This window comes from Mustela erminea, chromosome 16, assembly GCF_009829155.1.
Source record: "Mustela erminea isolate mMusErm1 chromosome 16, mMusErm1.Pri, whole genome shotgun sequence".
In the NCBI taxonomy this organism is placed as follows: domain Eukaryota; kingdom Metazoa; phylum Chordata; class Mammalia; order Carnivora; family Mustelidae; genus Mustela; species Mustela erminea.
The window spans coordinates 63,427,253-63,499,341 of NC_045629.1; positions in this window are offsets into that span (position 1 = coordinate 63,427,253).

Below are 72,089 nucleotides of genomic sequence, written 5' to 3' on the forward strand. Positions count from 1 at the left end.
TCCAGCCTAAAGCTTAAGAGCCAGAGTGAGTGAGTGACTTCCCAGCTCTCTTCTGCCCCAGGGCAGCAACTGTGCGGGGCCTGCACTGACATAGAAGAGCCACAGCATGGGAGCCACCAGGATGCCCGAGGCACTGCCTGGAAGAAATCTGCCCTGGAGGTACCAGGCTCCCACCACACTTCGAATAAGATATCATTTTATTGAGTTAATTTGTTTCTGCAACATAACCATGCTTAGGCTGCATCATAAGTGCTGGCCACTTTTTGGCCAGAAAAATCATCTTTCTGGCAGGTTCAAATTATTGAATTTATGACCAGGATCACAATAATTAGAAAAAATATCCAGGATAAGGAAAAGGGAAAAAAAATACTTGAGCAGTAAAAGTGCCTTGGGGGCACCTGGGTGGCTCAGTGGGTTAGTCCTTTAACTTCAGCTCAGGTTATGATCTCGGGGTCCTGGGATCGAGCCCCACATCGGAGTCTCTGCTTAGCAGGGAGCCTCCTTCCTCCTCTCTCTCTGTGCCTGTCTCTCTGCCTACTTGTGATCTCTCTCTGTCAAATAAATAAAATCTTAAAAAATAAAAGTGCCTTGAATAAAATTTGTAATTTCAACAGCTTCACAGAATAAATCACGGATGCGTACTAATGAAAAGGCACCAATTGAAGCCAGGAGATTCGTACTACAGGGTATTCGAGTATTTTATTAGAGCTCATTTTCTCACATAGTTCAGATCTCAGGTATGAAGAGATCTTTCAAAGGTGATCAAGTATGACTTCCTTACTGATGCAAACATACGACATTCACAGCGCTTGACTGAGTTTCCCATGCACCTTGGTGACTCAAGGGCAGAACTGGCTTTACACACGCGTCAGCCCTGTCTTTTTAACCCCACACCCAGAGATTTTTTCCCACTGTTATAATTCCCTGATGATACCTGTGTGCTCTGAAAGAGTTAATGTATCTTCCAAAGGGTGGCTATTGTTGTTGTTGCTGTTGTTGTTGTTGTTGTTGTTGTTGTTGTTATTATTATTATTATTATTATTATTATCATCATCATTTTAAGTCCTAAAGAAAGCCAAACTGGATAACAGCCTCTGGAGTATCTAATCCCTCTTAAGGGTGTTCATCCAGAAAATGCTAAAAGATGAAAGTTATCCCCACAGAGAATCTCAGTGAAATGCTCACAGGAAAAAAATGAACTCGAGCTACCCAATTGAGAATTTACATAAGTCTTTAGAGGATTGATGCCAGTGAAGTCAGCAGTTCTCCCAGGAGGATAATGGGATCGTGTCTTAATTCTCTTCATTTTTTATTTTTGAAGTTCTACCACTAGGTGTATCGGAATGACTCAGCAGAAAGTGAATCTTGTTAAAGAGCTGGTCTGTGAAATGCCCGGTGTTTATCACACAATGATTACTTATCTGTTTGGAACAGTTTCTAAGTTTTCTACACAGCTCAACTTTTTCTCCTGGTTTTCCCTGCCTCCTAAAAAAAAAAAAAAGAAGAAGAAGAAGAAAAAAAAATAGTTCTAAGGCCCCCACCTAAAGTATTGAGAGATTCTTATCTCTCTTCCAAAAACTCAAGGGATTTTGTTGTTAAAATAATAGGAACAAGTGTCAATCCCATATTTTTCTCATACTTCATCAGATTCTGGGGGACTTCTGATTAATTTAGGTTTTGGGGAGAGCAAATGTCTTCTATGTAGAAATAAAACACTGCAAAAAGTAAAAATAAAATGAAAACTAGCCCACAGTTACAAATGTTCTCTCCACCAAGGTGGCTCATGTAGAGGAAGCATGTCATCATGAACAGAAAGCAGTGGGTTCCCAACATACTCCAGAGGAAATATTCTAAGTATGTTTAAATTTGTATATTTTGTTTGAGACTTATGTGGCTTATCATGAGTTTTATCAGTGGCGTTGAGAAGAAAGAAAAATTACCATGGCTCTTTCAATAGCAATTATCCCTGGAATTTTCAAACCATTGCAACAGCTCTATCTCTGAGATTCTGACCGACACCTTGCTATCTCTGAGTCAGGTGGGGATGTGTATTCACACCCTTCTACAAATCTACTTCCGACCAAATATTTGAGTATTTGCCAGTCAAATAGTAGGAAATACCTCAAAATTTTGACTTGCATTGCTTTGATTGTTGGTGACATTAAGTATCTTTTTACTTGGCTCACGAGCCACTGTATTTTGTCTTCTGTAATGTTTCTCTTCCAAACCATTTCTTACCCCTTGTTTATTCATTTTTTTCTCACTGATTTATAGGATTTTTATAAACATTGATAACCTCTTATATGTGAAGTATATGGCAAATATTTTTCCCCACGCAAGCATTTACGTATTAAGTATATATGGCTTCTTTGACTATACGAAGCTTTGTTTCTGTCATGCACTAAGTATGCCAGTCTTTTCTTTTATAGCTTTTGGGTTTGGTTCATGCTTAGAAAGTCCCTCCCCATTAAAAGACATAATAATATTCTCCTAAGTTTTCTTCTAGTATTTTCCCAGGTCTCTCTAATGCCAACCCTATGCATCTAGTCATAAAACCATTTAAGTGTATTACAGGCTATAAGCCATAATGCAAAGAACACGAACTCCAAAAACAGTTGTTTTGGTTCACTTTCTGGCTTCACTTAGTACCAATGGTATAACCTTGAATGTCTGGGAAAAGCAGTAAAAGTAGTTGTTCTTTGTACTGAAAGGTTATTAATATTAATAAATTCATTCATATGAAGGATTCTGAAAGGTGTTCCATACACAGTAGCTGTGCAAAGGCACTGAGCATCATTTCTCTCTGTGAGCCTAGTCTGAGCACAGTTCCTGGCTTACAGTCCACACTCAGCAAATAAAAAGCTAATCAATTCATTCAAAATATGTCTTCGTCACTCTGCTTTTTCATAAATTATTTATTACAAAGTCCGTCAGGCCACAGTCCCCATAATCATCTCAGCAACTCTTAGCATAAATACTTGTTTTGATTCTCGATCAGTCTTAAGACTCTTGGATGTAACACACGAGAGTTTTGCAGTAAGATTTAAACCAATCTATATGAGGTTAAAATGTGGTCTTTCCTCACATATCCCATCATGGCCACAATTCTTTGGAAGGCAAATGAGCATCTGTTAGCCGGTAGGTTTAAATAAGGACCTTCCATCTTTTTCTCTCAAGTGTGCACATATTTTCATCTTGCAGCCTCTCCCTACTAGTTCATTGATGATTTGCATGGTCATTGGAAATAATCCATCATTCTTTGGCACCAATAAATCAGGCACTGAACTATGGGATGTAGGGAGTTGTAACCCTGGAGATTCCTACAGCTTCACAAGAAGGAAGAGAATGAAATTGAAAAGACATAAAAATATAAAACCCCAAAGCTCTGTGTGACAGAGCTGCTAAAGTTATTCAGAGAACTGAAGCCCCAAACCACGGTGGTTATCTCCCTCAATTTGTCAGAAAATGCTCCCGCAACATGTGTTGAAACTGCAGAGACTCAACTGCCTGCCTCAGTTCCAATGGCTGTTCATTTCCCATGAACCACCAGGGCTATAAAATGGGCTTTTCCCTCTTTCACTGCTTCCGTGTTACTTCTAGCCAGATCAGCAAACCTCATGGCTTAGCTCTCACAGAAGATGCTTTACATGTTTCTTCTAGGCTTTTTCTTCTTGTTAATAAATAGGAATTAGAGGAATTTTGGAAATTCCTTCTTTCTCAGAAAACCTGGTCACAAGCTATATCCTTACTGATAACTGCTACTGCAAATGTCAGAAGTTTAGCATTACCTTGTTGCTTTTCGATTCTTTCCTGTGCCAACAGTTTGATTTTCTCTTGGTGGATGGATGCCTCGATTCCACTAGGGAGGTCTGTGAACCTGAAAATCAAAGAGAAAAATGTATTAACGTTTTTCTAAAATATTATCCTGACTAAAAATGTGTGGTGGCTTTGAAACAATCATCAGGTATGTTGTTTGAAGTGAACAATAGGTAATTTTGCTTGACAAGAAACTAAGAGGCACAGCAGGTCAGAGTAGTGTTGTAGGAAAAACTATTTAGTGAGGATTTTGAATCATACAGCATTTGAATTTATTTTGATGGAGAACCAGAAGCTTTTGTTTGCTTTCATGAAGAAAGGTATTATAAGCAACATGACACTTCAGAGCACAAGTCGTGTGCTTCATATAAAAACAGGATATGTATTGTGAAGGTTAAGAATGGAACATAGTAAGGGGAAGTAAAGCCCGCTGTGAGCCCAGTGAGATCATGCTGGGGGGAAAAACTGTTTCTAGCGTCAAGAAGGCTTACAGATCTATGACTAAATGGATATAGCATATATTAGTGATCTATGCACCACTGGAAAGCAGTAGTCAATAAAAAATAACATTTAGCTCCAGCAAAGCCCATGTCTATATGACAGAGCTGCCGAGGTTATAAAGAGCACTGAAGCCTGGAGAGCAGAGTGACAATTCACCAGATGCATGCTCTACCTTTATCTCATGCCTTTTCCTTAGTGGCCAGTAGAGGGCATGACCCTTTGAGGTAGGCGCAATGATCATTCCCATTACACAGACACACGGATGAAGTTCAGGGAGATCAAATAACATGGCCAGGGGCACATACTTTTGGAGTGGCAAAGCAAAAATTCAACCTCTGATTCTGGAACCTGTACGTTAACCACTGGCCCCTCAGGTCTCTGCTGGAGACCTTGTGTGATTCAAGAAGAAATGAGGGACTTGAATGAATTTTACTGTAGTGGCCAATAAGAAAAAGGATTTAAGATGACTTCAAGGTTACTAACAGTCGACAAGTACTAATGATGGAGATAAAACATTGTAAGGGGAAATGATAGTTTCATAAGAGAAAATTTAAGCTCTTTGGTCCTTCAATAGCCATTTATTGAAGATAAGTTGAGGATGTAGGCACAAGTGGCCACCAGACACCATGCTGGTTTCTGGAGATAAAGAGGTGAAGAAGAGAAGTCCTTGCCTTCAAAGAGCTCAAACTAGCAGGGGAGTTAGAGTCCCCATTTATCTCTAATTGCCACCATAATGAATTTGTTTAAATTTAGTGTGATGTACAAAGTATACAGCTCATAGTAAACATCCAAGGTATGATAGGAACTCAGCAAAAGGTACCTACTTGAGACAGGGATTAAGAAGGCTTCTGAGAGAGTGATGCACACATTGAATTGTAATGGAAAATAAATGGCACTAGATGGGAAAGTGGGTATATAGTGGTGAGAAGAAGGATTTGCCAAGTCTAGGGATGGTATGGACAAAGGCACTTAGGCAAGATGGAGCACACTGAGTCATCACTAGCATGGTTCTTGGGCTTTGTCCTGTAGGGAGGGGGTTATCATTCGAGTTTTAAGCAGTGAGGCTCATGGTTAATTCCGCATTTTGGCCAGATCTCTCTGGTAAATGTGTGGAAGATATATTTGAGTGGGAAAATCTGGGGGGCAGGAAGACACACTGGGAGGCTCTTGTACAAGCCCAGGTAAGAGCTTACCATAGCTTGAACCAGTGAAGTGGCCAATGGTTTTGGAGAACGAAGGCCAGATGCAAGGATTATTCAGATAAGATGTTTGGCAAGTGGTGGGATGAGGAGAGATATGTTGGGGATGAAGTTAAGGATGACAAGTTGGGTTGTCTTTTGGAATAGTGGTGCCACAAAATAAGTTAGAAAATATGCGCAGAGAAACACATTCAGAGAAGTAAATGAGGAGTTCGGTTTTCAGACCCTGTTATTAGTTTCCTAGGGCTGTCATAACAAATTACTAAAAACTTAAAGGCTTAAAGCAGGCGAAATTTATTTTCTCACAGCTTAGGAGTCCAGAAATCCAAAATCAATGTGTTGGCAGAGTTACTTCCTTTGGGGCACTGAGGAAGATTTGTGTTCCATGTCTCTTTCCTAGTTTCTGGTTGTTATCAGTAATTCTTGGTATTCCATGGTTTATAGACACATCACTCCAATCTATGCCTCTGTCCTCACATGGCCTCCTCCCTTATGTCTCTGCATCTTCTTGTTTTCCATCTCCTGTAAAGACAACTCTCACTGGATTTAGGACCCACCAGGATCATCTCATCTCAAGAGCCTTTTCTTAATTACATCTGCAAAGACTCTTATTCTGAAAGGTCACAATCTGAGTTTCTGTGTGTGCGAATCTTTTGTTTTGGTGGGGGGATCACTATTCAATGCATGAGAGACACTTTGAGAATACCCAGGAGTGATTCAGAAGCTAAAGAAGGGGTCTGAGCTAGCTAAGAGTCATCAGCATTTGAGTACTAACTGAAACCAAGATAATGGATTGGAAACATAGAATTAGGGGGTCAGGGAGCCAAGAACAAAATCTGGGCACATCAGTAGATACTTGACAGATAGGAAAAAAGATGTCTATAGGGACAATAGAAAAGCATAGTTGTTTCAAAAAATCAAAGCATTATTTCATGATATCGATAGATGATAGGTCAATCTGGTATCTACATATAGATATATATATCATGGTATGTATGTATATATGTATCTATCTATCTACCTACCTACAAATGATTGAGTATCTACTATGTTCCAGGCACTACACTAGTTCTTTACACTTACTTAGTCCCCCAAATATGTGTCACAGTGGGTGTTTTTAATCTCCATTTTATACACAGACTACAGCTTGGGAATTTAAATAATTTGAGCAAGATCCAAGGGCTAATTAATGATGAACTCAGGACTGGAACATCCTTCTGATTCCAAAGCTTCTGCTCCTTTTCCACACTGCCCTTTTTGTAGCATTTCAACAAGGAGAAAATTTGAAGATACTAAAAATGTCGTAAGATGTCATGGCAGTGACTGAACTGCTTATTCAAATTCATTTTCATCTTTTCCCTTTCAAACACAATCCTTGTCTGGGGAAGGCAGAGATGTGCCAAGCTCTAGAAGAACCATCTCTTGTCTTTCCTTGCAGACAGGGCTGGCTATATGACAGCACAGTTGCCCGAGCAGACAAACAAATTGCTTGGTGTGGGAAATCTCCTTGGGAAGATGGCTATCTAAGCAGTAGGGTAGCCTTTTTAAAAAATTGAAGTATAATTGACATACAATATTTTATTAGTTTCAGGTGTACATCATAGTGATTTTTATACATTATAAATGATCCCCCACAAGAAGTCTATTTATCATCTGTCACCCCATAAAGTTATTAAAATATTATTGATTATAATAAGATGTCCTTTTGATTTTTTTCCTGTCTTCTTTCATATTTCCAAATATGTGGACATGAGGGCTACTGTAACCATTTTTTGGTCACGGTAGCCCTTAGAGCAACGATGACCATTTTCTGATCATGAGGCAACTCTCTAGATGGGACTCAAGTGCTAAGTCAAAAGGGACAGAAAGATCAAAGGAGCCTAGGCCAGTGTGGCCACTAAAAAACATGTGCACCAGCCCCAGAATGCCTCTTCCCAATCATAGTAGTATTAGGAGAAAGAGCCCACCCAACTTTCTAAAGCCACTGTCTTTCTGGACAGTCCACAAGCAGCCAAACCAGGGTCCCCTCCCACAAGCTCTGAAATACAAGAAAAGGACTCAAAGACAGAAGTGGATATACATAAGTTTGGAGGGGAGGCAGAACAGTTAAGGGAGATTAAACTTGAAGCCTTAAATTCTTAGGATGAAGTAAGAGGTAATGTCTACTGAGATTGAGTGTGATAGGGCTTGGAATAGGGAGATTTTTAATCACTTTAATGGTGTGCTAAGATGAAATACTGTACTAACTGCTGATCTAATGTACCTTGCCTACTCTGTGCTATCATCTGTCTTAAAAAAAAAAAAAATGGATAGCTTTTCTCCCTTTCGGAACATAAAGAACATTTGGTCTTCGTAGTTGTGCAGACTAATTCCATTTGGGAAGCTCATCATGGGCATTTCCCATTTTTCAGTGGTAATACTAATAATCTGCAAGCTGGTTCAACTTGAAGAACATTCTTTCTCTTTTATACTTCAAAAGAGCTAGCAGCACCTTGTTTGACCTAAAAAAAAAAACAAAAAAACCTTCAAAGTGGATCTGGAGGCAGTCAGACAACCACTGAAACTTTTGGGGTAAAGATTAGCACTTATCTGAAAAGCCTCTTCTCCATCAGCTTAAAAGAAAGTGATTGAGATACGATGATTTCTGGAGAAGATTCTGAGGATTGTTATTTTTTGTTTATTTATAATTTTTTTTTGGATTTTGGGGTGTTTAATTAATTTTCTTAAATCAGTTTTTCAGTGTACTTAGAATAATCAATATTCTCAGATTTTTATCTCTAGCTTCTTGGCTACAGTCCGTAAATTCACTGCATCTTGATTTATGCTCAAGCATGAGTGGCTGTGAGATGAATTGTTATTTTTGCCGGTACTGGCTTTATTACAGGAGCCCATGGTGTTTTTGTTTTTCCTCGTCAGGATTCATATTCTCAGGAGCACACCCTTTTAAAAGGAAATGTTTTTATTCTCCAAAGTACATTGTTAGTGACAATTCAACCTTATTTTAGGGAATTTTAACTTATGATGGATTGAAATAATATGGGGAAAAGAGAGAAAGAGAGAACCAGTGCAAAATCTTAAACATCAATATTAAATAACAATGACACATATCTATGCCAATGCTAAGACTAAAAAGGATATTATTAAGATTACTGGGTCCACCTTAACTTTAATTTTTCAATATTATTTACTTTATATTGGTTCTTTCTAGCCCTTACTTAGTTACAAGTGTGTGTTGAGAGGACCTGAGATCCACTCTTTTGGCAAATTTCCAGTGTACAATACAATATTGTTAACTGTAGTCACCATGCTGTACCTTAGATCTCTAGAACTTATTCATCGCATATAACTGCAACTTTGTGCCTTTTGACCAACATCTCCCCACTTCCCTCACCTCCTCTTCTCTGATAACCACCATTCTAGTCTCTGCTTCTATGACCTCAACTTTTTTAGATTCTACATGTAAAGGAGAGTATACAGCTTTTTCTTTCTGTATCTGGCTTATTTCACTTAGCATAATGTCTTCCAAGTTCATCTATGTTGTTGTAAATGGTAAGATCTCCTTTTTATTATATATATCACAATCTCTTTATCCATTTATCCACTGATGGACACTTAGATCGTTTCCATACTTTGGCTGTTGTGAATAATGTGAGTGAGGATGTCTCTCTGAGGTACTAATTTCCTTTGCATACACACTCAGAACAGAGATCGCTGGGTCATATGGTAGTTCTACTTTTAATTTTTTGAAGAACCTCCACACTGTTTTCCCTGATGCCTGTACTATTAAGATTTTTATGATGGAGATATACAATAGGAAGCAGAATATAATCTGCTTTAGAGAGGCCTGGGCTAGTAATATAAAGTAGGACATCAGGAGCACATGGAAAGAACGGGTATGTAAAATGGTCCCATTAAAAAAGCTAATCCAGGAGGAGCATGTAGAAACTGAAGAAAATCAAGAATGACACAGCTCTGGTCACCTATCTATCTCCTATTCTCAGGTCAGAGAGTTGTTTGTTTCTCTAAGACTAAAATAATTCCCAGCTTCCCAGTGACAAGCTGCGAGATCATTGGTGCTCAAACTCTCCTCTCCTGACAGAGAGCCTCTCAGAATGGTTGTGTAGGCCATGATTTTGTCACCAAATTTCTTAAAGATAAAGAGCATATTTCTTTGTGCCTCTGCCTCTAACATAGTCCTCTGCAAAGATCAGTACTCAATTCGTGCTTGTGGGTAAAAATGATGACTATCTGTTTGGACCATCAGAAAATGCAAGCTCAAAATAGGCAAGGAGCTTTAACAGATGTAGCAACCATAACCTTGTTCATTAAGGGGGGAAAATAAAAGTGTTCAGAATCATCCATGCTCTGAGCTTAGCCACAGCAGCACAGACTGCATAAAAGAAGCCAGACATTCTTTTTTACGAGGAGTTTTATAAAAGTTTGGAGCCAGATTTTCCCTGAAGACAGGTTCTATTATACAAATCCAAAGGCTATATGGAAATTCTGTGAGTGAAACTCTTTCTGGTTCTACTTATTCAACTATCCAAACTTAATTAAACCCTCAATCACTTTCCCTGGAACGGAGATGATAAGACGCGATTCAGTGATCTGTAATTTCTGGAATCTCCTCTCATTGCCCCCATTTTTTCCCTGACGGGCGCTGCATTAGCAATTTTTCCTCCAACCTTTGTGGAGAATTGCTGTTTACAGAGGACAGGCTGCATGCTTACTGGCAATGCCAGTATTTCAGTTCCTTTCCCTCAGAATTCTCAGATGAATACCACGGAATACTAGTGATTTATAGCATAGGAGTTCCTCAAAGTGACTCAGTAATTGACTCCTTAGAGACTGAGACACACCTGAGTTTCCCATAGAGAGTATTTGTGCTGTAGACATGTGAGGAAGCTGGCCTCTCCTCACCGTGTTGGAACATATTACCGAACAAGGCTTTTCACTAAATGTGGACTCTCCAGTGATTTTTGGTCATGGTTTACAAAAAATTAATGTCAGAAACCTATTTTCATTTTATTTCAGAGGAGGTTTTACATTTGCATATGATTTTAGGGCCCAGAAGACCTTGTTCAGAGTTCAAACTCTTTCCCAATGTTTAGTTCTTACCCCTCAAACTGGTGAGGACAACTCTTCTGACATTAGGAGTGACGGCTCTCAGAACACAGCAAGGATCCAGAACTTTCTCAATACTGGCAACAGCTCTACCCTTATGTTGGGGACTGTGGAGTGGACGTGTGTTTTTGTTGTTTCTACCCGGCATTCATTTACTCTTCTCCTGAAAATAACCCGTCTGTGTGAGAGGGTCGTCCCTATCCCCACTTTTCATGTCACGCAGAGAGAGTTGACCTCGCCATCTGGCCCCAGGGGTTGCGACAGCCTGAGATGGGGTTAATCGGAGCACTGCATTATGCTGGCCACAGTGACTGATTTAGGGGTCGCATATCCCTCGAGGCAAACTAAAACTCTTGACCCTGGTTTGGTGCTGGGAAATCCTTCACATAGTTTGCAGGATGACCATTTTGGACATCACACATTTCTTGTCTGGTCCTCTTACAATTTCCTTATAACCAGGATTAAATCCAAGCTTACCTTGGCTCCTAAAGCCATTGTGATCTACCCCATCTACCTCATTTATTTCATCACCTGATATTTCTCAACGCTCACTTCATCTCTACCTCAAACATGGCTATGCGGATTCCCATGTTAGAAGCTGTGCACTTGCTTTTCTTCTCCCTTACAATAGCCTTTCCCTAGGCTATACTTGGCTGCCTTTTTCTTCCCATCATAATGCATGTCTTAAGTCAAATGCCTCTTACATAGCAAGGACACTCAGGACGGTAAAATGAAGTAGTCATCATATTTACTTTCTACCACATTATTACATACATTCTGTGTATTCTCTTTTTCATATTAATACCCAAGGCCCAAATTATTTTATTTATTCATTTATTTTCTCTCTTATGATATCAGAACATAAGCTCTTTGATTAATTTTCTAGGTCACCATCGTGTATACCCCCTGTTCCATATATATCAGCCTGTCAATAAGTATTCGTTGACTGACCGAGGAGCTCTCTTTTGCTCGGATGGTTAATCTGGCAGAATGTCAGCTAGAGGCCTCAAGTGTTGAACTGTTAGCCAAGAGGACCAACACAGGGGAGAAAGGAGAAAGGAGAGCTGAGAAATGGAGAGAGACAGGCTCCCAAAAGTATAAACAAAGCCAGATACACTGGGATGTTGGTAATAAAAGCCAATAAATTCTTTTATGCTTAATTCACCATGAGTTAGAGTCCTTGTAAATTCTGTGTTCCTACACAATATTCACATCTTGTCACATCGCATGTCTTTCTTTTTTTCTGTCTTTGGCCAGAATTCTAGTTATCTGAAAGGGGGAAAGACCTTATTTGAAGATATTCAGGTAATTTAGCAGTGGAAAATTACCTGCAAAGTATCTACAAAGTACCACTTTTATAACTAGCTTGATTGGAGAAATCATTTCACAGTGTATACATATATCAAAACATCATGTTGTTCACTTTAAACATATACAGCATTTATTTGTCAATCATACCTCAACAAACCTGGAAAAATTTTTAGAAAAGAAAAAACACAAGCTATGTATTAAGGTAGTCAGAATAACTAACTATATCATGGTCTATGGTAATTTATTGATATATTTAGTTTAACAGTTGAATTCGGGGGATAGCTCTCCTTTGAGGCATAACAGAGTAGCTGTACTAGACTTGTACTCACAACAAAAATAGCTATAGATACACACTACATATGCACCACATGGACAGCACAGACATACCAACAACACAACACAATACTCCACACAAACATAAAATACTGAAACAACACACACCCAACACAGACACTACCCATAACAAACAACATCCACAAACCACTCACATGCTGCAAAAAAAATTTCCATACATAAAAATTAAAATCAATAATAAATATAGATGAAAATATGTGAGACAACTTTTTTTTAGATATCAAACAATAAGCAGCCCAGTATTAGAACCCTTATGAGAAGGGAAATACACAAGATAAGAATCATGGTTATACCACAATTACCCAGACTTTTTCCTTGCTGTAAAACAGGAAGAAGCCCACATGGGGAAGGAGTTTCATTTTGTTAAGGATCCAGATATTGGAATTTCCAGGTTCTGAAATGGATAGAATTTGCAGGGCAGGATACCTGAGAAGAAAGAGCTACAAAGGATGGTGGTGGATGGTGGGATAAAGACTCCATGGGATTCAACAATTATATAAGGTATAAATGGACCAAATACTTCAATTGAAGGGCAAAGATTTTGCCCTCTTTAGTAAAAAGATCTAATTACTTCCATCTATGGAAAATCCATTTTGAAAATAAAAGGACATGAAAAGATATAGCAGGTCAACAGTAAGCTTAGAAATCTAGAACAGCCATTTTAGTGCTACACAGAATAGACTTTGAGATAAAGAGCTTTGCCTGATATCCCTAAATCTAAAACCATGAGTTTATATTGAAATGTTGAATTTTAGTTCAAGCCCACAGAGTACCTTATATTCTTCCTCCTTTCCACATTTGTAACTCCCTTCTCTAAGAGTGAGAAAACTGGCTCCCATTCCCCATCACACATTACTCATTTGCTCAGAACTACACAGAATATAGCTTAAAAATGACTAACAAATAGTACTATGGAAAGCAAGCCTACAGAGGCAAGAAATACACAAAATGAGCTTGGAGCATCTCATAGGGCCAGAAAATAAGGAAGTGCTCAAAAACAAGAAAAAAAAACCACATTAATAAGAGTACATCAAAGGGACAGAGAAGCCAACTGAAAGAGCTCTCAGTGGACAAAGCTAGGACAATCTGAGCAGCAAGATAAATAAAGTAGTATTGGATTATAACCCCAAGTAAATATAAATATCCATGAGGACGTACTGATACAAATAAATGAATGTAAAAGTAAATGAAGGAAAAGAGACCAATATCCCACAAAAGAGTTCCAAACAATTTATGTAGATACTTTACCCCCGAGGAGAGAAAACGCTGTGGGTTTTGGGTAGTGACTTTCTTCCAAAGAATGTATTACTGAAGCGTGGGTAGGGGAATAACCTTACTGTGGAGAGACCTGATAACTATTCCTTCTGGAATGTGACCAAGGTCAATGTCAACAGTGAAAAATCATATTGCCAGGATGTACATGTGATATAATGTGATGAAGATGTCCTCTCATCTCTGTGGTTTCCCTCTAAAAAACACACATACAATTCTAGTCTATTTATACAAAAAACATCAGATAATGCCAACAGAAGAGCATCCTATAAAATATCTGACCAGTGTTCCTCAAAACTGTCAAGATCATAAAAAAATAAGGAAAGGTTGAGTAATTGTCACAGTCAAAAGAAGCCTAAAAAGACATGACAACGAAATGTAATATGGCATCCCGGATGCAATCCTAAAACATAAAAAGAAAATTAGGTAAAGGAAATCTGAATAAACTGTGAATTTTAATTAGCAATAATGTATCCATATTGCTTAATTAATTATAACATGTCCCATACTAATGAAGGTTGCTAATAATAGGGGAAAATGGGATAGAAACACAAGAGAACCCTCGGCACTATCTTCTCAAATCTTCTCAATTTATCTGTAAACCTAAAACTGTTCTAAAAAAGTATCAAAAATAGATTTAGTACTGATTTAGTACTGTTTAGTAATAAACAGTAAAAAAAAAAAAGTATTTCTAGTCCTTATGATTATTTCTCCCATCTATAAAGTAGAACAATATCCACCTATTTTCTATAAATAAACAAGCAAAACTACTAACCTAATATTCAAGTTTGTTAAAACAAATACATATATATATATATATATATATATATATATATACATATGTGTGTGTGTGTGTGTGTCTTATGTCCTAGCTTTCTCTACTGTGAAGTCACAAAAGTAATACTACACCAGAAGCAATAAGCACACCTAGTGATTGACTGATTTCAAAATTACATTCTACTCTAAAAAGCCACAGGTCTCCTTGGAGAAAAGACTGATTTGGGGTTCAAATATAAAACAATTCTGAAACATTTCTGTGAACCAAAAAATAAGGAAGCATCAAAGATGATGAGGATGTATCCACAGGACATGGGAAGAACTTGAAATCATCCCCCTGGCCAGATCTGGGTGAAACTGAGCCTCAGTATCAATGAGGATATAAGCTATCTATAGTAAGTTGAGTAAAATAAAAATCTGAGAGCTCATCTTGATATAAATAAATAAATCAGTTTTCCTTACAACAGAATGCCAACTAATAAGTATAGAGAAAATGACAGAAATTCTAAAAATCATCATTAGATGCTAAAATTAGTTTAATGAGGAACAGATATTTGCATAGATCAAAGTAATTCTCCACAAATTATTTACAAAGGGGAATGGAGAAATTCTGCAGGGTAGACACCTAGAAGACACCAATGAAACCAAGTGATCAAGGCTAATATCACCGACATTGGGACAGATCAACTCACAGGACTTCTGAAAAGATGCAGTGAGGAGAAGACAACGTTACCTGTCTAGTGTTCCTGCCAAAAATGCTTATCTTGAATTTAATCAAGAAAAAAATCAGGAAAATCAAAATCGAGGAACATTTCGTAAAACTAACTCATCTTTAAATTATATCAGGGTCAAGAAAGACAAAGAAAAGCTGAGAAAATACTCCAGGTTAAAGGAATTGAAAGGACCATGATAACTGAAAGCAATGGGTGATCTAGACGGGATCCTGGATGTCCAATGGAAATAGCTAATAGATCTATTGACAAAAATGATATAATGTAAGTATTACTGCAGATGATGTAATAGTATTTTGAACAAAACAGAATTTCCCAATTTTGATAATTATACTGTGGTTATGTAACAGAATGTCCTTGTTCTGAATTCTGCCAACAATCTGAATGAACTTGGAAGTGGATTCTTCCTTGGGCCTTTAGGTAAGAACCTGGCCAATGTGAACACTTTGAATTCAGTCTGGTGAGATCCTAAAGGTGGGTTCTCTAAACCCACCCGAGCTTGCCAGGATTTCTGACCTTCACGATGGTGAGCTAATAAAGGGGGTGTGTGGTATTTTAAGTCATTAAGTTTGTGATCATTTGTTATACAGAAATAAATGATGAATATGCCTCTATGGTTATGCATACATACGATATACAAAATACTCACAAATAACCTATTGACATGTATGAAATATGTCTAACAAAGGGTTGGAGTCAAGGAGTAACTGCCAAATTAAGCTGGCTTAAAAAGATAAAAATCAGGTTGGTTAAAACAGTGTTCCCTTCAAGACATATTGTTTAGGATAAACAATTCAGGAAGGAATTTCTATACGGCTAAAAGATAGTCCTCAAAAGTAGAAGAGTCAAGAGTACACATCCCTCCTTAATCCTAAACACACAAAATAAGACCTCCTAAGAGCACTTAGGAGAGTGCACATTCAGAACTATGCTGGGAGGGGCGCCTGGGTGGCTCAGTCTGGTTGAGCTTCAGACTTCATTTCCGGTCAGGTCAGGATCTCAAGCTTGTGAGATCCAGCCCTGACTCAGGCTCCGGCCTCAGCGGGGAGTCTGCTCTCTCCTTCTCCTTCTGCCCCTCCCTCCACTCGTGCTCTCCCTCTCTTTCAAATAAATAAATAAACAAACAACAAAGCTATGCCGGGAACCAGAGACTTTCATGGAAGGGGGTTAGAAAATGGAGATGGGCATAAGAAAGCTGGAATTCAAATGAGAAGTTGACTTTTTTTTTTTTTTTAAAAGATTTATTTATTTATTTATTTATTTGACAGAGAGAGATCACAAGTAGGCAGAGAGGCAGGCGGAGAGAGAGAGAGGAGGAAGCAGGCTCCCCGCTGAGCAAAGAGCCCGATGCGGGGCTCGATCCCAGGACCCTGAGATCATGACCTGAGTCGAAAGCAGAGGCTTAACCCACTGAGCCACCCAGGCACCCCCAAATGAGAAGTTAACTTTATGCTACAGTCAACTTAGACAAGTAAAAGAGATTTTTTTGATTCTGCTTTCCCTTGGGTTCAAAATGCTTTTGTGGCTCTTACCACATTTATCCTCATGATGACCCTTCTGTCCTTCGTTCCTTCTTAAAAAATGTCACTCTCCCTTGACCATAGGATGAAATCCAAAGCAATTTCCAGGACAAAAGAGATTTTACACCAACCCACCTCTCTAGTCTTATATGCCTGACCCTACCTACCCACCCACATCCTGTAGATTCACACCACAGTACAAGTCCTCCAGTGATGATGATTATTAATGCCTTTCTGCCCTTTGTTTATTTGTTTGTTTGTTTGTTTCAGATTATATCTCTGCCTCAAACGCCCTTCTCAATTTTATCATCATGGTAAATCCTCACTTACTCTTCTTGATGCAGAAAATAGGGGTTCTGATTTGTATTAGGTCTCCTGGAGAGCTATAGCTCCAAGTATGGAATAAACTCCCCTTTGCTCCTAGTTTATTACGCTATACATTCTAGATCAGATTGCTACTCTCAGCGGGAAAGTTACACAAAAACAGTTAGAAACTTAATCTTAATATACTCCAAATATTGCTTGGAAAAATGAATCCATAAGTAAGTAAATGAATCAAGTAAAAACACAATATTAAGATAAAAAACTTGAGGGGAAGTTGGATTTGATCACTCGGTCCTCCAGAACACTTAGAGTTGATTCTGAAATGGTAAGGCCTACTTCCAGCCTCATTTTTTGGTTATTCCTTAATTTAGTATGTTATTCCATCAGAATGACTAACTATTTCTCAATTTCCTCTTTATAAACTGCTTGATTGGGATATAGTTCACGTATAATTCACTCATTCAATGTGTATAATTCATTGACTTTAGTATATTCAGAGAATGGTTCAATAATCACCACAATCTAATTACAGAAGATACTTAATTCCTTTCTGTAGTTATCTTTGATCCTATTCTTTGCTCTTTGTTCATTCAATCATTTAATATATATTTAGCCAACCAATGTAAACTCTGAAAGAACTTTGATATACAGAGTACCAGTTACAATACTCAGTGGTAAGTCCTATAATGGAGGGAGGTAGAGATATAAAATATATCTAGGCAAGGACATAGACAGGGATACCCCACCACTGATGACAGTCAGAGAAGTGATTCTAGGAGGAAGTGAGGTCTATGCAGAGACCTGAAGAGTGCAATGGAGATTGCCAGATGACAGGTCGAGGTTGGGGGAGGGGGTGTTAAACAGAGATGAGGCTTTTAGAGAAAAGAGCTCTAGGCATGAAGAATGCCATCTGCTATGACCCAAAGGGAGATGGACATGGTCGATGTAGGGAGCTAAAAAGAGTTAAGCTTTCTCTACCTATAAAATTCCAAGTCATTTTTTATATGAGTGTTTATAGTGGATTTGTTGGCAATTTTTAAGAACTGACATCAATTAAATGCCCATCAGCAGGTAAATGGATGAATCACCTCTGTTGTACTCATACAATGGAATAGTATCCAGCAAAATAAAGGAATGAACTTCAGTACACGCAACAACTTAGAAGGAATAAATAAAGCCAGACTTCTTCCCCCCACCACCGGCAGAAAAAAGTAAGCACGGCATAATTCTATCTAAAATTCCAGAAAATTAAAACCAATCCACAGTGACAGAAAGTAGACCAGGGGTCATCAGGGGACAGAGGTTAGTGTGCTTGATAGGGATCACAAAGAAGCAGAAGGAAAATTTCAGGGGTAATAGAAATGTTCACTACTATGATTATGGTTATGGCTTCAAGGGTAAATACATAGGTCAAAATTCATTAAATTCTATACTTTAAACATGCACAGTTTGTTGTATGTCGATTATATCCCAACAAGGTTATCTTTAAAAACATGTTCCTATTTGGATAATAAATTATATGATTTCCCTATTAATAAAGGACCTGGCTTCTGGGGGTGTTTAATTAGTGTTGGGTATTAGTTTTACTATTAGTATTAAAATATTATTAGTACCGTAACTGCCACAGTCATAGAGGCCCAGGAATGAAGCTAGTTTTGGCCTGTAGATAGGCCCAGACAATACATGGGACCTGGGGAAACAGTACCATACAGGGGTAAGAGCTTGAGTCTGGGGTTGGGACAGACTAGGTTAAAATCCTAGCTCTGTCATTTACTAACCAAACTCATTTGTCACCCCTCCTTTAGAAGCCTTATCTGATTCCTCTACTCAAAATTAATGATCTCCTTTTCTGCGTTCCCTCAGCAATAATATAGTGAGGTGGGGGAAAAACCCTCTATTACATGCAAAGTAACATGCAGTCATAAGAATGAATGAAATCATGAAAGATCATCTTGATTTTACCTCTTTATCTGAAGAATAGACACTTAAATCTTTATTGTTTTTATTATAAAAATAATTCCTACTTTTTATATTATTATATTTAGTATATTATAACTTAAATATAAAAAATTAGATATAATATAAATATATAAAAATTAAATGGCTGCTTTCTCCTACACCTTGAGTGAGGTGGGCACCATTCACACATTCAAGTTTTCTTAGTTTCTAATGAGAAGATCATGCCCCAAAGAAAACAGCAACAATCAAGAAATTGGATAAAAATTGGATAAAAATAAAATAATTTTAAAGGAAAAGAAATGGCTATGTATCCTATGACAAATAATTTAAGTAAATGTAACATGCAGTGATTTCAAATAACACGTAACACCTCTCTTAAGTTAATGATGATGGAATTGGGAAAGGGTTTTCTAATTACTACCATCTTTTAAAAACTCACTGTTTGACTTATATACAGAGAGAGTCAATTATCATATGGTTTCACTTATTTGTGGAGCATAACAAATAGCATGGAGGACATGGGGACTTAGAGTGGAGAAGGGAGTTGGGGGAAATTGGAAGGGGAGGTGAACCATGAGAGACTATGGACTCTGAAAAACAATCTGAGGGTTTTGAAGGGACGGGGGGTGGGAGGTTGGGGTACCAGGTGGTGGGTATTATAGAGGGCACGGATTGCATGGAGCACGGGGTGTGGTGCAAAAATAATGAATACTGTTATGCTGGAAATAAAAAAAAAAAAAAACTCACTGTTTTCAGTTCAATAAAAATCTTTAAGATAACATCATCATTTCCTAAACCTAGAATCAAGCCCTTCAGTACTTTCGGGCAGAACTTCCTACAGATTTATAGGTGAACCGATCCACTTGGAAATCGGCTGTTTTCTTCAAGGAGATATTACATGTCAATTCATTTAATAGATTTGTCTATCTCAGCATTCTAAAAAGTCATTAGAATTATAAAATTTTTAAAGCCTGGAAGAAAACATACATATTATTTGGCTCCAGTTTTCTATTTTACAGATGAGAAAACGAGGTCCTGCAGAGATAATGATCTGACCACACTCACATGGTAATCGGTAGCAATATTTGGTCTAGAACCCTAAATTCCAAATACCCAGTTTCAGTGCCTCTTTTCAATGAGCTACCTCCCTCAGAGAACAGGCTCCTGAACCTGGAACATGAGTCAATGTTTCCTCCCAAGGCCATCTTTGGGAAATTGATATCTACACAAGCTTTTCTTTTTAAGACTAGTCCAGTTACTACTGTTGCATAATAAATTACCCTGTACTGTAATGGCATAAGACAACAATCATTTTATTTTGCTCATGATGTCATAGTCAAGAATTTGGGAAGGGCTTATGTAAGTAGATGGCACTTGGAATACTTCATGCAGTTGCAGTCAAATAGAGGCGGGAGCTGCAGTCTACTGACGGCCTACCATGCAGGCCCTCTAAGAGGATGCATTCACAGGGGTGGCAGCTGGTGCTGAAAGCCACTGAAAGCTTAGCCAGAGTTGCTGGCTAAATTAGCTACACATGGTCCTGCCAGCATGGTGGTCTCAGATGTTGTCACATGGTGGCTAGCTTCCCCCAGAACAAGTATCCTGAGTCAACCCAGCAGGATCTGCAAGGGCTTTTCAGAAGTATGCAACATCACTTCTCAAAAGTTATGTTAACTCCACTTCTACTGCATTCTGTTCTTTATAAGCAAGTTACTAAAGGCAAAGTAGATATGAGGGACAACATAGAACCCACCTCTCAGTGTGAATAATTTCGAATAATTCATAGACAAGCTACATGGTGACAGAGGAAAGAAACCTTAGATAAGGGAGGAGATATGATACAAAGAAGAATTGATCAGGCATGTATATCCATCAAAGAAGCTTCGAAAATAGAACATATACCTATCTCCTTGTTTGTCAATCAACACTCCATGGTGGAGAATATAATTAAGAGTGATCTATCTCAGCTTTGCCTATTTTCCCAAGTGATGGGATTGACATTCAAGGTAAAGTTCCAAAAAACGAGATGACCTAGAATGCAAAACAGTAATCTTCAAAGTCAGGAACTTGAGTTGCAAATCATGCATTTCACATTTGAGTTGATGAAGGACCAAAGAGACCTTTTACTGTTTCCCCAATGAGCCTGATGAATTAAATTTTACGGAACTTCTTGGAGAGCTGTGGCTCTGTCTTTTTAACTTGATTTGTACGGCACTCCACAGAGCCCAATCCAGAGATAGTGCTTAACAAATTTCAGGTGATAGATGATGATTTAATTGGAATAGAGGAGTCCATAAATGTCCTAGGAATATAAAAACACGAAGGATACTGTAGAACAGACTTCAATGAGTTCAAGAGTTACAATGAATAAGGAAATATTTTCAAGCATTTGTGGTTTCAGAAAAGGAAAAATTGGAACAATTTCCAATAGTACTGATAATGGCCACAAATAAATCTTAGCATTTTAAATTATATCAAGAAAAAAAGATGTAGAGGTGAAAGGAAACAACCAGATATTTACTAGAGAATCAATTAGAATGCTGAACTTAAAAGTCTTCTTCATCTCTTAAACTTTCTAAAAAGAATATGATATTTAGAGGTAGGTTGGAAAATGGGTATGGTACAACATAAGAAAGGTATGAGTTCTCATACCAAGAGGAGAAGAACTATTTGTGGAAGTCATAAAATTATTTCCCTTTTGTAAAACCTTACTTTTGCCAATAAAGATATAAAATTTCCAGATTCCAGAAGGTTGAATTAGTATAAAAATAAATAATTTAAATTAGAGTTTGAGAGTTGCATGCCCCACTACTCAAAAACTTAGAGTTAAAAATCAATGATTTCTCATTTCTTATAATTCTGTGGAAATGCTGGTGGTTCTTTTGCTGGTCTCAGCTGAGTTCACTGACAAGCCTAAATTTTGGACGGGAAGAGATGAATCAAGATGGCCTCATTCAAATATCTGGCAACTTGGTGTTGGGTATGGGTTGGGGCTTCTTGGTTCTCTTGCATTTGGCCTTTGTGGTAGACAGAGAAATGGTCCTCAAAAGATATCTCTGCTTTAATCCCCAAAACATATGAACCTGAATATGTTACCTTACATGACAAAGGGATTTTGCAAATGTGATTAAGTTAAAGAGTTTGAATGGGAAGATTATCCTAGATTACACAGTTGGACCCATTCTAATCACAGGGGTGCTTATAAAAGGGAGGCAGGGGTGTCAGAGTTAGAGAAGGGGGTGGTGACAAGAAGAAGTAGTGGTCAGAGCCATGTGAAAAAAAGAACAACCAGCCAAGGAATGCAGGAAGCCTCCAGAAGCTGGAAAAGGCAAGAGACAGATTCTGCCCTAGAACCTCCAGAAGGAACTCAGCCCTGCTGACCCATCTTAAATTTGTGATGTTGAGAACTGTTAAGATAATAGATATGTGTTGTTTTAAGCCATTGAATTTGCAGTAATTTGTTATAACAGCAATAGGAAACTAATACCATCTTTCATCCTTCTAGACTATACCAGCTCTCAAAATAGTATTCCCAAGGGCCAGCCCCATTGCACAACCCCTTTTCAGACTTGTGTGAAGGCCCTTTGGCCAGAGCAGGTTACATGACCAAATCCAGAGTCAATGTGAGAGGAAGTTTGATTGCATCTCTTGATGGGGAGAGTGGCAGTCTCACTGCTTGCATGTTCAGATGGGAGAAATGTACGGCTATTAAGCAATCAATCACTTGGACAAGCTGATCACTTGCTCTGGAAGAAGCTTTATGTTTTATGTGAGTAGCTTGGCTTGTGCTTTGAAAATCTTAACCCTTCGATTTAATCTCTTAGCCTGATGCTTAAAGTTGAGATCTTGATCTGTCAAATATTCTACAATTCCTAACCCAATCACTACCCTGTCACACTTTTTCTTCTCTGTCCCTGCCTTCCTCTCTTGTTTTTCCACTTCCTTTCTTTTCCGTTCTAGCACTGCTTCCAAATGAACTTCTCAGATTGCTGAGCCATTGGAACATCAGTGTTTTATTGAGTCTATAATGTCTTCAAGTCTTTCCTAGGAGGAAGTTACTTTACTTGCACTTTTATGTGGCAAACAGTTCCTGTGACTCAATCCTGAGATACTCATTTGCAAGAAATACAATGCCAACCGCCAAGGCCAAGCAGCAATTGTTATTAGGCACTTCTTTTCTGTGTATTTCAACCTGAAGGGTGGCACTTGTTGGAGGCATTTTTAAAAAGGCAGAAAGAAAACTCCTCCAATGTTCTTCAAATTTGCATTTTGCTTCATCTTTTAGGTGAGAAATAAAATACATTAGAACTCTCACATCATTAACAGAATGTGTGGGTAAACTTGGAATTTGCATTTAAATACATTCAAGACCGAAGATTTTTGCAGAATTTGCAAGGAGACCAGGGGAAGATGCCGGTGAGAAGCGAAAGTGAATAGTGGTTTCTTGCCAAAAATCTTTGAAATTGAATGCATATATTTTTTAATTGTCACATTTGTTTATTTTAAAAGCTTATATGCATCCAAACATAGAAGTGTGAGTTTCTTGAATAATTTGTTATCAGTTTTCTGCAGACAAGTTTTATGAGCTAGGTTACTTGGCTAGCTGATAAAACTTCGTATGGGTTTCATTAAAGTCCATAGGAAGACACTTTCCAGGCAATGCATGTGACCAGGCCAGGCTGACCAACAGGAAACCTTAGGAGATCTAGGGAGGAATTTGCAATAACCAAAGGCCTAACCAACCCTCGGGCTTACAGTTCCAGGAAGCAGATTTTAGTTCTTTCCCAAACGATCCCAAACTTCTTATCGATCACCTTCCTTCCTGGTACCAGTGAACTTGGCAGCTAAAGCAAAAGGCCCTTCTGAGTGTAGAATCTGAGCAATGAAAAGCATATTCTGGAGACTCTCAATGCCATGATGCTGCCTGATAGACATGACTGACCCCTGACAGCATTCACCTGCTTAGAGACCTGCGTGTCAGTCAGGGTCTCGCAGAGTCAGAAATGGAACAGTTCTACCCTTGGCTCCTTCTCTAATCCCTGTGTTTCTAGATGGTACATTTCAACTTCTCCATGCTGCTTTCTTTAAAATATGTCGATATTATTGATTAAGCTCTAGTGCAGTGAAGGATGCACTAATATGTGCCATGTGTCACCCCCCTCCCTTCCTACACAATTGCTCATTTGAAAACAATCCTTCTTCCCCACTAATCTTGCTCAGCTTGGCACGCCAGGAAGCTATTTCCAATCAATCCGAGCTCTTACATAAAATGAAGCCTAGCGGAGGCTGCAGAGGCTCTTTCTAAGGACCTGGGAAACTGTCTCCTGTCATTAGGCGCTTATTTCACGGGACCATAAAAATAGTGTCATTCTAGCTTTGGAATGATGACCAAAGCAATGGATTCAGGTCCCCATAACTCAGTTAGAGTTTCCCTGTCTCATAAGCGTAACTATGCAGTTCCTCCACAAATGTACTGTCACAAGGGAGCCAAATCTTGGTAGATTAACACAGGTTTGTACTATTGTGGGAAGCCAATACACTTGTGTTTGCTTGTCTAAGGTCTGTTGTCCTTCCTAGAGCTTAAGCATCCCGAGAAGGACTGTGCCTATTGTGTTAAACCTTGTATCATCAGTGCTCACACAGGAGCTCCATGTATCTTTAGTAAGGACACAAAGGCTTGTCTAAGTGGATGAAAGAATAAAAAAGATCTCCAAGCCTGAATCCGCAAGTGGTACATCATGGTTGTGTGTGTCTTTAGAGTAAACCTCCTAGATATTAGGGATCCTATCAGCGATCTGTTCCATTTGCACATTGCAGAATCCAGTTATTCAGCTGTTTTTCCATTCCACTTGTTTGCTTTGTTTGTAGTGTTACAAGAATGTCACCAGAAAAAAAACGAATTCTCTCCCTCCCCCTTCCTTCCTTCCTACCTTCCTTCCTTCCTCTCTCTCTCTCTCTCTCTTTCTTCTTTCCTTTCTTCCTTTCCTCCCTTCCTCCCAATTCTCATGATGATACTAACGGCAAGAGAATTCCAAACGATGTGTCAAAAATAGCTCTGGGAATTCTATTTTATTTCATTTGACAAGAATTTTCAAAATGCCTTTTTTTTGTGAAACCATCAGTGTTTTGTTTGCTGACGCACCCCCCCCCAAGCAGCTTTTATTCTAGATGAAGTGAGGACACTTCCATAAAAATGATTTTGAAAAACAAGAGAACATGTATAATGCAATCCAACCCAAATATAATCCAAATGTAGAATCAAAGCAGTAAATACAACAGGAAAAAATATTAAGAAGAAACAAATGTTCTCTAAGCACCTTGAAGATTGGAATATACCATTTTTTGTTCATACTGGTATTGTACACAAGACCCAGCACACTGCCTTCTGCAAACTAGACGACCCATGCATGTTGTTGAAATGAATGAACTGATAAATGAATACGAACCAATTATAGTTCCGTGCTCTTGAGGTTCTGACAAAGTTCTTTGCACATCACTGGGGTTCAGTGTTGCCTTTCTGCCCAGTACTATACCTGGTTACTGACAACAAAGTCTCTGAGGGTACCCCAGATCAAGGCTAAGGGGTTATTCTTGTCTCCTGCTCTCACCCCCACAAAGAGGAAGTCCCCAGATACCTTTTCTACCCTCCTAATAGCTCGTTAGCCATGCCCTCGCCTCTCTCTGTCCCTTCGCCACGACCGACCTCGTTGTGACCATCAGGAATGCTCATCTCATTATCTCCACTTCTGCCTCCCTCCTGTCCGTTCTGTAAATGCCACCAGAATGGCCCCTCTGAAGAGCAGACACAGTCAGGATGCTGCCTGTTTTATAAGCTTTCACAGCTTCTAGGTGATAAAGTAAATTCAAGCCAAAGCAAAGTCCTAGGTAAGGTGTGCAAGGCCCACCTTCCAGCTCTCCCATATCCCTGTCCCAGCCTAGATTTCAATCAACCTCTCAAGGTCCCAGGTCAGCCCACTCTCCTCCAGCTGAGTTGGGCTACATTCTTCTTATCTTCAGTGTAGACTCTAGACTGGAATTTTCCTCTCCTGACTCTGCTTGGCTTGCTCCAAATTGCCCTAGAGATCTCCTTTAGTCTTGGCTCCCACTGGAAAGCGCATCCATGACACCGGTGTCCTCTACCCACTCTCTGTGAAGCAACCATGACCTGTCTTCATACCTACTCATGGCCCATATACCCCTCATAACTGAGCTGAAGGCTTCTTGCCCTGCCTGAACGCGTCTGACTTATGGTTGTACCCTTATGCCTTCCTCATGGTAGGAATCAAATACACATTTAAGGAAAGAGAAAATGAATGAGCAACATGGATGGCGGAGACCATAGGTTATTTATGAAAAGTAGCCGGTTTACCTACTGCCTTATTCCTAGCAGAGACTAGGAACCCTCGTCCCAGGCAAGTGTAGGACCCTCTTCAAACAACTGCCAGGACCACAGTGCTGGGAAAGTGAAAGACTTCCCTCGGGCCACCCTAAGCTCCAACTGCACTGTCATCTTACAGACGGGATTGCTAGAGTCTTCCCTCCTGGCCGAGTGCTGGAGAAGCTCGAGGGGAACAGCACCCAGGCCTGCCATTAGAGCCCGTGGAGTAAAGGAGGAGACAGGGGTCAGCGGATCTGTCAGTAAGCCCTACACCTCTTCCCCTCCCCCTCAAAGCCAGGATCCAGAGCAAGGCTAAGGAGTGCTGCTTAGAGGCCATTCTGATTTTAGGCAGTGCGCTTCTGCCATCTACCGGTTTCCACGCACTTTCCAAAATGCAGTGGATTTCCTGTGCTAAAAACCCAGCAGAGGCAGAACCAAACCAGAAAGCCAAACTTAAAAACAGTGTCCAAGTATCATCGGACTCCAAACCATGAACCACAATGTTATTTCTGTCCCTTTGCCTGTATGTGATCTTTTGAGAAGAGATCATCTTGACCTGTGTTCCACAGAATACAAGGTAGAAGGCTTGAGTCACACCGTAAGATAGTCAAACTGAAAATCACATTTAAAGCTAGCTTTTATTTTCACTGGGAAATAAGAAATGATTTAAGTTTATTGTGGATTGAATTTTTGTTTTTCACTTTCCCCAAAGGATTCTAAATGGGTCACAGACATTGCCTCAGAATCCTTTTTGCCCAACAGGGAACTAGAGAATATGAAAATGGAAAGAAAAAAAAGCCAAGAATGTCTCTGCTCCTCTCCACACCTAAATGCCAAAGTAGCCAAGGATGACACTGCTGAAATTCAACAAGGACATTTCAGGGACCAGGCCTGACAACGGATAAATGTGCTTCTGGTGTCCATGTCCCTGAGGGAAGCTGGCTGGTGCTCCTACTGGTGTGTGGGTGTGTGTGTGTGTGTGTGTGTGTACGTACGTGTGTGAGCATATGAGTTAACATGTTCCTAAAGTAATTCATTAGAAAATGAATAGTCTCTCTTGGCTCTAGGCCAGTGAATTGGGACAGCCCAGCTGCGTAGGAGCACATCAACACGTGAAGGTACAGATCGCAGTGGCATGGACCGAAGGCCTGAATGCACAGGTCCTGAACCTACTCTCAGGACAGCAGAGCAGCGACTGGCCTAACCGCAGAGAGAGAAACAGCCTGGTTCATCACCAGCTTGAGAAAAACAGAATTTCTAGGCAGCAAATAGATTTGTATCTGTAACTTACAATCATGTTGCAACAAAATAACTAACACCTAAGCAAGTGATGCAACAAAATAACCAACACCTAGAGCAAGTGATGGGGCAAAGATACACAGTGAGACATCAGGTGGTTTATTTGCAGATGGATTTCTTCTTTCTAAATGCCTTAGTTTTATGTATATCCCAGCCTCTTGTACTGAAATGTGACCTTTGGCTGGAACTCGAGACCAGCTGACTCACAGAGATAAATCCCACATATTTCTTTCACATGGTGACTCCTGCCTCCTCCACAGTCTGGGTTAAAGCAAGTTTGCTGGTGGTTTATTAGATAAACATGGGCCGGGGTGGGCCCTGTTTGAAAGATACAATGGTTGGTATAGCGGGGTTTAAAAAATAGACATGTTTCTTTAAAAAAATCAGCTAATCCTAATGTCTGACATCAAATATGAACAATCAACTCAGCTGCTAATTAAAAGCTTTAAACTGTTCTACCACGTGACCATAGTTTTGTATCACGAAGAACTAGCTTTAGGCGGCTGGCCAGAGCCATGTCACTTGCATTGAGTGTCTGAACCACGCTGATGGGACAAAGCTAAAGGCTTCCTTCCTTGTCATTCAATTAGGGTAGGATATATGGATTCTGGACAAATTATCTACCTTTCCAGACCAAAAAGAAAATAAATAAAAAAATTATATATACATATATATTATACATATATATATACATGTATATATATATATATATGATTGATGATGTTCAGGTTTAAAAAGCATTCATACTCACAGAACACCTTCTTGGAGAAAGTTTCCTTTTTAAAAAGATAAATCGACCACTCACCTTGGGTGTGTGGTGGGGAGGCAGTCTTTAAATAGCCTTTACTGTTTGCCATGAAGCAGGAAAGACAGAAGGAAATACCAGGGAGAATGTAGAGATTGGGTTAAGGTTTTCAGAAAAATACAAAAGGAACGGAAATCCTGCCGAAATAACAAAGTCAAAAGATGCGAAAGCCTTAGGCTCCTCTGTTAACAACAGCAGGTAATTCACAAGTGGCTTAAAATATGGTTTTATTAAAAATGACATTCTCAGTGAACAGACGGTCAGGTATGATGTCTGAGTTGCTTTTGCAGCAACGAGGGTGGTCTGCAAAGAACAGGTGATACTTTTCTGCAGAGACCAGCCCCCATGACCGGGAAGGCTTGGGGGCCCAGCCACCACCGCCGCCCCCGCCCCCCCCGCGCCTCGGGGTCACAGGAGCCGCTAACTGGGGTTAACCTAGTCCGGCAATTTAGGTTTGAATCCTAATTTCACCACTTCTTAGCTGTTTGTCTTTGAGCAAATGACTGACGTTCTCTGAGCCTCTTTTCCTTATTTGTAAATTGAAAATTACCCTTAGGTTTAGATAATGCAGTTTTTACCAGCCAAACTATCAATGAACTAGCTGTTTCATTAGTATTACCTACTAAGTTGTTCCTTTCACGGGCCTGGGAGCTGGTGGAGAAAACCGGCTGTGACATAGACCTCAGGGGTCATTTCTAACCAGCTGAGGGAAAAATTGTGGACAGAGCTTACTCAGACAAGAAGGTCCCAACGAGACAGGTTCACAATCAATTTATCTGTCAGGATCCCTGTCAGCTGTGTCAAAGGGCTGTGTAAGTACACACATACATGAATTTTTTAGTACCCTGCACTGGAAGGGTGCAAAGGGATGTGAGAGTATCTTAGGAAGCAGGGAAGGCTTCGAGAACATCACAGAACAGACAGAACACTGGACTTGGCATAAAAATACTGAGGGGAAAACCTCGGCTCTGCTGGGTGACCTTGATGTGCGCTACAGTCTCTTGAATTTTCTGCTTCTTCTTCCATACACCCAGAATAAGAAATAGAGCCCTAAATGCCACACGGTAACGATAATAGCTATCGTTCATTTGGTACTTACTGTATGCCACGCACCTTATGCTAATTACCACTTTCACTCCCCACAGCAATGTTTCAAAACAATGTATTATTGCTAAGATTCCGAGCTCATAAACGAGGGATTGGAAGGTCAAAACCAGTAAGCTCAAGACCACACAGAAATTAAAAGGTAGAACGGAATTTTGGAGTCCAGCAGTTTCATTCTAGAACTTACTGGCCTACCAATATGCTACCCTGCCTGATGCTTTTGATCAGAAAGCCTAAGTTCTAGTGTAGATTCTATGACTCATTTGCTTCTCTGGACCTTGATTTCCTCTTTAGCTAAAGGAGGGGACTGGACCAGAAACAGGTTCTAAATGATTCGTCCCAAATACCAACCCTGATCACTTCTGTTAGACGCTTCCAGGAGCATCATGCTTAGAAAGAACCATCTTGGTTCTGGGGGAAATGGTGTTGTGATTAACGGACCATGTCTGCCAAGGGCCGGCAGGGGAGGCGCGGAGGCATTTGTAACATCGCTGCTATTCCCGGGCAAGATAAGGAATCTTCTGGCTGCTATATTTCATTATTCTATCCTGCATCTTCTCTCAGTAGCTGCCAAAAGGGCCAATAAGGGTGGTCTGGTCAGTCAAGGACTACTGATAGAACGGGGCTAACACAGTTGTCTGCCGTGCTGAAAAGTGTCTGGTACAGTGACCACTAGGCACCTGTGACTACCGAGTGCTTGCAATCTGCCTAAGTAGCTCTATTTTTAATCTTATAAAATTTTAATGAATAAAAATATAAACATGAATAGACACACGTAGCCAGCAGCCACTGTATTGATCAGTGCAAGTTTCAGCACAAAGGTCGGTTGGCTGTAGGTGAATGTCGCGGGCATGAAAACCAGAGGAGTTTACCCACGAAGCTCAAAGTCAGGGAAAGGTAAGGTGTGGCCAAAGGGGGTGCTGAGCAGGGATTTGGATGTCAAAACTGATAAGTGATGCCAAATTTAGAGGCAGGCATGAAGAGCAAGTAATTGAGGAGGGATAGAAGGCAAGAGATTAATAATCTCATCTCTTGGCTGTGCAAATCCTGTTCCAGGGGCTCCCTATTAATCCTGAAACCACAGGCCCCAAGCCTTGGTCATTTGAATGCTTATTGTCATGCCCTGCTTGGAGCAAATGAGATCGAGCCACCCACATGTTCCCAACTAACCCCCAGAATATTCCCGAATCGCCACCATCCCTTAGGATCTTCCCGATGGCCAGTGTCCACCCTCTGACTACACGGAACAGCCCCCCTCCTAGTCAGCGTTACTGATGCTAGGTGAATAGTTAGCAGGCCAGGTTTGTAGTTCAATAGTTAGGGCTCTTTGTGATCAAAATTCAAATTGAATTAGCTTAATCAAAATGAGGAATTAATAGGAAAGTGCGGGAGCATCTCATGCACGAACTGAGAACCTGGACCACAGGAATGGACCCTGTTATGCCTTTTGCAGAAAATAGGGTTCAGTCAGGACTTCGTTCCCTGTCTTTCATCTCCAGGCTTCTCATTCCTCTCTGCGATTAGCTCCTCTGCTTTAAACATGCCTGCCAAGAACTTCATCCAGTAAGGAAAGGCATCTTGTGTCTGTTTCTAGGTTTTCAGCTATCAGGAACTCTGACCCTTCCTGGGTCCCGTGCTACTCCTTGCGCTATGGTGGGGAGGGGTGGGGAACAGGATCCTATCAGCATTCCTAGGAGAAAATCAGAATCGGAATGGGGCGAAGAAAGCAGGCTGGGTGCTGTGCCAGGCAGGAAGAAAGGAAAGGGAAGTAAGAAAAATAAAATAATAAGTTTCCCTCGAAGGAACAGTGGGATACAAAAACAACACATATTCATTAGCAAGGCTTTTTTTCCCCTTATTACACAGACCAAGCATGATATGGAACTTTGCCATCTCCAGAACTAGGACAAATTTTATTCTTCCTTATTAAAAGACAAAAGAAAAGCTGCCCAGATGCTTTAATTATGTTGATTGTGGAGGTGAAGGAGAGCCTGGCTTTTAAATGAATATTGTATTCACCATCATTAATTGTGTCAGGAAATTGAAGAGACGCTTCGGCTTTATATTTGATTATCTCAATACCTATTGGATAAAAAGGTAATTTTGCTTCATTAGCAGCATATAGGAATAATGATGGATCATTCTAAGTATTATTTCCTTCTTTCTGGTTATCATCACTCTATTTAATAAGGAAGAGCCAGGTTCAATAAAGGATGCATCTGGCTTCAAACGATTAATCAGTTTTTATAGAACTCACATGCTGGCCATTTGTTTGGAAAACCGGACGAGACATCGTGAAATCACAGTTCCCTACATGCGCTCCCCAGACCTCCCCACAAGCTTTGCTGCAGTGGGCTGTCTTGGGGAACTTTTACAAAGGGGCATCACTTGTCTCTCACATCCTGAATTAATGCTGCAGGTAATTAGCTTCGGGAGCTGGGGTATCTTCCATCCGCATGCTGAGTCACCTACAGGGTTTTCCTCTGCTACTTGACACGTGACTCTCTTCCTTTCGTCCCCTCTTTGACCCTCCTCCGTGGGTACTTTAATTAGGATATCCAATTGCATCATACTATAGGGAGCTTAACTTTTTGCGATTGTTCCAACCCACTTTTCTGGAGATGGGGGGCAATTTTTCTCTGTAATGTCATTTCTGATTCCTCTGGGCAGGAGATGAACTCGTCTTGTGCATTAAGCACAGGAAGGGAGGCTGTGTGTGACAGCCTGCAGACGCCCTAGATCCAAGTGAGAAACATGGAAAGCAGTAGGAGACAAACACAAGTACATGCCAAGATGGGCACAGCTGGCTTGAATGACCGCGGCGGCTATCTCTGGGAAAGGGAATGAGAGCCAAAATAATAGAACAAAACAAAACAAAACACAAAAAAACAAACAAACCAGAAGAAAAACCCACAAAAAACCTAAATCCTGTGAATTCCTGTTGCTAGGACATTTCAGCTACTTAAACACATGCCTGTCTTATTTCTTGCTGGATCTCCAGAGACTGGGAAAGGGATAGCAAATGCCTATGTGTCTGCCACCTCTCCTACCTGCACCTTCCTCCCCCGCTGACACCACTAATCGCTCACGGCACTTCCCTGCTGAGCCCACATGTAGACTCTGACTGCTCGAGAAGGTAACCAGAGTGGATCAGAATTGGCACGCAAGATGGCTTCCATTTGTAATGCCTGGTCTAGAACATGTAAGCATTTAATGAATACTTGTTGAAGGCACAAGTAAATGAAGACGTGTTTCTAGGGACCATAAAACTTCACTGCTCTTCCCCTCTCTTGCATTTAGAGTGTTTTTTTCTTTTTCTCAGATGGCTTCCATGGAGTCAGACCCAATATTCTTTAAATTTATCAAATTAACCTCCAATCTTACCTAAAACAGGGACAGAACTAGGTTACGCCCCTGCCACGTTTAACCTAGCTTTCAGACACATCTGGGCAAAAATGGGTCTGAGAAGCACATCCTTAAACAGGAAAATCAAGCAAATGAGTTTGGATCTAAGGCAACTGGCCAGAATAGAAGAAGATAAGATCATGAGTCTTAAATTTGTCACTCTGTTCACTTCCCAGCCTCGTCCCATGTGGACTTCTACAGGCAAGTGGGCTACAATGGAGGTCCAGGAAAACCCACAAAGCGCTAAGGCACAGTACAGGGAATATAGTCAATAATGCTGGCGTAGCCTTGTATGTTGAGGTGGCAATGACACCTGAGCACTGGGGAGCACACAGAGTTGTGACATCACTGCATTATACCCCTGAAACCAACACAACATTGTGTGTCGGCTCTACTTCCATAAAAAAATACTGCCAACAGAAGAGCGGACACATTCTACAACATAACGGACACGTAATACACACACACACACACACACACACACACACAGCTAATTCAACAAGATAATCATGATCTCGTTCAAGTATAAAAAACCCTGGAGGAGGTGACACTCATGGGGAATACGGGCCGCAAAGATTAGTGGGGGCTGTTCTGAGCTCTTCCATCATTATCCCAAACAGGCACCATTCACTTAGCTGCTGCTTTAGGATGGACCCTCCCAGGTGGCATGACCACAGGGAGCTGGAGCAGGAGGCAAACCAATGGCAGGACCACAAGGTGTACCACTCTCAGGTTACACACCAGCGTGGGACTCTCGGAACTACCTGGGAGAAATACTGGGGTAGTGGGCAGAAATTCCTGCCACGCACCTGGAGATGGTGAAAAGAAATGTCATTATATTCCTGTGACTTACTTCGTAGGGACTGAGAAATTCAGGCTGTGGGTATTTTGAAGGCTTTACTACCCCCAGGACCTTGAACAGAGATGACTACAAGGGAAACACACACCTCAAAAAGTATGTCAAAACAGAAATAGTATTTTCTTCCCAGCAGCCTGATCATTAGAATGCACTAATTGAGTGTTTGGCTTTCTACAAAGGAAACACCGCAGAACTCAGACTCAGCCCTCCAGGAGTGTGTACAAATTAAGAAAACCTGTATACACTGTACCAGCCAAATAAAAACCTCAAAGTGATGCAGGGGTTGTTGGTGCAACGTTCCTATCACATATAGGTCATTTTGCCAAGAGGACTGCACGCTGCTTTGAAGCACCGGAATGTATTATCCAATCTTCTTGACAAAAATAAAAGCTCAGAAATTCAAAATGACAGGAGCCAGGTCTCTATGGCTGGAGGGGAATCAGAGCAGTCTAGAAAATTTGATTAACTCAATTTGCCCCAGTTCCTTAGGGAAGCTTCAGAAATAAGAATTACTATTTAATAGTCAAATAGTAAATGGGGATTGAAAAGGTCTTTCTGACCTTTCTGCACTTGTGTTTGAGACACAATCTTACCTGAAGGGCCAGAGCTAACGGAAGAGGAAACAAAAAAGCATTATACAAAGATGTTTCTATCACCTCAGAATCTGTACGCTGGCCAAAATAAAATAGCAATAAAATCAAGGGTTTGGGACGGGAAACTTGGCCATCCTTGGAGCAGCCCTAATCCTCTGAGTACTTGGCCATCCTTGAAGCAGCCCTAATTCTCTTTGAGTCTTCATGAGCCGATGTGATGCAAAGCAGTGCTCCACCTTTAACGCCCATCAAGATCACCTGGAAAGTTTGTTCTAACACATTTGCTGGGCTCCACACCCTGAGTTTCTGATTTAGCGGGTCTGGGCTGCAGACCAAGGCTTTCCACTTCTCACCAATTCCTCAGTGATGCCCATGGTGCGGCCCAGGGGAGCACTGTTTGAATTCGCTTGTGAAATGCCTGATTCCCACTGTCTCAATCAGTTACTTCATTGGGCTTGTGAAATGAGGACTTAATAATTTTATCCCGTTGTTTCCTATTTATTTGTAGAAACTATTCTTGATAGAACTTTCCTTTACCCATGAAAGCTAGGTGATAACTTCTGAACTACAGACCAAACTAGAAAGGCAAGGTAAGTGTTGAATTCTCTCCCTTGGATTATTCAATTTCATGGTAATGATTAGAGCTAAGCCAACTCCAGTGGTGTCCAATGAGTTCTTCTCTCTCTCCAAAGTCACCCGTCATGTTTGTCACTCCTCTCCATGGGATAGGGCAGGAGTGTGACACTAATGGATATCCTCTTTCTAACCACCTCTTCAATAAGATTAGCAAATGCTGGGGCCCCTGGCTAACTAAGTACATGGAGCGTGTGACTCTTGATCTCGAGGTCACGAGTTAGAGCCCCACATCGGGCATAGAGATTACTTAAACATAAATAAATAAAACACAATTTGCTCACGTATGCCCATTAAAAGAATTTTTTAAAAAGATTAGCAAATGCAAGTGGATTGTCTATTTCTTGATTTTCTAAATAATTCACTTTGTGTTTTATTATTAAATCTGCTATTTCTAATTTGTGATGAATTTCTGCTTCTGTCTTTTAAAATTTCTTCCCTCTACTTTCTGTGTAATTGTCCTTCTGTTGTTTTAGTTGGATATTTCATGTATTTTTACTTTTTACTGATTTTTGTATTTAATGCTATGCTTTTTCCTCTTACTACTCACTGTAGATGTATACTTAGACACTGGTAAGTAGGTTTAGATTTACTTTTTCGGAATTTCTTCATTTTTTTTCCCTTCAACCCATAGTGAATTAACTCAATAAAACACAAGCACCTTGCAAAAAAAAAAAAAAAAAAAAAGAGAGAGATTTTATTTGCTCCAAAATTCTTTGTGCTATATAGTTCTTATCAATATTTATTAGTCTCTGCAATAGTCATTTTTGCTTCATTTATATTTAATGGAATTATGAGAAAATATGTGTATGTGTATATCCTCGCATTTCACACCCATCTTCCCCATTTTGGGTGCTCTTCTCTCCTCCATATCGATCAGCATTACCATTTGGTGTCATCTTCCTTCACCCTAAAGAATTTCCTTTAGGCTTTCTTTTAGGGCAACGAATATGCCAATGAATATTCCCACTTTCTTGTATATGAAAATACCTATTTCCCTCATTCTTTGAAGGACATTTGGTACACAGAATTCTTGATTAGCAGTTTTTGTCTCTCAGCACTGAAGATGTTATTCTGGTGTCTTCTGGCCTCCCTCATTTCTGAGGAGAAGTCATCTGCTAATCACATTGTTCCTCTGCAGGTAATTGTAATTTTCTCTTGTTACTATGAAATATTCTCTTTATCTTTTGTTTTAGAAGTTTGATTATGAGGTAATTTAGTATTATTTTCTTGGTATTTTTACTGCTTGTGTTTTGGTGAGCTTACTGAATATGCAAAAATGGAAAAATCTAGGGATCTTCAGAGCCATTAATTCCTTAAAATTTTCTCTGCCCCTTTCTCTCCACTCTTGCTGGAATCCAATTATATGTATACTAGAACACTTGATGTTGTCCCACGGGCTTCTGAAGCTGTTACTTTTCTTTAATTTTTTTCCTTTCTCAGTTCTTTAGCCAAGGTAATTTCTATTGACTGATCTTCAAATTCACTCACTCTTCTCTTTCCAAACCATTCTTAAGCCCAGCTAGTGAATTTCTCATTTTGTTCAATTAACTTTTCAGATCTAGAATTTCCATTTGGTTCTCTTTATAGGTTTTATTTCTCTATTGAAATTTCCTACCTATTCAGTCATTGAGATTATATTTTCCTTCAATGCCTCAATTATGTATTTTTTAATTATTTGAACATATTTAGAATTGGTGCTTTAATCTTCCTAAATCTAACCAGGGCCTTCTCAAAGTCAGTTCACATGACTGACTTTTTCCTAAGAATGGGTCATATTTCCCCATTTCTTTGTATGTTAGAAATTTTAGTTGGAAACTCGACCCCTTAAGGAATATCTTGCCCTCACAGAATTTTCTTTTTATTGGGATAATAACTAACATCTACACAGTACTTACTAAGTTCCAGACACTGGAGGGCTCCTGAGTGGCTCAGTCAGTTAAGCATCTGCCTTCAGCTCAGGTCATGATCCCAGGAGTCCTGGGATGGAGCCCGCTTTGGGGTCCCTGCTCCGAGGGGAGTCTGCTTCTCTCACTACCTGATGATCCCCATGCTTGTTCTCTCTCTCTCTCTCTCTCATTTTATCTCAAATAGATAAGTAAAATCTTAAAAAAAAAAGTTCCAGACACTGGTGTAAGAGTGTCAGGTATATATTAGCATATTTAATCCTCATAACAGCCATAAAATATAGGTACAATTATTGTCTTGGTTTAGATTTTCCAGAAGCAGTCTGTCAAACAAGGACCTATGCGCAAGTAGTCTATTTTAGTAGTGATCCCAGGAAACAGAACAGGGAGTTGGAAAGTAAGGCAGAGAGGAAAGAAGACATTACATATGGGTTATCAAGTCCAATATCATAATACATAACTGGAGTTTCATCTCATTGGGAAACAATGGGATATGGGCAGAACAAGCCTCGAAGTCATCCCCCAAAAAAACGATGTGAGGAAGATGAAGTATTTCTCATGAGCCCTCATCTACCATTGACTAGGAGCTCCTTCCAGGGCCCCTCTGGGTAGTGAGTATACTCCCATGACTGGAAAAATATGCCATGTTCACAGGCAGGGATTCACAGGGATCTGACACTGAGCATTCCGAAGCATATACAGGCAAATGCCAACGGGGGCGTGGTTAGACAACTTCTTCTGCTATAATTATTTTCTCCCTTTGCCAGACAAGAAAACTGAGGCACATAGAGGTTGAATATAAACCTAGTAATGATTTGACCCTTGACACCCAGCTCCAGGGTATATAACTCAACAATAATACTACACCCCATGATTGTATAGAAAGGAAGGAAGGAAGGAAGGAAGGAAACAGTTATAGTTCTTCATGAACACATTTTATTTCTATTACTGGATTCAAGGTTCCAGAGAGCATAAATTACATTTTATTCCTCTTTATATCCCTTTTCAACCATCTTTCAACCAACCCTACAACCCTGAACCAACCCTGGACACTACCAAAAAATGCTCTGCACCTAGTAAATCCCAATAAATATTTGTTAGTGGGTGAGCAAACCTCTGTCTAAGGAGATAACCATATGGCCCTGACTATGAGGATGCTTATTACCAAAAACTAGGTGTTTAATTCCTGATACAGTGTAGACTAACAGGCTTTGGAGTCAGAGTCACGCCCAGGAATCATTTCCTCTCAGCACATCACATTCCATGGTGGATACTATTAATGGGTGCCTACTAAGTCATTTCCTATCTGCAAAATATTGCATGATTTCACAATTTGCAAGATATTTACACAGTTCTCATTCTATTGATTTCTTCATGAGTTACTTCAAACACATATATACTTCTACAGGTGCATTCCCAATTGCCCTAAATTGTATAGAAGAGAAAAACAAAGTCAGAGTCTATAAAAATGGAAAAAAAAAAAAAAAAAAAGGACGTTTCTGGGATGCTTTTTCAGCAAATATTCACTCCCTGCTCCCTGGGGTAGAGCATATGTCCCTGGACCACCAACATAAAGCCATGTCATTTGTTTTGGCAAAAAGAATCTAAACAAAGGTGATATGCCTATTCCAAAATGAGGCTTAAAAAACAGCATGTCCCTTCTAGCCCTGCAGTATTCCTGCAGTTTGCCATGGGAATGACATACCCAGGTAGCTGCCGCCCATTGATCCTGGGTTCCAGAAAGAAAGGTACAGAAACTGACATGAACCTGATCTTGAACCTAAAGCAGAGCTGGGCCTAGCTGACCCATAGTCCTGGGAGCAAGAAACTGATTTACATATTCACAAGTAAGAAATATTTATGAGTACTTGCTATGTTTGTTGTTCTAAGCCATTGCGATTTGGGAATTGATTTTTATGCGGTGTTATTGCAACAACAGTTGACTAATGCCACAGGTGTGTAGTATTTGAAGTTCTCTCATGGGTCTTTAACGACCGGGCTCTCAGCACTTGCTGAACTCCTCAGTCTCTCCAGATGTTTCCCACTTGAGCAATGGAGTTGGATGGCTGGGAATAGAGGCTTTGCTTATTTCAGTCCAGGGGCTCAGGACCCTCCAAGGATTCAGTACTGCGGGAAAGCCACAGCAGGGTCCAAGACGCAGGTGCTCTTGCTTACATATAGTACAGACGTCATTAACTTCAACAGCAATAAATTAAACTGATTTTCAGTTGATTATTATATCTCAAATGAAATAAAATCAGCTTTCTAATAATTAGCCACAAATTCCTAATGTATTTATCTTTACCATGCTAAGTTGAAAGCCTCAAATCCATCAACTAATAAACCGTTCCTTGGGTTTCACTTCGGGGACCAATTAAAAGCATCAACATGTTTTCTTCCATTACACTGGGAGGCTTACCTCCAGCTGTTGGGATCTGGGCTTCTAAAAGTCTGAAGCGTGATTATCTGGGGAAAAGGCATTTCAGACAATTGGAGAAAAACAGATTCTGTGGAAAGCCAGTTTAGGCAAGCCTAGTGGTTCTGCCCTCCCTACTCTGTTCGGAGAACACATACTTCCCTGAACATGTGCTAAATGATACAGCTGGCACTACAGGAGGAAAGGTGCTGCCCCCCAGCCTGGAGGGAGAGCTCCTGGCAGATAATCCAAGGGCTGGTAATTTATCACTGATGCGGGCATCGCTCCTCTGGAGGGTCTCCTTTTACGTCTCCCGTTCCGTGAAATTTTCCACTCAAGACTTAGATAAATGTGTTCCAGATGGTATCAATCATGGTGTTACCTACTAATAGGAATCAAGGAAAAGTAATTGAATTAATTAGCAAGTCAAAAAGGAAAAGGAGGTAAGTACTGTGCATGAAAGAAGAAAAAGAAGAAACCTTGCTAATCATCCAGAGTCAAGGTCATTCAGGAGAAAGGGTCTGGGTGAACGTCAAGAAACCCGAGACCTGGCCAATAACACGGTTGCTCCAAACCACAGGCTTTGGTTTTCAACAGACATAGGTTGGGATCTCAGTTCAGTCTCAAATTGACTACACACAATGGGCAAGCTACTTGGCCTCCCTGAGCCCATCTCCTCATATGCTTAAAAACAAGGTAAAATAGGGGCACCTGGGTGGCTCAGTGGGTTAAGGCCTCTGCCTTTGGCTCAGGTCATGATCCCAGGGTCCTAGGATCGAGCCCCGCATCAGGCTCTCTGCTCTGCAGGGAGCCTGCTTCCTCCTCTCTCTCTGCCTGCCTCTCTGTCTACTCGTGATCTCTGTCTGTCAAATAAATAAATAAAATCTTTAAAAAAAACTAAAACAAGGCAAAATAATGCAACTGTATGGAAAGCATTTTTATAGACAAAGGTGCATAGCTGTAATGCCCCTAGCCAAGATGCATACCCATAGGCATTCAAAGAGCTGTTCATTCCCATCTGTTGTCAGTTGAATGATCGGCCCCAATTTTTCACCCTTCCTGAACCCACATCATTGCCACGGCCACATTTGGGGCAGGGTGTATTTTCCCACTCCTCGCTTTGAGCTTGACCACATGGCTCACTTTGATCAATAAAAGTGGGCGGATGTGACAGTGTACCTGTTCTGAGACTAAGCTTTAAAAGAGACCCTACATGTTTCCACTTGCCCTTCCCACATCCACCTTAACCACAGAAAAACATCCTGGCTGGCCTCCTGGTCCAAGAAGGAAGAAAAAGGACAGAGGGTGTAGGGCTGGACCAGCCAATCTACAGAATCAGTGAGCCAAGCCCAGCCTAGAACATGTGACATCCATCCAACAGGCGACATCCTTGAGATAATAAATACTGGTTGTTTGGAGGTGGATAAATCTAGACTACGTATAACAATCATAGCATCTCCTGTTCCTCCTCTGAGTTCTAACTGCCTGTCTGCCCAGGACTTACTGAATAAATATCTTTTGCAAAGCTGATAGTACAGAAGAGGCCCAGAAAATAGTAAGCTTAAAGTATCACACAAGCTTCTGCTACACTTCTTACACACTTCCAGTGTTTAAGAAAAGTAACTTTGTTATGATGAGACCTATTTTTTAAATAGTTTTATGACATATGCCCTATTCTGCTGAGTAGTAGAAAAATCTCCTGGTCATTTCAGGGTTTCTTCCCCCTCCAGTGTCTACGTTTTGGAGATCTATCACAGGACATGATGAGATGAGGCAAGGGGTTGGAAGAGACAAGGTGGACATTGTTTCTGGTTGTCCATCTTCGCAGGAATCTGCCGTAACGTCTTGGCCTAATGTCAGCAAGGATCCAGGCTCTGATTCATTCTTGGCTGATTTTCTTTTGGAAACCTGTGATTATTCTCAGTTGAAGGAAGCTTGGAGCTGTTCTCAGATGTGCAAGAACTGTTCTGAAGCATTTGCTTCTTGCTGAGGTGAAGCAGCATATGGTGCATTGGTCTTGGACATGTCTGTCTGGAAGCACCCATTGGACATTTCCACTCCAGGCTCTTATTGACTGTCTAGGTGTTCATAGAAATGGGAGCATGGGTCCTTTGCATATGGATTCTATAGGCCTTCTGAGGTCTCTGCTGTTCCCTCTTTTCCCTCCTAGACTGAGTGTGGAATATAGCAGGATGGAAGGTCCCCTCTGTCGGGCACCTAGAAAGGTGCTCAAAACATCCTCCCTCCAACTCTCATTTCTTCAGTTCTGGGGGACATTTTAGTACCAGACCAGAGGAGACTTGCTATTTTCCTCTCTTCTATCATCTATGAGACCTATACTTTTCAAACTCAAATGCTGAGAAAACTTTCCTTTTCTCTCTTTTGTGTGGATAATCACTACCTTGAAACACCAAGTATGCAAAAATCTGAGTGTGGCCTGGTAAAGAGTCAAGGGGCAATGCAATTCAAGAAAAACAACCAAGCTCCTATCGGTTGAAATTTCAAAACTATTTTCCTTCACAATTGTATGTACTTGTTTCATGGAATGCAAGACACAAGGTACTAAATACTACTTTGTGTTTGTATCATGATGGATTTCTTATATATTCTACTATTTAAATCAAGGAGATGTTGGGTAAATAAGTGAATTAATAAACTAGAAGTTCTGTATCAGCTCTTGGTTCTCATTATGTTTTGGGCTTTTTGTTTGTTTGGATATTTGGATGTGCATTCTTTGGCCCAGCTGTACTTATGCCTAGATTAACCAGAGAAGTTGCCAGCTGTGATTTGCAGATGTATTCTAGTTCCACAATGCCAGAAAAATTCAATTATGCATCCTAAGGTCATCTCCATAAAGCATGACCATATTGACATTTTACGGTGCATAGTGGCCATCAGAATACTTAGCCAAGAGCAGGCTGTATCTGCTTATATTATAATGGCCAAAATAACCAGGTGTGAAACTAGTATTTTAGCTATACTTATAGCCAAATCGAACCAGGCAATAATCCAAGCAAAGGGCTGGCACTCAGTCCAATTCAAGCTGAGCAAGGGTGATTTCATGCTGCAACGTATGAAGAAAAATGAGAGCCACTGTATCACGTATTGAGATTTAAAACAGAACAGAACCACCCAGAGAGGGTAAAGATTGAAGTGAATTACCTGGCTTCTGAGTATTTACCTCTATTTGCAAGTAGGTATCAAGAACAAGACAGGATTGTCAAATGCACCAGTGCCCTAGGGGACATTCTCTAGAGAGCCACTTGCAGACTGTTATGTTCCTCAAAGCAGGAATATCCATAAACTACTAAAGGACTTCTATTTTTGGCCATGATGGAGTATGAGGGAAAAGATTTACTCTGATCCTTTCAAAAGCTAAAGACAAAATACATGAAATAATAGTTTTCAGCCACTGGACAACAGGCAGGGTGGAGACAGTGTTCAGTGAGAAAAGAGAAACAAAAGAGATGAGCCTGTGGTTTCCTATTGTAATGTCTGCAGACAGTTCTCAGGTTGGTTTACAGGGAAGGGAATCCAAACTGTGTCCTGAAGTTTCCCTGAGGTGACAAGACAGAGTGGAGAATTTGGGAAGCCCATGGTGGCTCAGAATCACAGAGCCAACAATAGGAGATGAGACTGCTTTGCAGAGAGGAGAGAGACCTGCACAGATGGAGAGATCTGGGGATCTGAAGATGCTTCCTTTGGAGTCTTCAGTTGATTACTGCTCCATGCATCCCTATTAAGAAACTCCCTGAGGCCGGACAAGGAATCAGTGGGAAGGATTAGAAGGAAGAGCCCCAGAGCTCACACAAAGCAGAGAACAGTTTGTGTTCCTACCCGCCAGAGCTGAAAAACCTTGTAATGCATGGGAGCATCACATCGAGTACTCGTAAGAGTACTGCCTCAGTCCTAGGACCAAATTAGTCTTTGACTAAAGATTTCTCTAATCCCACCTTAAACTCAAACCTTGGAAACAAGTCAGTCTGTCTCCAAGTAACTTAATGATAGCCCAGAACACAGATCAAGAATACTTAAATGTGTACAAACTCTCCAGCAACCAACAAGGTAAAACTGACAATGTCTGGCATACAATCAAAAATGACCAGGGGCATCAGGGTGGCTCAGTCAGTTAAGCGCCTGACTCTCGGTTTCAGCTCGGGTCATGATCTCAGAGTCATGAGATGGAGCCTTGCATCTTGCATCACGCTCAGTGGGGTCATCTGCTTGGGATTCTCTCCCTCTCCCTCTGCCCCACCTCACCCTCTCTCCAATAAATAAAATTGTTTTAAATCTTAAAAAAAAAAAAAAATTACCAGACAGGCAAAGAAGCAGGAAAATATGACCTATCATGAGCAGAAAAATCAATCGATAAAAGTGCACTCATTAAAACAGATGCTAAAAATAAGAGATAACAGCATTAAAACATCTATTATGTCAATAATGCCGATGTTCAGGAAGGTAGAATAAAACATAAGAACGTTAAACTTTTCAAAATGAAAAGTACAACATCTATAATGAAGAATAGGATTAACAGCAGATAAATAAGGCAGGAAAATGTTAATAAATACACAGCAATTTAAATGATCCAAAATGGAAGAGAGAAAAGTGAAAAAATAAATAACGTGAGCTGTGAGTCAACTTCAAGATGCCAAACATACATATAATTGAAGTCCCTGAGATGGGGGTATTAGAAAAATATCTGAAGAAACATGGCCAAAATATTTCTAAATTTGATGAAAACTATACCCTATAGATAAAAGGATTCCAATAAAGCCCAAACACAATAGAACGACTTTAAGGCACATCATAAGAAAATGACTAAAATCAGGGATTAAGGGAAAACCTTAAGAACAGAATCAACACATTCAAAACAGAAAAGAAAAAAAAAAAAGAAAAAGAAAAACGACTGCAGAGTTCTTGTTGGAAAGAAAGGAAGCTTGACAATCGTGGGGCGACATCTTTTAAGACCTTAAAAAAGTTTTGACTTAGAGCACTATTCCCAGTGAAATTATCTTTCAAAACTGAAGGTGAAGAAAGAATTTTGTGAGACAGTAGAAAAGCTGAAAGAATTTATTATCAGTAGACCTCCAATATAAGAAATGTTAAAGAAAGTCCTTCAGGGAGAAGAAAAATGAAACCAGATGGAAGTCTGGATTGACATAAAGATGAGGGAAACTGGATCCATAAATATATAAATACAAGAGAAAACATTCTCTTTCATTGTTAAAATCTCTCTAAAAAATCGACAGCATAACTAAAAAATAATAATGAATTGTGAGCTATATCACACACATAGAAGTAAAATGCACATCAACAACAGCACAAAGATCTTGAGAGGGAAAATGGAAATAAACTATTGTTTCTTATACTTTACAGAACATGGTATAATATTACGTGAAGATAGACTGTGATAAGACAAAGTTGTATCTAATAAACTCTCAAATAAGTGCTCTGAGAATAAAACTAAGAGTTTAATAAACCAACAAAGAAGATGAGATAACAATGAGATGTTTAAAATGTTATTCAATTATTCCAAATTCCAAAAAGAGGAAAATAGTACCAAAAAGAAAAACAGATGATAAAAATAGAAAATAAAAAGCAAAATGTTATATTTAAATTAACCACATCAATGATCACATTAAACAGAAATCATCCAAACCTGCCAATTAAAAGGCAGAGATCGTCAGATCAGATAAAAATACAAGACTCAACAATATGTTGCCTGCAAGTAATGTTCTTTAAATATAATTGCACAGAGAGGTTGAAAGTTAAAAAATATACTAAGAAGATTAATTCCACATTCGAAAAAATAAGTCATTCATTTTAAGGGGCTAGGAAAGAAAAAATGATAAAATAATTCCAATTAGTGTAAAAAAAGCATTTGACAAAATCTAACATCCACTTAGGATAAGAAATCTCACCAAAGTAGGATTGAAGGGAACTTCCTCATCCTGAAAGAGGACTTCTACGAAGGACCTACACTCACATCACACAGAATAGTGAAAGATAAAGGCTAGAATCGAGACCAAAAACCACTATGGACTCTGAAAAACAATCTGAGGGTTTTGAAGGGGCGGGGGTGGGAGGCTGGGGTACCAGGTGGTGGGTATTATAGACGGCATGGATTGCATGGAGCACTGGGTGTGGTTCAAAAACAATGAATACTGTTATGCTGAAAATAAATTTTAAAAAATTAAACAAAAAAACCACTCTTAATATTTCTGTTTAACATTGTACCGAAGGCTGTAGCCAGTTAAACAGGACAAGCAAAAGATCAGAAAGCAAAAACGTCTTTATTCACAGATGACATGATCACCTGTGTGGAAAATCCTAAGGATTTCACCAAGAATCGATGGATCCTAATAAGCGAGGTTGGCCAGATTTCAGAACAGAAGGTCAATATACAAAACCAATTGTATTTCTATTTACTAGAAACAATCACAGGATGAAATCATAACACAATGTTGTTTACAAGGCTCAAGAAAATATGAAGTATTTGGAATAAATCTGACAGAAGGTGTGTATGACCCCTATGCTGAGTACCACAAACCGAAGAAGACCTCACTAATGAAAAGTTGCAGCATATCCATTGATTCAAAAATGCAGTGTTATTAAAACATCAGTTCTCTCCAAACTGACTGCCAGATTCAGTGTGATCTCAATCAAGACTGCAGGTGATGTTTCGTGGGCCTGTGTAAATGAGCAAGGGGCTTCTAACACTTAGTGGAAATGCAAACAACCTAGATTAGCCAAAAGAAGAGCACCCAGAAGTTGAGTCTTTTCAACAAAATCATGTTGGAACAATTAGGGAGCCAGATGCAAATACATAAGCCTCAATCCTTACCTCCTCCATTATATAAAAATTTCCCCAAAGTGAGCCATTGACCTGATTTATAAGAACGAAAATTATACAACTTCCAGAAGAAACCATAGGAGGCAACCTTGCCTTGAATATGGCAAGGGTTTATTAACAGGACATTAAAAGTACAAACTATGAAAGTAAAACATCAATAAACAGGACTTCATCAAAATTCAATGTGTTTGGGGTGCCTGGGTGGCTCAGTGGGCTAGGGCTTCTGCTTTCAGTGCAGGCCATGATCTCAGGGTCCTGGGATCAAGCCCCACATCGGGTTCTCGCTCAGCGAGGAGACCGCTTCCCCCCACCCTCCCCCAGCCTGCCTCTCTGCCCACTTGTGATCTCTCTGTCAAATAAATAAAACAAAACAAAATAAAATAAATTCAATGTGTTTGCTCTTCAGGAGTCCATGTTCTATAAATGAAAAGGCAAGCGTGGCAAAGATATTTGCCAAACATGTATCTGCCTGAGGCCTTGCAACTCTTTATAGCAAGGTCCTAATATCTCAATAATAAGAAGGAAAACAACCTCATAAAAAGTAGCAAAAGAATTGAACAGTCCTCTAACCAACATAAATAAAAATATGTTTGGCAAAATATCTCATGAAGATACGCCTAGCTTCAGTTCTCATTAGATAAATCTAAATGAAAACCACGATGATACAACACAACACATCCACTTAGAAAGGCTCAAACTAAAAGGATGGACCATACGGAATGCTGACGAGGAAACAGAGCAACTGAATTCTCACACATGGTTGATGTGAATGTAAAAGGGCTGGGAAATATGTAACAATTGCTTTGTAAGTTAAACACACCTTCCATATGACCCAGCCATCCACCCCTGGGTATTCACTCAAGAGAAGGAGAGCATATGCCCACCCAAGAAGTGATATGTAAGGGTTCACTGCACCTTTCCTTGTAATGCAAAGAATGGAAAAGTCCTAAACATTCGAACAAATGAAGAGATAATCCAATTGTGATGTAACTATACAATGAACTATTACTCTTGGCAATAGAAAACTAACCACTGATACATGCAACATGGGTGAGTCTCAAAATAATTATACTGGATGAAAAAATACCACACCAAAAACAGCAGACTCTATTATTCCATCTATACACAATTCTATCAAATACGACCTAATCTACACTAACAGAAAGCAGATAAGTGGTTGCCTGGTTCTGGGAAATGGGGAAGAACTGAATTACAAAGAGACTCAAGGAACATTCAGAAGTGATGGATATGCTCATTTTTTTTTTTTTAGTATTTATGCTTCCGTTTTATTGTTTTTAAGAATTAAACTGCCACCTCAGTAGTCTTAAGAGCAATATAATGAAACATACATACATTTAATTTAGACTTATGCCCATCATAGCTTCAAAGGCTTCCCTGAAATAAGGCTGGGATTCAGGTCTTTTTCCTTAAGAAACACTAACAGTAATTTTGACTCTGCTGATGGTTTTATAGGTATACATGCACCTCAGACTCGTAACATTTTACAATTTAAATATATGCTCTTTGTTTTGTGCCAAGTATCCCTCAATAAAGGAAGAAATACTATCTCATGAAAAGAAATCGTTTCCTTGATATATACTACCATGATCACCTAAACTCACTTTGTATCCAACTGGTTGGTCAATGAGATGGCACTTGGGATCCCCACCCCCACCCCACTTTGTAGTTCTCCCCGGCAAGTCACTGAGTCCTGGCCAATCACACCGATGAAATGTGGCCGAAGAGATGAGGATCACTTTCAGGTTAAGTAAAAAAAAAGAAAAAGTCCTTCTAAGTAATTACACATTCTTTCCTGAATAATTATGCATTGTTTTATTTAGACCATATTTTGACCAAGTGGCCATTACTCTGAGAACCCCGAGCACGCCAGAGCCACAAAACTGAGTAAGCCTGGAATCCCGGATCTCTGTCTTAAGGAACAGAACTGCCTAAGAGTTCTATGTGACCAGCTCTACTATTTTTGAACGATTTCAAGAGTGAAAAATAAAGCGTCCTCTGTTAAGGAGCTAAGAGTTGGATGTTTTTTCAGTTATAGTAGCTGCATGACCTTAACCATTAAAGAAATCCATTTATTGATTTGGGATGGTGTTTTGTCCAAAACCAAAAATGAAACAACAACAAAAAACTAGTGTGTAATAGCACTGGCTTAGCAGGTGGTGATGATGGGTGGTGAGAAAAAAGATATAAAAAGATATAACAGGTTATACATCTGGAGAATTCTGTTGTGCTCATTTGGTAAAAATTCGGTAAAATTGTCACCCATGATCCTTTGGAAGGGAGACCCCTCTTCTTATTGGGCTGTTAACAATCTCTGCCTTGTCTTTCTACCACTTACTACTCCATTTGCTAGAAAATCCCTCTCTGCCTCTCTCTCATCAGGTCACTTGTGACTGCATTCAGGGCCCACCTGGAGAATGCAGGGGGCCCACCTCCCCCATCTCAGCATCCTTAACCACATTGGTGAGGTCCTTTTTGTCCCAAATAAAGTAACATTTCCAGGATTCAGGGATTAGGGCTGGATATCTTTGGGAATCATGAGTCAGCCTCCTACACAGATAAAGTTTTAGAGGAGGCATTTCAAATGTGTTCAAATAATTAAAGGAAAGTATGTCTAAAGATATTTTAAAAAAAGAAAAAGTATGAGAATACTGCCTCACCGAACAGAGTATCAACAAAGAGATAGCCACTGTGAAAGCAAACAGACTAGAAATTTTAGAACTGAAAAGTAACATAAATGAAATGAAAAATTCAGGGGAGGGGCTCAAGCACATCTGAACTAGAAGAAAGAGGAGGCAAAAGTCTGAGGGAAAGAAAGAGGAAGAAATATTATCAGAGCACCAGAGACGCGTAGGACACCGTCAGGGACACTAACGTACTCATAAGGAAAGGAGAAAGGAGGTGCACGAATTTCTCACTGGGGGTGATGGTGAGAAAAGTTTGGGAAGTGCTAGCCTAAGAACATGCTAGAGGATGTGCTTTTGGAGAACAGATCTGTCCTTGCAGGAGAGATAATTTATAGGTCCAAATTCCCAGCTGGTGGGATTGAAGCAGAGTTATTCATCAGAACTCAGCCGAACTGCAAATGTCATTTGTCTTCTGCGCTGGTTCACATGGAACAGAGAACATCTTGGGCTCCTCGAGGGCCAGGCTTTACTGAAGTTGTTCTAGGAACCAGAGTTACCAACAGCAGCAACCGATGAGAGTTTGGCTGCCTTCATCATGGGATGAAGCAGTGGGGTTTGACTCACATTAGCTCCCTTAAGCATCAGGGAAGCCCTCTGGGTGGGTACTGCTGGTCCGGCTTCATAGACTGAGGTGCAGGACAGTTTCACAGTCTGTCCAGATTTACGCAGCTAGTCAGTAGTTGAGCTGAGATCTGAATCAGTCTCCCCTGGTTCCAAGTGATCCAAAGGCTGAAACCTTAGGCTTTCACGGCTCCAAGAGGGCACATATGTGTCTATATTCTATATATGAACAAATTTTATTTTATTTTAATTTTTTAAAAAGGTTTATTTATTATATATAGAGAGAGCGAGCGCGCAACCCCTTGCAGGGGAAGGAGCAGAACGAGAGGGAGACAAGCAGACTCCATGCTGAGCCAGAAGCCTGTTGTAGGCTCAGTCCCAGGAGTCCCAGAGATCATGACCTAAGCCAAAATCAAGACTCAGGCACTTAACCAACTATCCAGGTTGCCCCTATATAAACATATTTTAAATGAAGATAAGAGGCTCTCATTTATTTCATGCATTTTCAATTTCTTTTTGGTATATAATTGACATACATTAGTTTCAGGTGCACAATATACCAATTTGATATTGGTATATATTGCAAGATGATCACCACAACAAGCCTACTTAACATTCATCACCACTGATGGCTGCCAAATTTTTTAAATTTGCAATTACTAAGAAAAATCTTGTTTGTGGATCAAAAATCAGCCTCACGGCTTCAAGACCACTCACTTGTAATATAGTAGAACAAACCAGAAAATACATTACCGATATCCTCCAAAAGAGAAAGCATGTATTTTCCTAAGAGTTCTAAATATTCGTTGGTTCCATGGGAAAGTACCCTGTTCCAGAGAGCTACTAGGATGAGATGATAAATATCACAGGATCAGTTAAATGGATCTGAAAAATAGAACCTCTTAAAAACAACTCTTCACTATCGGTTTACAATACTTTCAGTTTCAGGGCATTTAACAAAGAACAATCCTATGGTTCTGCTTTCAGGTAAAAAAAAAAAAAAAAAAAGAAGAAGAAGAAGAAGAAAAATAAATTTCAGAAATAGGCCAAGTAAAGTGGACCGTGAACCAACAGCTCCTCCTACAGTAACTGAGGTTTTTCTGTTTTCTTGGTCAGCTTTCAGGCTTCCTTCCCAATTCAGATATGATGATTATCCTCTAATTTCCAAGAAGCTCTTCCTACTGGGAAACTACTGTTAGCATTAGAGTTTTAAACTCACTTACACTAAATGGAAAGTGGCTTTTTTAAGCCGAAAGTCCCCTCACCCCCACTCCCAGAGCACAAGCTTCAAGGTTACTAAAGGCAGAAACCTAAACTGATCCATGTAACTTCAAGGCTAATTCCCAGAGTTGGTAAGAGAAGCCCAAGGACTCCAAGGCAAGGCTACTGGGAGAGATTCTGACTCCATTTACCTGAGGTACTCAGAAATCTCAGGTATTCCAAATACCACCCACTTTGTGGCCACCTCTTCCTTTCCAACCAGGCCACAAGATGGCGCTACTCTCCAACTGTTCACTTCCTGCACCAGCAGGGTCCCCGGGGTGCATAGAAACTCAACAGGCAAAAATTTTGATAAAAATAGAGAGGCTTTTTGTTTGTTTGTTTGTTTGTTTGTTTTGGCTGAAAGATAAATTAAACCAGCAACCTCTGCTTTTAAAGGAAACCTGAGACACGAGGAAAGAGAATGCTTGAATTATGAGCTACTTCTATTTTACTAAATATTTAAGCATAGATTCTTTAATATAGGGCACCCGAAGCTTACTACTGAAAAAAAAAAAGAAAGAAAGAAAGAAAGAGGAAGAAGACTACCACAACCCATTTCAAGAAAGCCTTTATCCTTTGTCTCTGAGACACTGTCCCCTGAATCGATGAAAAAAAGCAAGCAGTATGTTTTACCTCTTGAGAAATTTCTCCAGGCTTGCAATGGATTTTGTTTATTTTCCTTTTGGGGCTGGATATGAATTGGTTGGCAGAGTTTCTACAATGCATTTTAAGCTGACCTAAAACACACCCTCACATGTACACACACGCCTGCTCTTCAGGAACCGGAATTACAACTCAGGGTGCTCGGTTCCCCAGGGCAGGGCCCGAGGAGGCTCCCTCCTGGCCCTTCTCTCCGGAAACCTTTTCCCAGGCAAAGTCTCTGCTCCCATCCAAACCAACTCGGATACTACTTCCTTGCCAGCCTCCTGGTTTCTACCAGCACATTCGGTTAAATCAAGTTTCCAGGCCAGCACTTAGAACGCCGCTGGTAAATGTCACAGAGTAACTTCCAACACGCATCGTTCAGAAAAATGTGTAATTCCAATCAAAACCACACTTTGCCAGAAGAAGCTTTTTCCTGTGTGGAAAAGAGAGTAAAAGGAGTAGACATTGGATAGCTACAGGTTTATTCTAAACGGCACACATTTTCTGTCTTTTAAAACACAGTTCACCAAAGTGGTGACATTTGAGAAAAATCTTTTTTTTTTTTTTTTTTTAAATTTCCCTCCCATATCAGATCTGCTTCATATCATCTCTCTTCTCTTAATGCACCTTGGCAATCTCCCTCTTCCCTCCGCCCAGCCGCCAGCAGACAGGCAGCCAGGTAGGCTGCTGGGGAGCTGAGCATGAAGCATGAGCTCCGCCTACTGACAGCTGGGGAGAAAGACAGGCTGTCTCAAACCCGCCCCAGATGATCCAAATTAGAAGACCCAGATTTCTCTCCTGAATTTAGTCCAAGTTGCAAAAAATTGCTTAAACACACACACACACACACACACACACACACACACACACACACACATACACGTAAATATAATTATATTTAAAACTTCGTGTCTTTAGAAGGAGCATTTAGTTTAATCTTCTGCAAAAATATTTTCACTAATGGATTATGTAAATACATGCAGTGACCAGAGCAGCTTTCAATTCAGTCTTGTGAATGTGTCTTTCCTGGTGTTGAAAGCCCATCCTAAGAGCTGGAGATCTCCTCTGCTGGCTCTGATCAACAACAGGAAATTTCCTGATCCATTCCATAACAAGACAAGAAGCATTTGCTCTGTTTTATGGCCATTCTCATGGACTCCAGGAGATTAAAGAATGGGTCCCCAACCAGGTCTCAGGAGCCCAGGGGCAGCTGGTGAATGGCAGTCATCTGGCGGGAATCACATAGCAGAGTAGGTCAAAAATTTAATTTTTCCCCCCGTTCTATACTGAGCTGACCCTGGAACTATTCTTGCCTTACTATGGATGGATGGCTGTATTCAAAATTCTTATAATTTGTGAGACATCATCCAGAATTATCTCATCATTGTCTTGTTTTGTGAGACATTCATTTGACAAAGGCTTATGTGTCCAACACTGTTCTCAGCCGTAAAGCTGCCACCCTCATAGCCCAGCGCAGGAAACAGACGAGCCAAGCACTGAGTAGGGTACTAGGAGAAGAGGGCTTTGCTGGATAGACACGTATGGCACCAGGGGATTTAATAATTTCATTATACAAACTTACATGTGCCATGCTGTTTGGTCTTGGATTGTACTCTTGTCTCTTGGGGATCAACCAACGGCTGCCACCTACCCATTTTGAACTTTCATAACTATTCTCTCTCTTGTCAGTTCTGGGGTTCCAATACATCATATATAGTTAAATAATATCTAAGTAACTTTTTCACCATGAACCCTTCCCCCAGTGTCTCAAAAACAAGTACTCATCTGCTCTCATTATGATTAGAGGCCATGATATCTTCAGTAAAAATAAATTGATGGATTTTTCTGCCCCTTGAAAAATCGGGTGCCCTGACATTTCACACCCAGTAAAGCCATGGCATTTATTCATCCAGAGGGAAGTTTAACACCACTAAGAATTAAAGACGTCATTTCCTAGGCTTTGGCTTTCAAAAAGAAATTATTTAAGCCTACACTCAGCCGGCAGTCTGAAAGCAAAGCTTTTACATTTCAAAAGAAAAATAAAGTTTTGTGGAGTGATGAAAGGGTTTTAGAATTGCAATGAGCCAGACACTGGAGAACTGACACTGGAACAGATCAAGGAGAAAGGAAGAATTCAGAATGCGACCCAAGAAAGAGGCAAATCAGGATGGGGGCGGAGCTTGGGGCGTGGCCTCCGGAACACCTGGCCCCAGTTTCCGTCCCCCTGTCTTCGGGGCTGGAACCCAAAGGCCCAGATAGAAATATGTGGGTGGCACATATTGCATGGAGCACTGGGTGTGGTGCATAAACAATGAATATTGGAACACTGAAAAAATTAAATTAAATTAAAAAAAATATGTGGGTGGGTTCTGGTAGGTGGGTGTTTCGTGTTCCACTTCCCTGAACTTGAGAGATTGTAAAAACAGTTTTTCAGAACAACTTCATATTCGCAGAGGTGCCACACTGAGCTGAGCCAGAGAAGCAAGGGCTAAGGTAAGTCCTGGGGCTAGGGAAGTCTTGTGATTCTTACCAATCACAACGCAGGCCACCACTGGCTGGAGGAAGCACCTGAGAGGCCGGGTGGACCAAAAGGCCATGGAAATAAAAGATGCAGAAAGCAAGAGAACCTTATAGCTGGAGCCAGTGGCAGAATGTCAATGCAAGTACAAAATCCAAAGGCTAGGGGAATGAGGGGCACTTGGGGGACACCAGAGGATTCCACTGCCCATGAAGAGCCTGGGATCTCTCCATGGAAGCCAGACATGTGCTAGAGAAAGCTTCTTGTTTGGAGGCCATGTGTCCCTCTGCTCTTTTGAAAGTACTTAAACCATGTCTCAACCCAGATGATGTTTCAAAAAGAGGAAGCAGAAGAGGAATCCCCTTGGAGGGGTGAACAGTTCCGTTAGGAAGTTTCAACTTTAGACTGAAAAATAGATATATTTACATATACGTTTTAGATACGCATACGCGTGTGTATATTTGCAAACATGTATGTATTTTACATACATATGTGTTTACAGTAGCAATATGCATACATATATATGTGTGCATGTGTGTGTGTTGTGTATCTCTTTATAGTGGTTATGGAGCCAATTTGCATGGGCTAGTAAAAGCCGATCGTAAGCATCTCTTCTCAGCTGTACATTCAACAACATCGTGTTGGAGGCTTGAAATTGGCCACAGTGGGATATTTACACTATAGAAACTGGCAGTGCTACAAAATCAGGAAATCCTCCCACAAAAAGTGATTGCTGGACACTGACCGGCTCACGTGCGTCATCAGGTGTGTGAATGTGTGTGTGCGCGCATGCACGTGCTTTTTCAGGGTGTTTTAAACCAAAAGAGACTAACTCACGTTATTAAGCATCTTCTCTCGTGTCTCACCCTAGAAACGCATGTGCGCCAGCGTGGTCACATGTACATGCACGCGTGTGCGCACACACAGGGAGTCCTTGTCAGAAATACGAATTTCTGAGCAAGATGAGACCTGTGAAGAAAAAGTTACCGTTTTTGCACAAGCGAGACATGAAGAGTACATTTCAACCGCACTATGCCTTCCAAATACAAGGAGAAACCTGTCTTCTGGGTCATTACTGACAATGTCAGCTGCTTCCGTGTCTGTCGTCATAAGGTTGACCAGTATATCTGCATCTGACTCTCCACTCAACACTTACTATGTGATCCTGTGTAAGCATCCTGCCTCTCAGTTTCTGTTTCCTTCTGTGTAAAATAGAGACCAAATATCCTTACCTTTCAGGGGGGTTGGGAAGAGGAGAGAAATGCCAAGTGCCGGCCAGCGCTAGGCTTAATAAATAAGTCACTGCTAAAGGGTAAGGCACTCGGTTAACAGAACAGACGCTTTCTTTCATGCATCTGCGGATGGGCTGCAGAGAGCCCCGCGGGAATGGGGGAGTGAGTGACTCACAGTCCGCAGCAGAAGTAAGGCATCATCCCACACTTTTTAAGAAGGCTTACTTCCAAGTCTGCTGGAGATTATGGGGCCGAAGTGCTCCCCCAAGCAGTGAGCCTGACCTCATGGTGGCAGCGGGACTGGCGGGATGCTTAAGACCTGATCCAACGGGCAACGCTTCACTCTCTTGGGGTACCATCCTAAGGCTGGGCACGCAGCTGGGTATCTGAGGAGCTCTCTTCAATCAAAAGCAAAAAGGCCTGGGAAAGGCCTGCTTGCAAACACAGCTCCCTGAATGCAAAACATTTATGTGGCCAAGTGACATAACAAGGCCAGCCAGCAGGGAGGGTACAGCAGGGGCGGACACAGGGTAAGCCTGAATCCGCTCACACGCCTCCCCCAGAAGATCCAAAGGGAGGTGAAAAAAAAATCACGGAGAGCTGAACGGGAGCATGAAAGGCCTTTTTTATTCCCAATTAACCGTGCCTTGAAAGGAGGTGATGATCCCTGTGAAGCGGAACAAGGCTGCTGGTGGCAGCGAGGCGAGCGCGGGGCAGCATTTTTAATATTTGCTGTCTGCGCTGGGAGGGAAGAGGCTGGAAAATTGCCCAAATCTCATAACCTTTAATTACCCACATCCCAGAGGACGAATTAAAGAATGTGCCGGTAACACCTGAAACCAAGGTCACAGGTTCTAGAACTGTCAGACAGCAGCTCCTTAGAAGAGGAGGAATTTTCCTTGATATTTTCACACCCATGGGTAGGAGAGAGCGCGTGGCAAGGATGTGAGAATCCTTAGAGGTCTGCCACTCCTGCCTGGCCTCTTTTGTTAACATCTCCCTCCGCCCCATCCCCAGCCAATCACCCACCACCGGCGCCCGCACCCCCAATTCCAAACATAAACATCTCAAGCTGCAGAGAGATGGGCGTAACACTAAAGGGGGTGGGGGGAGGGGCTCACGGAAAAGATCCTGAGCAGTCACACTGGCATTCTATTTTAGGGGATCAAAGAGAAGAAGAATGGCCATGACCCAGCCTCTCTACCCTTCACGTTCTCCCTTTGTTCCAGCTCTTTGAAGATGCCGTCCTCCTGGGGCCAGCCTTTGGGTTTGCAAACATGCTCCCAAAGGCAGCCATGCCGAAATGGTTGTAGGAAACAGGGGGACTTGGCGGGGAAGATGGGAGCTGGAACTGATGGCCGAGGAGGGGCCAGCTGGTATGAGGGGGAAATGTGGGCGCCGCGACCAGGCACTAGATCCAGAGTGAGAGAAGTCCTGGCCGCCTCAGGTCAGCAGAAGCAAACGGACTTTCAGGGACCCCGTTCCTGGCAGAAAGCACCTCCATGTCTGCTGTGAGAACCAGAAAAGTGCCTTTGTGCTGGGGAATTTGGATACACAGGGAAAATTGGTTAGAATGCTGAACAGTCGTAAAGCAGGACCTCGCCTAGGAGTCCATGTGCAAACACATGTCCTTGTTGTGACTGGCACAGTTGTGCAATCCATCCGTCTACACACACACATGTATGGGCACCTGCCGTGCTTCATGACTATGCTGGGCATGATGAAGTTTTAGGAGGTGCTGTCTGGACTCCACACACACAGTCCAATGGGAAAGATGAGCCTAGCATCAACAGCAAGATCCCATGTTTGATGAAATGCTACGGAAATAAATTCACGGAACCTGGGGCACCTGAGCGGCTCAGTGGGTTAAAGCCTCTGCTTTCGGCTCAGGTCATGATCCCAGGGTCCTGGGATAGAGCCCCACATCGGGCTCCCTGCTCAGCGGGGAGCCTGCTTCCCCCACCCCCCACCCCTCTGCCTGCCTCTCTGCCTACTTATGATCTCTGTCAAATAAATAAATAAAATCTTTAAAAATTCACGGAACCTAAGGAGTCCTGAAAGCGTGGTCATTTATTCTTCTGCACATTCCTTGAGGATAGGACGATGAGCTTCTCTTCAGTTCACCAGTACCAAGGAGACCACAGTGTACAAAACAGGAATTCCATAACTGTGGCTGGAGTCAACTTAACTGCTCCCACTTGTTGGGAGACCAAGGTCATCAGGAAAGTTTCTGTCTCAAGCGCAGAAAGTTTCTTGACAGTGCAGGAGACAGCCCTCAGAGACAGAAAGGGAGCCAACGTTTAGCTTGGAAATCTTTGCCCAAGGTCCTCCTACCCTATTGTTCATGTGTTCTTGGGTAAGATGTTTTAACTCTCTCTGCCTCAGTTTTCTTATTTGTGAAATAAAAATAAATACAATTTCTACTGGGCTCTATTGTGAGGATAAAATGAGAGAATGCAAACAAAAGAGCTTTGCAAAATTAAAAAGTTGATGAATAAGGAGTTGTAGTGATGATCATAGCCTACAAGAAGCTTTCCCACCTCTGGGCTAAACACTGCTTTCTTTAACCTGTAGATTACCTTGGGAAATGGTAGCATGCACTGCTTTCATCACTTCCCTGTGAATGAGGCTGAAGATTTCCTCTGGTTGTTGAAGGGCCTGGATCCAGTGTAGGGAGCCTGGGCATCAAAGGCTTCTAAGTCTTAGCAAGGGCTGTCCCATACCATGTTTAGATTTATGGAAGAAGACATTTTGAAGAAGTGAGTGAAAAGAAAACTTCTTGTAGCTCCTGTTGCAAACCTTATTGTTCATATCAAATGGTAGGGAAGGGTATGAGATGCTACTTGGAATCCACAATGGACACAATCAAACATCAGGCCAGCAACAACCATCTTGGCACATTTCTGGCAGGTTCTACCTTAGCCTCTTTTCCGGCTCTTTGTGGGAATGCTCAAAGAGATCTTGAGTCTGGGTAGAGTGAAAAGGCATCATAGGAAGGAAAACGGGGGAGCAGTTCTTTCTCCAGTGGACCCCCACATGTCCCCTGTAAACCCTGGTGTTAGATAGAAGGTCATCCTTTCTTTCTCTTCCTTTCTATACCTTTTTTTATTCAAGGAAGGACCAAGACAAAGCAAGATAACTGGGATATTTAGGGCCAAAGTTTGAAGAGGAGCTCATTCACCCTCAAAATTGTGCATCTGCACAGTGATGCCTAATTTAAAAAAGGAACATCGAAGGTTGCCTTAAATAAGGAATGAAATACAAAGGGCCAACAATTAGCTTGATTGTAGGCATGAAGGAAAAGAGGGCTGGGGAAGCCCCTTTCTCCTGACAAGGTGTACATTATGCATAAGATTCAGAAACCTGTAACACCGACTAATAGAGTTACTGCCTCCCCTTTCTGCTGCCATCCCGGACTCACTGGCCATCTGTCACTGCAGACACAAGGGATCCCAGAAGTCTGTGGGTCAGGGTAATTGTTCCACTTTGCTTTGTCCTAGTCTAGAAGTACCTCAGAGGGTTGTCCTATTAATTGTTCTATCCTCTGTGTTTCCAAAATACTCTCTCCTGTATCTTATTCACCTTGAACATGGGAATCTACCTCCTTTCTTGGCACATTGACAGTGTTTAATATGTTGTTTGAAAGACATGATACATGTTCAAATTCACTTCAAAACACATCCGCTGAGGACAGATTATCATTCGTCAGTGGAAGAAAAGAGTCCCTTGATCTTGTCTTTTAGATTTCTTATTGGTTCATGTTCTTTGATGAAATTTATCCATTGAAAATAGAAAATACTTAAGATTAGAATGCCTTTTTGTTAGGAAAAATAGAAGAAAAAAATGTTCAGGCACTAAAGAGCCAATAAAGGTCAAAAGGAAATTGTGCAATGCTGCACATAATCAAAGCCAGGAATTATCCTGACAGCATGTGGCTGGCTGATTTTTCTAGGCTGGTTAATTTTTAAGGAATTGGCTGAGTTTAAAACAGTAAACAGAAACATTTTGCCTCCTTGGGAAGAAAATTCGCTTGGATCTTAAGGTGATGACACTGGTAAAGTAGCCCTTTCCACCACCAATCTCAGAAAGTCAATGCTGAAACATCTGATATTCTGTTCTTTCCCTGACCCTCCATCTAGGGGAGCTGTTAATGAGGGATCCATGAATGGGTGACTCAGGGCAAAAGAACTCCCTGAAAGTACATGCAAAATATCGTAAGAAAATGTACAAGTGCTTCTGTGCATGTGTGGACATTTTGTGAACGAAGACCACAGTTCAGCCAGCCTCCAAAGGTTAAGAACTACTGTATCACATTTAAGATTTCAAAAAATATCTGTTAAATGAATCACAGTTTTATAGTGGAAAGAATATTATCCAGGAGCCCCAAGATCCAGTGGCTTTGCCAATAGCCACATGAAAGCTAAGGACAAAGTCAACTAGATTCTTTGAAGCTCAGCTTTCTTAAGTGTTTTAATAATTTTTAAATATTACCATCCGGTGATAGAAAAGGGCCCTAAGTTTACGAAGGATATTTACAACAATGAACAACATTCCCCCAAATCTCCAATGAAGAACTAGTTAGTGGAAAGTTTAATTCAAGGGTCCAAATGGGCTCTATTCATAGAAAAAAACAGAGTGAAGGAAATGTGCATTCCTTGGTATAAATCTTTAAGAATGTTCTATCTATTGTTGCCAACACTGACACTTCTCTAAGGAGCCTTTGAAATAGTGCAAAATTTGACAAGACAGATATCTGGAGACTCATGCTTTCTTCTCTTAGAAATAAAATAAAACATCGAGATAAAGGAAGTTAAGGGTCAAGGTTTAGAATCTGCAGCCCAAGAATTTTATACCCCCACCCCGACGATATACTTAGGCCAAGAATATGACCAAAACGTAGGTAGTTAAAACAGACACATGGATGCTCGCTCTTTGGGTTTGGATAAAAACAAGAACTGGTCAATTTCAGAAAATTTTACCATGGGACAGTGACATCAAATTCTTTTACAGACTAGAAGTGACTAAAAACTGACAGAATTTGAGATACTACACCCTAACCTGTTTAAATTTTAAAATGTATCAAACATTAAAAGACACGAGGATTATAAAGGATAAGGAAAAAAATATGACTTATGAGTTTTGCTTTGTACAAGAAGAAATAAATTTTCCTACTCTCTTTATCTCATTTTGAGAATGGAAGACAACACCCTGCTTGCATACCTGATCTGGGACAAGATTAAAAAAAATAAATAAGAATAAAAATTTCAAACTTTCTGCTGATTCTTTGTGCTCGTCAGAGTGGAATAAAATAAGTACATGGTGATTTTGATGAAAATACCTGACAGGGTCTTTCCAGTTGAGAAAGACAGACCCCATGGGTAGATCTCCAGCTATGGTTCTCAACTTGACTGCACTTCAGAAACACCAGGGAACCTTTAAAAATAGAAAGATGTCTAGCTTTCACCAGGAAATTCTGATCTTGTTGGGTACAGATAATGCCTAGGGAAGAGAATTTATAAAGTTCCTCTTGGTGATTCTAGTGAGTAGCCAGAATTGAAAACCACTCTTCTAGAAGAAGGTTGAGGAGAAAAATCTAAATTGCTCTGCATCAAATTATGAGAATTCTTAGTTTGGAGTTGGTAGCTTATAAGAGAGGAGTCAGGAATTATCACATTAGACACAGAAAGAATACAGACAAATGGATTAGAAAAGGGGAATGAATGGATCTCAAAGACTGACTCAGACTGGAGCCTCTGTTGGAGACACATGGTAAGAAATTCCCTACCATGGATAGCCACGTATCTTGAAGACTGTTGATGTGACATATTCTCTTCTAAGTATCTACTTGTCCTCTGTTGTAGTGTGAGGTTGCTCTATCAACAGTACTCAGTTCCTCAGGAGTGAAGGTAAGTAGAGAAAGAACCAAGAAAATAATAAACAGACTCTCCATTATTACGGAGAGCACATGTTGGGATAAACACTGTTATACACAACTAATGAATCATTGAACACTAGATCAAAAACTAATGATGTACTATTCTATGGATAACTGAACAAAATGAATTATAAACAAATAAACAGACTCTCCAGAAAACTCTGAGGATTTGGTGTTAAGCTTACCCTAGATCATGAAATGGGGACTTAAGTTTCTTTGTTCAACAATTACACTGGGTTCTTTTGCTTCTGACCATGATGAAAAACCTGGTATTGGATTGCCCATTCCACCATCAACAACGACAAAACTGGACAAAATTGATTTAAAAAAAACCCACACAAACCAATATTTTGACACTAGACAAAGAATAGCACAGCAAGAGAATTCCCAAAGAAAGGAAAACAAATAAGGTGAACCCTCTGTGTAAATTAAACAACTACTCTGGTTTGTACAGGGCTGAAAAAATTTTAGGTCATGACCAAAAAGAGATCAGACCTCACTGAACACTAACACATTTGGTAGAGAGACCATACTGGTGACACATTAAGAACAGTTATGTAGACAAAGAGTTAACACTTTTTAAGACAAACTCAAACAGAAGTTAAAAACAAGCTTTGAAAGAATCATGTTCACTGATTACCAGAACAACATATGACACTTTTTTAAAGAAGAAAGCAAAATGTAGGTATTCTAACTAGGCAACGATCACAATACCCAGTATCCAATCAAAAATTATTAAGCATGGGGGCACCTGGGTGTCTCAGTCAGTTCAACCTCTGCCTTCCACTCAGGTCATGATTCCAGGACTCTGGGATTGAGTCCCGCATCAGGCTCTGTGCTCAATGGGGAGTCTGCTTCTCCCTCTGTCCCTCCCCCTGCTCATGCTCTCTCCCAAATAAATAAAATCTTAAAAAAAGAAAATTACCAGACATGTAAAGAAGCAGAAAATCAGGATCCATCATAGAAACACCACAACAATTGTGAAAAAGTGAGACAAAGTAGGAGGTCTTACACTTCCCACTTTCAAGGTACATTGTAAAGCTGTAATAGTTAGAAAAAACTATGATAAGGAAATAAGCAGAGAAAAACAGATCAAAATAAAACAATATTGCTTTGGAGGATCTTTATGTGGTAATTCAATGGAAAAAGAACACTTTTTCCAACAAGTTGTGTCGGAACAACCAACAGCAATATAGGACAAAAAGAAGTGTAATCCTTGTTTAAAATATAAACAAAAAATAACTTAAAATTGATTTAATCTAAATTTTTAAAAACTGTATTATTTCCAGAGAAAAATACAGGAGAATATTTCTGTGAACTTTGGGTAGGCAAAATTTTAAAAAAATTATTACAAAAATGATTCACCATAAAAGAAAAAGATTGATAGAGTAGAATTTCATGAACCTCTTTAAAGAACACTATTTGGAAATTGAAAAGGCGAGCTGAAGCCTGACAGAGGAGATTTACAAAATATGTTGCAATATCTAACAAAAAGAGTTTTCAAAGTATGTAAAGAAAATTTACATCTCAGTAATAAGATAAACCAATAAAATGTTGGCAAAAGCTGGAACAGACACTTCACAAAAGAAGATATTCAGATGGTTACTAGCCACAAGGAAAAATGTTCAACATCATGACTCATCGCGGATGCAAATGAAATCACAATAATATGCCACTAGAATAACTGAAATTTAAAAATATTGACAGGACCAGGTCTGGGCAAGGATGTGGAGAAACTTGAACTCTCATTCATTATCAGTGGAAGCATTTACTGGTATAACTAGTTTGAGACACAAACCGGCAGTTTCTTCTATAATTAAACATATCCTTACTACATAATTCAGAAGTTCTACTATAAGAAAAATGTAAACACACGTTCACACAAAAGTGGGTGCACAAATGTTCACAAAAGCATTATTCATAATAACCACAAACTGGAAACAACATGCATCTGCGTCCAGAAGTGGTGCCTGCACCTAAAACTAATAGGATATTAGGATATGTCAATTATATTTCAATTAAAAATAAATAAATAGGGGCATCTAAGTGGTCTCAGTTGGTTGAGTGGCCAGCTCTTGATTATTTAGCTCAGGTCATAATCTCAGGGTCCTGGGATGGATCCCTGTGTGGGTCTCCACACTCAGTGGGGAGTCTGCTTGAGGATTCTCTCTCTCCCTCTTCCTCAGCCCCTCTCCTGCTCACTCTCTAAATAAATAAATAAATAAATCTTAAAATAAATAAATGAAGAAATCAAACTTAAAAAGAAGTGATATATTCATACAACTATTACTCAGCAATTAAAAGAAACAAGTTACTAACATAGGCAACATCGATGAATCTCAAAAATACCATATTTAGGGGCGCCTGAGTGGCTCAGTGGGTTAAAGCCTCTGCCTTTGGCTCAGGTCATGATCTCAGGGTCCTGGGATCGAGCCCCACATCAGGCTCTCGCTCAGCATGGAGCCTGCTTCCTCCTCTCTCTCTGCCTGCCTCTCTGCCTACTTGTGATCTTTGTCTGTCAAATAAGTAAATAAATCTTAAAAAAAATATATTTAACCAGGTAGAACAAAGGTGTGTGATTCTATTCTTACAAAACTAATCCTTAGATACAGAAAACAGTTCCGTGAATTGGGCTTGAGAAGGAAGTTGATTGCCAAAAGGCATGAGGGAAAAATTAAAGGTAATGAAAATATTTTTTATTTTTATTGTGCTGGAAAAACCCAAACACATTTCTCAAATCTCATTAAACTGTAAGAGTAAATTTGGATCATTTTATTGTGTATAAATTTTGCCTCAATAAAACTGATAAAAAGAAACAATTATGTGGAGTGAATTTGTCTATAAAGTGAGAAAGTAAAAAGCAATAGACAACACGGTAGCTAGAGATTCTTAGAAACCCAACCAGTGAGACAATCTGCATCAGGAACAAAGTATTTGTTAACCTGTCAGGACCCTTGTTTTCTAATTGCAAAATAGGGATCATTTAAGTATTTCCTACATAGGATCACTGTGAAAATCGAATTAGCCAATATGTAAAGCGGTTAGAATAAATCCTGAAATATTAAGAATTCAATAAAGGTTAGCTATAGTTATCATTCTTACTACCAAGAGTCAGATACTATACCAGGCATGTGGAGGTTATAGTGATAAGCACTGTAGATGTCCCCACCCTTGGAGAGCTTAGGGTTCAGTGGGAAGCAAGACCAGACAATTCTCAGTCCACAGTGGGGTGCTCTGGGAGACTAGTGGACAAGTGCCCCTTTACAGTCGTGGAAGCAACCCAGCATCTGTCACATGAATATTTATTTTCTGCCTTTCTCTTGGAAAATAAATGGGTGGAAATGCCACATTGTGGGTTTTGCCTATTATTGTTACATAATTTATATTATAATATAATCTGTATGTACATCTCCCCAAGAACAATTTATACATATTGAAACAAAAGGAATATGTATTTCTTGATAACTTTATTTGAAATTTTGCTTGCTATATTTATTTTGTTCTCAGGAAAAAAGCAAAGGAGCTTCCTTCGAAAGAGGACAAAATTATGATTGGTGTTACTGTGGCTCATCATATTAGACGCAGGAGACATGTTAAAACGGTCAGGATTCTGACTTTCAAGAAATCACCCGGACATGTCCATTGGGCTTGGGCTGAAGGCACCATTTCTGTGTCCATCTTCTAAGACCAGGGTGCCTGCTGTAGTAGTTTCCTGTGACTGGGAAGAAAATCCATTTCATGTTTCTCTCCTTACTTCTAGTGGCTTCTGGTAAACCTTGGTACTCTGACTTCTAACTACATCAGTCCAATGTCTACTTGCTTCACAAGGCCTTCTCTGTTTCTTCTTTTCTTTAGCTCTCGTAAGGACATTCATCATTGGATTTAAGGCTTATCTGAGTAATTCAGGATGATTTCACCTCAAGATCCTGAACTTCTACACAGACCCTTTTTCCAAATAAGGCAACATTCACGGGTTCTAGGAATTTGGACATGGATAGATCATTTTGGGAGTCACCATTCAACCCACTACACATCCATCTTCCCCCTGTGTTTGGATTTTTTAGATAATCCTCATGTTCTACAGAAGACAAAAATGTAATTCTAGGATTAATGAATATTACATTGCCAGAATGAAGGAATAAAGGAAACAGGAGAATAATTGAATTTAAGATTCATGAGGACAGACATTGTGTATGTTATTCACTCGTATTCCACAACACCTATAACAGTGCCTGGCATATGGGAGAAATTTTTTTTTTTAAGAGAGAGACACCAAGCGAGAGCACAAGCAGGGGTGGGGGAGGGACAGAGGGAGCAGGAGAGTGATCACTTGAAGCAGGTTCCACACCCAGCAAGGAGCCCGATGGGACTCCATCAGTTGTGATGGGACTCCATTAGGGTTCTGATCTCTCACAACCCTGAGATCACAACGTGAGCTGAAAACAAGAGTCCAACGCTTAACCGACTAAACCACCCAGGCGCTCCTGGGAGATTTTTGGTAGATGTTCATTAGTTCTAAGAATGGATAGAAAACTCACAAACTAGTCTTTGTATCTTGGTGTCCTGAAAGAATCAAATTTGGCTTCACTTAATCAATGAAACTTTGGTAAGGCCCCCAAGAAAAGAGACCATAACCAGAAAAACCTAATGCTGAGTCCTGGCAGCATGGGGTAGCAGAAATGCTCCTGGTGACCCAAGTTCAGGCTGGATCGCAGGGAAAATGAATCCTGTGGTGGGGGCGGCTGCAGAGGCCAGGAGAAAGGCAAAGCTTCATTCTAGGCTCTGAGAGAATTAGTCTCCTTCTTCCAGTTATGATAAACGTATCTCCTTCCCACAATCATGCAGCAGGTCTCTTGACAACAAAGCAAGAGTTGAGAATGAGAGATTATGTCCTTTTTGAAGCTTTCAACTATAGGAAACTTATAGACTTAACAAAGCAAAACAATAACTAAAGCGAACTCTTCATGTGTTTTCCCGTAAAGAGAGTGTAGGTAGGGGACTCCCAGGAGCAACCATTCTTCAAATTCTCATCCCCTGGGTTTTCCCAGAGACTCTCTGATTAGCAGGCTTTCACCCAAAAGTTATGAGCTACGGGGAAACCCAGCGATCGGCAGATCAGTCAAGGAATTCTCTGACTGACACTCTTTATGGCCTTCCAAGAGACACTTGACCACTCTGTGTCTCAATTATTGGCAAATTGGGGACAGCGGTAACAACACTTGCTTACCCTACAGGGATGCTGTAAGAGCCAATTAAACGTGGGCAATGTCACTGGAGATTGAAGGATGAGTGCCATTATGTAGTTACAAGGCATTATTACTGTAGTGTGAGTGGTGAATGGAAAGTAGAGGCTTCGCATGGAAATTCATGGGTCTGCCTGGCGGCAGCTTCCTGATAAATTGCCAATAAAGCCTTCCTAATTTATCTCATTCTGCGGGCATGGTGACTTGTACCTGACAGTCTCTGCCGATGACAGAGAGGAAGAACGAGGAAGCCAAGCCAGGTACAAAACATTGACAACATGAAATCAGGCACTGCAGAAGAGGTTTCCTCTGAAGCTGAATTTTAATCACCCTTTACCATTCTTTCCAGAATATGGATTGGGCAAGGGTCCTGGGAGGGGTCTGCCATGAAGTTGGAGAGAAAGGGAGAAATTCTGAAGATGCATTTCACCTGGGATCATTAGGGGGTGACCTTTAGGATTTAAACTGGTGTTCAGCAGCTTGACTGCAGATCCCGTCGTGAGAAATGGGACACAAAACCGAGCCACAGACCGGACAGTGTGGGCTGATGGCTCTGTCTGAGCATTTCAGTAATGTATGAAGACGATTTGGGCCACACCAAAAGGTTGCCTTAAGAGCTGAAATGAAAACGTGGGAGCAATTACAGACCTTCAGGGTCAGTAGTTTGGGGAGAGGGCCTGGGAAAATGAAAGAATATCTTCAAATCCAAACCAATATGCCAAACCCCACCTGGGGACTCTGGCCCAATGCCAGGCCTGATGTGTTTACGACTGACTCCCCGTGGTGGGCAAAAGAGAGAGAGAGAGAAAAAATGCACTTGCTTAAGAAAATAAAGAGAGGTCTTTAGATACAGAAAAACCTAGACTACCAGGACAAAAAACATCTGCTCGACAGAAATCTGATTCTGCCGGTCGACCATGGAGATTTAGGGATTTAACAGAAAATCCCCAAACCTGGAATACCTCAGAGTGCTAAAAACTGCGGAAGATTATTGGAGCCTGAGAAACCATTTGGGCATGGGAGAGCAGGGCCGGGGGGCATGGGAGGTGGTAATTCTCACCCTTTTCCAAAGCCGTTAATTCCTTCCGCCTTTATAATCCTTATCACATCACTGAACTCTGACGTCAGACACTGTGCTAAGTGGCTTAAATATATTGTCACGCCTAATTGTTGCAACAGCTGTGTCAGTTAGAGACTGAAATTATTCCCATTGTAGACATGAGCAACCTGAGGTGCAGAGAGGTTATGAAATTTTCTCACAACCACAGAGTTAACGACTGGTAAATCTGGGACTCCAACCCTGAGACTTTGACTCCAACACCCTTGTTGAAGTACTGATACTGTTCTCTCTCTTGAAACACTTCTGGGCAATAAAACAACTTCTGAGGGAAATACAATTTAAATTCCTACCCAGGCCTACAGCTCAGATGAAATGGATGAATGCCCTACAAAATGCTATCAAAAAGATGTTATGGGGTTGTGTTGAAAGGGGAGGTAGATTCCACGGGGCTGAGGGAAATGGGTAAGATGAAGAGGAGAGAGAAGAGGCAGCATAGATGCCGACACTGAACTGTTCACTGGCCTTTTTAGTATCAAGTAATTGCCACCTCACAAAATCCTCGCGCAGTCCTCGGAAGTAGGTAGCATAAAATAGCACCTATTTCACAAATGGGGAAATGGAGGCAGAGAAATGTTCAATACACAATCCGTAGTATAAATACAAGGGAAGGAGTGGGAGCTAGAGCGCCATGTTGGGGGTCTTGAGCTCTAAAGACCTCATTCCTTCTGTTAAATCACATTGCATGATGGGAAGCGGCATCAAGGTGGGGCTCGCGACCCGTCTAGGGTTTCTGCAGGAAGAGCAGGAAACGTTCCAGATAAAAGAGAGTTTGAGCAGACAGCCATCATATACGGGAAGAAAAACAAAAAGAGACAGTGAGTGAGCTTGAAGAGGCAGAGGTGGGAAAGTGCAGTGAATTTTTGCAAAACTCTAATTAGTCTAATTTAGATAAATGCGAAGGGTCACAAGAGTCTGGAAAAGAATGGCTCCCAAAGACACTCATTTGACCTTGTTCAACAAGTATGAACCTTCATTCTGGACAGAGAATGTTACTGAAGGTTAATTAAACTTATTGTGGCAATCATTGCACAGTATATGTAAGTCAAACCATTATGCTGTATGCCGTAAACTTACATAGCGCTGAATGTTACTTATATCTCAATAAAACTCAAATAAGTTAAAAAATAAAACATTTTTAAGAGAAGCTGATCAGTGCAGTGCACATATATCAGTATATATGCTGTGTGGGAACTGAAAAGTTGCAGCTGGTCTTCTCTTTTGAGCCTGGCCCAGGAGAAGAGAACAGAAGCAGAAGCAAAAGGAAGACTGAGAAATAAATCTATCAAAAAAAAAAAAAAAAAAACGAGAAACACGGGGATAAAGGAAAACAATGGGTTATGTCCTTGCATATGTTTTGGGTGGAGTCATCAATGCAGAACATCTGGATAGGGAGCAAAGAAACAGTTTTCTGTGCACGGCTTTCTCTCCCCAGCATCACCTTGAAATTACTCACCTGCAAAGCAGATCAAGAGCAATCCAGCACAGCACCTGCAGTGAGGCAGGGAACCTTGAGGTGATGCTAATGTCCTCTTGGAGTGTCTAGCAGCTGATCACAAGGTGCTAACAGGTTTGGTTGGCCTTTCCGTATTCCCTCATCCCTGAACATCCCTTCTCCATGTCGAGAGCTGAGTGACTACAACTAAGGTTAACCATCCTTGATTTTAAGATTTTATTTATTTATTTGACAGAGAGAAAGAGATCACAAGTAGGCAGAGAGGCAGGCAGAGAGATGGGGGAAGCAGACTCCCTGTTGAGCAGAGAGCCTGATGCAGGGCTCGATCCCAGGACCCTGAGACCATGACCTGAGCTGAAGACAGAGGCTTAACCCACTGAGCCACCCATGCACCCCTAACCATCCTTGATTAAGAGCACTGTCAAGGTCAATATACAAGTAATAACTCACTTCATCAAATGCTTTCTCTGCATCAATTAAAGTTGTCATATGGATTTTCTCCTTTATTCTATTAATGTGGTGAATTAAATTGACTGGATTTCAAATGTTATGCCAACCCTGCATTCTTAGGATTGACCTCACTTGATGATGATATAGAATCTTTTTCATATGTAACTAGATTTGATTTGCAAATATCAAACTTGCATCCATGTTCAAGAGGGGTATTGATCTGTACTTTTTTTTTTTTTTTTGAGAGAGAGAGAAAGAATACGTGAGCAGGGGGAGGGAGGGGCAGAAGGAGAAAGAGAGAATCTTAAGCAGACCCCACACCCAGGAAGGAGTCGGAGGTGGGGTTCAATCTCACCATCCAAGATTGACCTGAGCCAAAACCGAGAGTCAGTTAACTGACTGAGCTACCTGGGGCCCCTTAATTTGTAATTTTACTTAATTTTATTAATGTTTGTTTTGTATTGTAATTTCTTTACCAGGTTTCAATATTGGTGTTATGAACTTCTCAAAAGAAGTTTGGAAGTGTTCTCTCCCTTTCTATTTCCTTAAAGAGACTGCATAAATCTGGTGATAATTCTTCCTTAAATGTTTGATAGCATTGATTAAAGAACCACCTGGACCATCAGTTTTCTTCATGTAAAGATTGTTGGACAACAAATTCAGCTTCTTTAAAAATGCAGAACTGTTGATATTTTCTGTTCCATCTTGTGTTCATTTTGGTAAATTTTATTTTCAAGGTGTGCGTGTGTTTCAACTGAATTGTGACCTAGGGTTGTTCACGGCATTCTTTTATTTTTTACAGAATATCTGCCGAATCAATAAGGATAATTCCTCTATCATTTCTGAAAGGACATTAGTACATTATATTTTTGCTCCTTTTCTTCTGTCCAATCTAGTTAAGGGTTTATGAATTCATTAATCCTTTCAAAGAACCATCTTTTCACTAAGTTAATTTTCCCTCTTGTTTGCTTTATTTCTACTTCATGGGCATTTACTGTAGTATTTACTAGAAAAGCTTCCTTCTTTGTATTTACTTCACTTCTCTTTTTCTTGTTTCTTAAAGGAAAACTTAATTGTAGTGCAAATGCAGGGTTATAGGGAAGCTCTATTTTTAATTTCTTAAAGAATCTCCACACTGTTCTTCAAAGTGGCTGCACCAATTTGCATTCCCACCAACAGTGTAAGAGGGTTCCCCTTTCTCCACATCCTCTCCAACACACGTTGTTTCCTGTCTTGCTAATTTTGGCCATTCTAACTGGTGTAAGGTGGTATCCCAATGTGGTTTTAATTTGAATCTCCGTGATAGCTCTTGATGATGAACATTTTTTCATGTGTCTTTTAGCCATTTGTATGTCTTCACTGGAGAAGTGTCTGTTTATGTCTTCTGCCGATTTTTTGACATGATTATCTGTTTTTGTGTGTGTTGAGTTTCAGAAGTTCTTTGTAGATCCTGCATATCAGCCTTTTGTTTGTACTGTCATTTGCAAATATCTTCTCCCATTCAGTGGGTTGCCTCTTTGTTTTGTTGACTGTATCCTTTGCTGTGCAGAATCTTTTGATCTTGTTGAAGTCCCAAAAGTTCATTTTCACTTCTGTTTCCTTTGCCTTTGGAGACATATCTTGAAAGAAGTTGCTGTGCCTAATATCGAAGAGGTTACTGCCTATGTTCTCCTCTATGATTCTGATGGATTCCTGTCTCATTTCGAGTTTATTTTTGTATACGGTGTAAGAAAATGGCCGAGTTTCATTCTTCTACATATAGCTGTCCAATTTTCCCATCACCGTTTATTGAAGAGACTGTCTTTTTTCCACTGTGTATTTTTTCCTGCTTTGTTGAAGATTATTTGACCATAGAGTTGAGGGTCCATATCTGGGCTCTCTACTCTGTTCCACTGGTCTATGTGTCTGTTTTTTGTGCCAGTACCATGCTGTCTTGGTGATCACAGCTTTGTAGTAAAGCTTGAAATCAGGTAATGTGATGCCTCCAGTTTTGTCTTCCTTTTTCAACATTTCCTTAGCGATTCGGGGTCTCTTCTGATTCCATACAAATTTTAGGATTATTTGCTCCAGCTCTTTGAAAAATACCGGTGGAATTTTGATCAGAATGGCATTAAAAGTATAGATTGCTCTAGGCAGTATAGACATTTTAACAATGTTTATTCTTCCAATCCAAGAGCATGGAATGGTCTTCCATCTTTTTGTGTCTTCTTCGATTTCTTTCATGAGTGTTCTGTAGTTCGTCGAGTACAGATCCTTTACCTCTTTGGTTAGGTTTATTCCCAGGTTTCTTATGGTTCTTGATGCTACAGTAAATGGAATTGATTCTCTAATTTCCCTTTCTGTATTTTCACTGTTAGTATATGGGAAAGCAACTGATTTTTGTACAATGACTTTCAAAGATACAGATATAGTGAAAAGAAGGGCCATCTGTACCCCAATGTTTATGGCAGCAATGGCCACAGTCGCCAAACTGTGGAAAAAACCAAGATGCCCTTCAACGGATGAATGGATAAGGAAGATGGGATCCATATACACTATGGAGTATTATGCCTCCATCAGTAAAGATGAATACCCAACTTTCATAGCAACATGGACGGGACTGGTAGAGATTATGCTGAGTGAAATAAGTCAAGCAGAGAGAGTCAATTATCATATGGTTTCACTTATTTGTGGAGCGTAACAAATAACATGGAGGACATAGGGAGATGGAGAGGAAAAGGGAGTTGAGGGAAATTGGATGGGGAGGTGAACCATGAGAGACTATGGACTCTGAAAAACAATCTGAGGGTTTTGAAGGGGCAGGGGGGTGGGAGGTTGGGAGAGC